Consider the following 72,089-nt stretch of genomic DNA (forward strand, 5'->3'; position numbering starts at 1 on the left):
TTAGTTTATTGAAACTTTTATCTTGTTTTGTACCTTTCTTTATCTACCGGTAAGAGTTTAAGTCCCTTTCATAATTAAATAAAAAAATATGTAAGCGACAAATCGAATTCCAGCATTTTAGATTCGATTTTTCTTGTTGGAAAACGGGTAGAGCGGAATGTTCATCATTGCTAAATGTGACCTCTATGGTAAGGATCATGTCCTTATATTTTTATTAATCTCGCAAAAGAGGAAACTTGTATAAAACGATATCGATATATCCCCATTTACTTAACATTGAAAATATATTTCGCCATAAAGTTAAAACTATGGTTTTCCACGGAGACCAAAAGATAACAGAAATCTTATATCACCAATCACGTACTATCCTAAAAATAACAAAGGAGAAAATGAGGCATATCGATATTATTTCATTTCGATATATCTTCATTATGAATCATTACTCATCAAAATATGTTACATGTACGTATAGTACGTTGCTGTCTAAGAAAATAATTAAAAATTTTATCCCCGTAACTATGTAAACAAGTCTGAAAAAGACATATATCGAATGCACCCTTGGATCGATTATAACTTCGCTTCTAATTATTCGATCCGCCTGATTTTACATTTGCCAGATTGAGCACGTAAGCTTTGGTATTGCATTTGAATTACGATTTCATATCTTGAATAACAAAATAGTTATTAGCGAAGAAAGCGTATCCAAGGAGATTGGTATCGATATAACTCACACATTAATTTATCGAGAGAATTGGTTATCATTGCAAAAGTTGTCCTTTTTGATAATAGTATTACCCTGAAAATTTCATTCATCTAACTTGAACGGTTGCCAAGTTATTCAAGATCGTGTGCTTGTGAGGAAACTTGTATAAAACGATTTAGATATATCCCCATTACTTTACATTGAAAATATATTTCGGCATAAAGTTGAAACTATGGTTGCCATGGAGACCAAAATATAACAGAACTCTTATATCACCAATTACGTACTATCCTAAAAATTTCGGACATCTACGGTCAATAACAAAGGAGAAATTTAGACCTATCGATATAATTTCATTTCGATATATCTTCATTATGAATCATTACTCATCAAAATATTTCACATGTGAGTATAGAACGTGGATGTCCAAGCAAATTATTAAAATTTTTATCCCCGTAACTATGTAAATAAGTCTGAAAATGATATATATCGAATGAACCCTTGGATCGATAATAACTTCGCTTCTAATTATTCGATCCGCTTGAATTAACTTTTGACAGATTAAGCACGTCAATTTTAGTATTACATTTGAATTTCGTATTCATACCTTGAATAACAAAATAGTTATTAGCGAAGAAAGCGTAACTAAGGAGATTGGTATCGATATAACTCACACATGAATCGATCGAGAGGATTGGTTATCATGTCAAAAGTTGCCCTTTTTGATAATAGTATAACCCTGAAAATTTCATTCCTCTAACTTGAACGGTTGCCAAGTTATTCAAGATCGTGTGCTTCACAAAAAAATGGCGACAATGATTTTCTCACGTGCAGGATATTTTTCGGAATTTTATTATGAATTAACCAAGAGGGTTATCGGAAAAACAGGGTAGGGCGTGAGGGTACGGAGTACCCTCTAAGGGTTTTCACGGAGATTCCAAATTTTCATATGCCGAAGTCTCAAAGCCGAAATCCGAAATTTAATATTCGTCTCCTCGACAATGGAAAATGGAAAATCGTTTATTCCTCGGAATTCTTTCAACTTGTGAATATTCCAAGATAGCCAAAAAATCAAGCAAAAAATCTAGTATCCTGCGTTTCAAGGAATTTGTCCTACGATTATTGCAAGTTGGTCAAAAAAAATTCCAAAGTTAGTCCCGTAAGAAAAGCATTGGAAATTTTAAAAAAAATGATAAAAAATAGTAAATATAAATACACCGTTATGACAACCATACCAAAAAATCAATCAAAAAATCTAGTTTACGTCCATTGAATATCATGTTCCTACGACGTTTCAAAATACGAAATAAAAGCGAAAAAGTTTTAGTCCCATAAGGCTCCCATGTTAATTCAAGTCGATATATCTCGAAAACTAATCGACTTTTTCGAGTTTTCAGATTTTTCCTCCCGATAAATTTTTTTTTACTTTTACGTCCATCAAGCCAAATGTCCACATCTATCACAGTTTTGGCTGTGAATTTGTATCCATCAGTCAGTGAGTATGTAACACATCCCGCTGTATATATACGGGACTCGCCGCGCTGCGCGCGCTCGTTAGGGGGCTACGCCCCCTAAAGCCCCCCGCATCCGGCTTCGCCGGCTGCCCCCACCGGACGGCTTCGCCGTCCAACCCGCGACTACTCGGAACGGCTTCGCCGTTCCTCACCGAGGGGTCGTCTTCGCCGCCCATATATTTAGGCAGCCCTCCGAGAGACAGCAGCTGGTTCCTCGGAACGGCTTCGCCATTCATCGTGTGAGGGCGGCTTCGCCGCACAAGGGTTACTCGAGTCCCCCATAGGCGTGGACTCCTGGGAACGGCATCGCCCTTCCTCGTGCCCGGGCGGCTTCGCCGCCCAAGGTTTACCGGTGTTCCCCCGCGCCTTCGACAACTCGGAACGGCTGCGCCATTCCTCGCCTGTGGGCGGCTTCGCCGCCCAAGGGTTATCTCGTCGTAATGGGGCGGCTTCGCCTCCCGAGGTTTACCTATTTCCCCGAGCCATGGCCTCCTCGGAACGGCTGCGCCGTTCCTCGCGTGAGGGAACGGCATCACCCTTCCGCGTGATGGGGCGGCTTCGCCGCCCAAGGTTAACTGTGTCCCCCCGAGCCGTCGACTCCTCGGAACGGCTTCGCCGTTCCTCGTCTGTGGGCGGCTTCGCCGCCCAAGGGTTATCGGCGCCCTCCCCCCTCGTAAGACACCCATTCGGCTGCTCCACGTGTTGGGGCGGATTTGCCGCCCGAGGGTCACCCGAGTCCCCCCAAGGGGTCGACTCCTGGGAACGGCATCGCCCTTCCTCGTGTTGGGGCGGCTTTGCCGCCCAAGGTTTACCTGGGTCCCCCCGAGCCGTCGACTCCTCGGAACGGCTTCGCCGTTCCTCGTCTGTGGGCGGCTTTGCCGCCCAAGGGTTATCGGCGCCCTCCCCCCGTAAGCTCTCTGGTGATGGGGCGGCTTCGCCGCCCAAATTAACATATGTCCCCCCGGGACGTCGACTCCTCGGAACGGCTTCGCCGTTCCTCGCCACTGGGCGGCTTCGCCGCCCAAGGTTTACTGTGTCCCCCCGAGCCGTCGACTCCTCGGAACGGCCTCGCCGTTCCTCGCCTGTGGGCGGCTTTGCCGCCCATGGGTTATCGGCGCCCTCCCCCCTCGTAAGACACCCATTCGGCTGCACCACGTGTTGGAGCGGATTTGCCGCCCGAGGGTTCTCGGAGGTTTTCCGCGCCTCTGACTCCTCGGAATGGCTCCGTCGTTCCTGGGGCGGGGGCAGCTTCGCCGCCAGGGTTTTCACTCCTCACAGAGCAATGCGTACTACCAGCTATCCCCCATCGTTTACAAATGCTACCGGGGGATAATGAGGCAGAATGTTGACGCATGCTAGCCGTGATTGTGGCATTTTAGCTTATGAAGATGTTTTGAAGGCGGTCCGGGGGTTAACAGGTTTTTTTTTAGTGTACTGGCAACGGTCACAATCATCGAAATAAATTCCTTAGCGATGAGTCATAGGAGAACGGAATTACTGCTAAAATATGCGAAAACACCGAAGAACATGCTATTCACAGAAAAAAAAATAATTTTTCCCTGGTCTTCTAGGGAGCCGCGTGAAATATCGAGGGGTTTTGTTGCATAAAACGTCTTTGTCTACCTACAGTAAAAATTATAGCGATCTAGCTGTAGGGGAACAATGAATTTTCCCGTATTACTCACATTTAGATTACCAATTCTGTGTTCTCCACATAGCGGTGCATAGGCGCTGTAATATGGCATAACTAATGTGAATTTCGTAGCCGTACCTTATGGGGAAGTGGTTATAAAAAAAATCGGTTTTAGGTGTCCTTGTCCTGGAACCCCTTTTATTACTCTACTATTTTGTTAAGAAATGTACATTTAAAAATTTGAAGTTTTATCGCGGGTGTGTAATTGGGGCAGGATAATTGAACATGACGGGTAAATATAGCCGACACAATTCCCATTCGGAATCAATAAAAACGATACAACTGGGATGAATGGTACACGAAATATACGACTTATTAAGTAAATTTTATTTTTTTGGGGGTGTCACAGGGGGTTTTCGGGGGACCTAAAGTTCTTGTTCTGTAAAACGCGGCATCGTTAACCTTGGATAAAAATTTCGGCTCTGTAGCTGTAGTGTAAGCATGTTTTTTCGACGGTGTCACCCGTTAAAATTAAATATTCTGCGTTCTCCTGCTAGCGCCTCGTAGGCACACGAGAAAGACGTCAATCACCTGAATTTGGTGTCCGTACCACGTCGGGAAGGGGTACAAAAAAATTCCGAAAAATTTAAAATCCTGTGTTGAGGGAATGCAAACTTCACGGCGGATGTGTTGTAAGTTACCAAACGTTGTAGGAGTCGCAAATTCAATGAAAATACATAATCGTTAATTACTCGAAGTTTGATTAACATGTGGATATCAAAGGATAGCCAAAAAATTAAGAAAAAAATCTAGTATCTTGCGTTAAATTGAATAGGTCCTACGATTATTGCAAATCGGTCAAAAAAATTCCCAAAGTGAGCCCATAAGAAAAGCATTGGAAATTTTAAATTGTTAAAAAAAATACTTTTAAACAAAAAATTGCAAAAGCAACCAGACCAAAAAATCAACCAAAAAATCTAGTATCTCATAAGTTAAGGACTTATTCCTACAACGATTATAAGTTGGTTTTAAAAAAATCCAAAGATAGGCCCATAAGAAAAGCATTGGAAATTTAAAAAAATTATAAAAAATACTTATAAACAAAATATGGCAAAATGTTTCACATCAAAAATTCGGCCAAAAAATCTAGTTTCCGTCAGTGACATTTCATGTTCCCGTGACATTTGTAAGTAGGCAAAAAATGGAATATGTTTTAGTCCCATAAGGCTCCAATGTTAATTCGGATCGATATATCTCGAAAACCGATCGACTTTTTCGAGTTTTCGGACTTTTCCCCCCGATGAATATTTTTTCTCCACGACCCGTAAAAATTTCGTCTTCCCAGCACGTCCGGAAGTGGTCGGGAATTTGTATACGTGAATCAGTCAGTGGTCAGTGAGTGTGCTATCTGTCACACATCGGGTTGTATATAATATAGACTCGCCGCGCTGCGCGCGCTCGTTAGGGGGCTACGCCCCCTAAAACCCCCCCGCATCCGGCTTCGCCGGCTGCCCCCACCGGACGGCTTCGCCGTCCCACACGCGGCGTCTCGGAACGGCTTCGCCGTTCCTCGTCAGGGGTCGGCTTCGCCGCCCAGATATCGAGGTAGCCCTGTGACGGAGACCCGCTAGTTCCTCGGAACGGCTTCGACGTTCATCGTGCGAGGGCGGCTTCGCCGCCCAAGGGTTACCCGCGTCCCCCCGAGGTGTCGAGTCCTGGGAACGGCATCGCCCTTCTTCGTGGTGGGGCGGCTTCGCCGCCCAAGGGTTACCCGCGTCCCCCCGAGGTGTCGAGTCCTGGGAACGGCATCGCCCTTCTTCGTGGTGGGGCGGCTTCGCCGCCCAAGGTTTACCTGGGTCCCCCCGAGCCAACGACTTCTCGGAACGGCTTCGCCTTTCCTCGCCCGTGGTCGGCTTCGCCGCCCAAAGTTTACCTGTGTCCCCCCGAGTCGTAGCCTCCTCGGAACGGCTTCGCCGTTCCTCGCCTGTGGGCGGCTTCGCCGCCCAAGGGTTATCGGCGACCCGCATCCGGCTTAGCCGGCTGCCCCCGCCGGACGGCTTCGCCGTCCCACTCCCGACGTCTCGGAACGGCTTCGCCGTTCCTCGTCAGGGGTCGGCTTCGCCGCCCAGATATCGAGGTAGCCCTGTGACGGAGACCCGCTAATTCCTAGGAACGGCTTCGCCGTTCATCGTGGGAGGGCGGCTTCGCCGCACAAGTGTTACCCGAGTCCCCACGAGGCGTCGGCTCCTGGGAACGGCATCGCCCTTCCTCGTGATGGGGCGGCTTCGCCGCCCAAGGTTTACCTGGGTCCCCCCGCGCCATCGACTTCTCGGGTTTCACCGCCCAAGGGTTATCTCGTCGTAATGGGGCGGCTTCGCCTCCCAAGGTTTACCTATTTCCCCGAGCCATCTCCTCCTCGGAACGGCTGCGCTGTTCCTCGCGTGAGGGCGGCTTCGCCGCCCAGGGGTTATCGGCGCCCTCCCTCGTAAGCTTCCTCGTAATGGGGCGGGTTCGCCGCCCAGGGTTTACCCCTGTTCCCCCGAGGCGTCAAATCCTGGGAACGGCGTGGCCCTTCCACGTGATAGGGCGGCTTCGCCGCCCAAGGTTTACTGTGTCCCCCCGAGCCGTCGACTCCTCGGAACGGCTTGGCCGTTCCTCGTCTGTGGGCGGCTTCGCCGCCCAAGGGTTACCGGCGCCCTCCCCCCGTAACCTTCCTGGTGATGGGGCGCCTTCGCCGCCCAAGGTTTACCCGTGTCCCCCCGAGGCGTCGAATCCTGGGAACGGCATCGCCCTTCCGCGTGTTGGGGCGGTTTCGCCGCCCAAGGTTTACTGTGTCCACCCGAACCGTCGACTCCTCGTAACGGCTTCGCCGTTCCTAGTCTTTGGGCGGCTTCGCCGCCCAAACGTTATGGGCACCCTCCCCCCTCGTAAGACACGCATTCGGCTGCTCCACGTGTTGGAGCGGATTTGCCGCCCGAGGGTTCTCGGAGATTTTCCGCGCATCTGACTCCTTGGAATGTCTCCGTCGTTCCTGGGGCGGGGTCAGCTTTGCCGCCAGGGTTTTCACTCCTCACAGAGCAATGCGTACTACCAGCTTTCCCCTATCGTTTACAAAGGCTGCCGTGGGATAATGTGGCTGAATGTAGACGCATGCTAGCCGTGATTGTGGCATTTTAGCTTATGACGATGTTTTGAAGGGGGTCCGGGGGGTTTCCAGGGTTTTTTTATGAATATACTGATAACGGTCGCAATCATCCAAGTAAATTCCTTAGCGATGAGTCATAGGAGAAGGGAATTACTGCTGAAATATGCGAAAACACCGAAGAACATGCTATTCACAGAAAAAAAATAATTTTTTTCCTGGTCTTCTTGGAAGCCACGTGAAATATCGAGGGTTTTTCTTGCATAAAATGTATTTGTCTACCTACAGTAAAAATTCCAGCGAACTTACTGTAGGGGAACAATGAATTCTCCCGTATTACTCACATTTAGATTACCAATTCTGTGTTCTCCACATAGCGGTGCATAGGCGCTGTAATAACGCATAACTATTGTGAATTTCGTAGCCATACCTTATGGGGAAGTGGTTAAAAAAATCGGTTTTAGGTGTCCTTGTCCTGGAACCCCTTTTTTACTCTACTATTTTGTTAAGAAATGTACATTTAAAAATTTGAAGTTTTATTGCGGGATTGTAATTGGGGCAGGATAATTGAACATGACGGGTGAATATAGCGGACACAATTCCCATTCGGAATCAATGAAAACGATACAACTGGGATGAATGGTACACGAAATATACAACTTATTAAGTAATTTTTATTTTTTTGGGGGGGTCACAGGGGGTTTTCGGGGGACCTAAAGTGCTTGTTCTGTATAACGCGGCATCGTTTACCTTGGATAAAAATTTCGGCTCTCTAGCTGTAGTGTAAGCATGCTTTTTCGACGGTGTCACCCGTTAAAATTAATTATTCTTCGTTCTCCTGGTAGCGGCGCGTAGGGGCACGAGAAATACGTCAATCACCTGAAATTGGTGTCCGTACCACGTCGGGAAGTGGTAAAAAAAAATTCGGAAAAATTTAAAATCGTGTGTTGAGGGAATGCAAACTTCACGGCGAATGTGTTGTAAGTTACCAAACGTTGTAGGAGTCGCAATTTCAATGGAAATACGTAATCGTTAATAACTCGAAATTCTTTCGTCTTTTGGATACGTGAAGATAGCCGAAAAATTGAATAAAAAATCTAGTATCTTGCATTTAAGTGAATTTGTCCCACGATTATTGCAAATTGGTGAAAAAAATTCCGAAATTCGGCCCATAAGAAAAGCATTGGAAATTTTAAATTGTTAAAAAAAATACTTTTAAACAAAAAATTGCAAAGGCAACCACACCAAAAAATCAACCAAAAAATCTTGTATCTCATAATTTAAGGACTTATTCCTACAACGATTATAAGTTGGTTTTAAAAAAATCCAAAGATAGGCCCATAAGAAAAGCATTGGAAATTTAAAAAAATTATAAAAAATACTTATAAACAAAATATGGCATAATGTTTCACATCAAAAAATCGGCCAAAAAATCTAGTTTCCGTCAGTGACATTTCATGTTCCCGTGACATTTTTAAGTAGGCAAAAAATGGAATATGTTTTAGTCCCATAAGGCTCCAATGTTAATTCAGATCGATATATCTCGAAAACCGATCGAGTTTTTCGAGTTTTCGGACTTTTCCCCCCGATGAATATTTTTTCTCCACGACCTGTAAAAATTTCGTCTTCCCAGCACGTCCGGAAGTGGTCGGGAATTTGTATACGTGAATCAGTCAGTGAGCTATCTGTCACACATCGGGTTGTATATATTATAGACTCGCACGCTCCGCGCGCTCGTTAAGGGGCTCCGCCCCTTAAAACCCCGGTTCCGGCTTCGCCGTCTACATTTGTGGTCGTTCGAAGACTTTTGAAGTTCGAATAATCACAACACGGCTAGGGGCCGGCTTCGCCGGCCAGGGGGTAGGGAGGTGCCCCACTCATTCCTCGGAACGGCTCCGCCGTTCCTCGCTGAAGGGCGGCTTCGCCACCTGGGGGTTTAGTGTGCCAGAGGGCGAGGGCATATCGGAACTGTTTCACCGTTATTCGTTTAAGGGGCGGCTTCGCCGCCCAGAGGTGGGGGGAGTCCACAGCGGTTGCGCCGCTTGAACATCGGGGCGGCTACGCCGCCCGGGGGTTGCTGAAGCTCCCCCTCGCCTACGCCCGTTTCTCGTTGTGGAGCGGCTTCGCCGCCTTGGGGTTGAGGAGCCCCCCCGCGGCTGCTCCGCCTAGTCCTTATAAATGGTCTTCCCCACCGAGAGGGGTGCCCAGGGTGATTCGGGGATTTTAATGTGTTATGCATGCAGTCACCAAAAGTCCACAGTGATCATGTAGCGATGATTGTAAAAGGTAGTGCAATGCGGATTAATAGTGGCGACAAGTACCCATAAAAGAAGACTTAATGGCAAGTTTTTCATTTTTTTTGGGGGGTTCCTACGGAATACCGGGGGTTTTATACTTGTGTTAAACCAGTGGTCACTAATAGTTCTCATAAATTCCGTGCCGATAAGTCCTAGGGGACCGGAAGAGTGGTCTTACGATTCTTTTCCCTGGAGAGGCTATTTATTAGAAATTTTTTGGGAGGTTTCACGGGGTTATCGGGGGTTTTAATAAGTGGTAGGGGCACCGGTTAAATTGTGTCGAAAACTATTCGGAAAGGCGAGTTTAAATTTGTTTTATTTTTTTTCGGCGATGTTCCAGGAGGTAATCGGGGGTGTTCTGGTATTTTTTCCCGTATGGTTTACGGTGGCTCGCCCTCACCAAATATTCCGGATCTAGAGCTCAGAGGGGACGGGTAGTGCGGCGTAATGTTTGCGAGAAATTCCCAAATAGGAGACTAAATGACACATTTTACATTTGGGGGGGATTTCACGGGGATACCGGGGGTTTAAATGTGTGTACTCCTGGCGGTCACCATCCATTCGCATAAATTTCGGGGGGATGAGTCGTTGGGGGCGGTGGAATAGTCACGAAAAGTACCGAAAAAGTAGACTTATTTGAAAATTTTATTTTTTTGGGGTGGGGGTTTTATGTGGGTTTACCGGGGGTTTATAGGTTTTTACTGCCAGCGGTCATCAATCGTCCACATCAATTCCGTAGCGATGAGTGGTAAGGATTGGAAAAGCGGCGGAATTGTGACGAAAGGTACCCGACAAGGCTACTTATATGCTAATTTTAATTTTTAGGGGGTTTCGGGGGGTTAAAAGATGACGGTACTATATGGTCACATTCATTTACTGTCATGTCTAAAAGAATTGTGCCCTATGACATCCATATTTCGAAAGTAATACAATAAAAAGCAAACCAGTCCCTGAAAAATATTAGCAGTGCCCGCCATTTTTATTTTTTCGCGTTTAAATCCATTAAATAATTATTAAAATGTTTATGTTTTCTGAAAGACAATGCATAGCTGTATGTAAATACAAAGTTTGAAAGAAATCGGTTGAATTAAAATTGACAAAACCTTGTGTTAATCTTTTGAAAATCGTAATTTTCGGTGATTTTCGGAATATTTTAATTTTATTCTCAGTATCCAAGGACGATGAAAGAAAAACGTTACCTACATTTCGTAGACTATGTTATGAGCATATATAATAATCATTTTCAATATCCTACACCTGTAATTACGACTAGGGGGGCGGAAGTTATGAAATATTTTTCGAAAAACCAATTTTTGGACGCCATTTTGGCAGCAAATTTCTTAAAAAGAAACTTATAACATAACATAATTACGTTACTACATTTACCAGCTTTCAAAAAATGCATTAACGATCCGTGTGGCACGCACGGTTCGCGCGCAGTAAAATAAAAACCGAAAGACGGTCCCCGGAGAAAGCGCGATTTCGGCCATTTTGTCGTCCTAGCGACGACACGTGGCGGAAACTTCCGGTTTTCGGATTTTTCCTCCGAATCATTTCCGGTTCCCCGCACGCGTGCCAAATTTCAGCTCTACAGCACTTCTAGAAGTGGTCGGGAATTTGTATCCATGAGTGAGTCAGTCACCACAAGGGCTGTATATAGATAGGACTCGCCGCGCTGCGCGCGCTCGTTAGGGGGCTACGCCCCCTAAAACCCCCCCGCATCCGGCTTCGCCGGCTGCCCCCCCCGGACGGCTTCGCCATCTCACCCGCGGCGTCTCGGAACGGCTTCGCCGTTCCTCGTCAGGGGTCGGCTTCGCCGCCCAGATATCGAGGTAGCCCTATGACGGAGACCCGCTTGTTCCTCGGAACGGCTTTGCCGTTCATCGTGGGAGTCCGGCTTCGCCGGCTGCCCCCCCCGGACGGCTTCGCCATCCCACCCGCGGCGTCTCGGAACGGCTTCGCCGTTCCTCGTCAGGGGTCGGCTTCGCCGCCCAGATATCGAGGTAGCCCTATGACGGAGACCCGCTTGTTCCTCGGAACGGCTTCGCCGTTCATCGTGGGAGTGCGGCTTCGCCGCACATGCGTTACCCGAGTCCCCCCGAGGCGTCGACTCCTGGTAACGGCATCGCCCTTCCGCGTGATGGGGCGGCTTCGCCGCCCAAGGTTTTCCTATGTCCCCCCGAGCCATCGACTTCTCGGAACGGCTTCGCCGTTCCTCGCCCGTGGTCGGCTTCGCCGCCCAAGGTTTACCTGTGTCCCCCCGAATCGTCGCCTCCACCGGACGGCTTCGCCGTCCCACCCGCGGCGTCTCGGAACGGCTTCGCCGTTCCTCGTCAGGGGTCGGCTTCGCCGCCCAGATATCGAGGTAGCCCTGTGACGGAGACACTCTTGTACCTCGGAACGGCTTCGCCGGTCGTCGTGGGAGGGCGGCTTCGCCGCCCAAGGGTTACCCGAGTCCCCCCGAGGCTCGACTCCTGGTAACGGCATCGCTCTTCCTCGTGATGGGGCGGCTTCGCCGCCCAAGGTTTTCCTGGGTCCCCCCGAGCCATCGACTTCTCGGAACGGCTTCGCCGTTCCTCGCCCGTGGTCGGCTTCGCCGCCCAAGGTTTTCCTGGGTCCCCCCGAGCCATCGACTTCTCGGAACGGCTTCGCCGTTCCTCGCCTGTGGGCGGCTTCGCCGCCCGAGGGTTATTGGCGACCCGAATCCGGCTTCGCCGGCTGCCCCCACCGGACGGCTTCGCCGTCCCGCCCCCGACGTCTCGGAACGGCTTCGCCGTTCCTCGTCAGGGGTCGGCTTCGCCGCCCAGATATCGAGGTAGCCCTGTGACGGAGACCCTCTTGTACCTCGGAACGGCTTCGCCGGTCATCGTGGGAGGGCGGCTTCGCCGGTCATCGTGGGAGGGCGGCTTCGCCGGTCATCGTGGGAGGGCGGCTTCGCCGCCCAAGGGTTACCCGGGTCCCCCCGAGGCGGCGGCTCCTGGGAACGGCATCGCCCTTCGTCGTGATGGGGCGGCTTCGCCGCCCAAGGTTTACCTGGGTCCCCCCGCGCCGTCGACTTCTCGGAACGGCTTAGCCGTTCCTCGTCCGTGGTCGGCTTCGCCGCCCAAGGTTTACCTGGGTACCCCCGGGCAATCGACTCCTCGGAACGGCTTCGCCGTTCCTCGCCCGTGGGCGGCTTCGCCGCCCAGGGGGTATCGTCGCCCTCCCCCCTCGTAAGACACACGTTCGGGTGCTCCGCGTGTCGGGGCGGATTCGCCGCCCGAGGGTTTTCGGATTTTTTCCTCGCCTCTGACTCCTCGGAGTGCGTCCGACGTTCCTGGAGCTGGGGGAGCTTCGCCGCCCGGGTTTTCACTCCTTACCAAGCAGTGAGAACTACCGGCTATCCCCTATCGTTTACGAAGGCTGCCGGGGATAAAATTGGAGGATGTAGACGCATGCTAGCCGTGATTGTGGCATCTTTTTAATTTATAACGATGTTTTTAAGGCGGTCCTGGGAGTTTCCAGGGTTTTTTTGTGAGTGTACTGACTACGGTCACAATCATCCTAAGAAATTACTTAGCGGCGAGTCATAGGAGAAGGGAATTACTGCTAAAATATGCTAAAACACCAAAGAACATGCTATTTACAGAAAAAAAATAATTTTACCCTGGTCTTTAAGGAAGCCACGTAAAATTTAGAGGGGTTTCTTGCATAAAAGGTCTTTGTCTACCTACAATAAAAATTCCAGCGATCTAGCTGTAGGGAAACAATGAATTTTCCCGTATTATTAATATTTAGATTTCCAATTCTGTGTTCTCCACATAGCGGTGCATAGGCGCTTTAATAAGGCATAACTCCTGTGAATTTCGTAGCCGTACCTTATGAGGAAGTGTTTTAAAAAATTCGCCTTTAGGTGTCCATGTCCATGAGCCCCTTTTATTACTCTACTATTTTCTTAAGAAATGTACATTTAAAAATTTGAAGTTTTATTGCGGGTGAGTAATTGGGGCAGGATAATTGAACATGACGCGTAAATATAGCCGACACAATTCCCATTCGGAATCAATAAAAACGATACACCTGGGATGAATGGTACACGAAATAAACGACTTATTAGGTAATTTTTATTTTTTTGGGGGGTTCACAGGGGGTTTTCGGGGGACCTAAAGTGCTTGTTCTGTATAACGCGGCATCGTTTACCTTGGATAAAAATTTCGGCTCTGTAGCTGTAGTGTAAGCATGCTTTTTCGACGGTGTCATCCGTTTAAATTAAGTATTCTGCGTTCTCCGGGTAGCGGCACGTAGGGGCAACAAAAAGACGTCACTCACGTTAATTTCGTGGCCGTATGTCGTCGGGAAGTGGCAGAAAAAAATTCCGAAAAATTTAAAATCGTGTGTTGAGGGAATGCAAACCTCACGGCGGATGTATTGTAAGTTACCAAACGTTGTAGGAGTCGCAATTTCAATGGAAATACATAATCGTTAATAACTCGAAATTCGTTCGTCTTAAGGATACATGAAGATAGCCGAAAAATTGAAAAAAATCTAGTATCTTACATTTAAGTGAATTTGTCCTACGATTATTGCAAATTGGTGAAAAAAATTCCGAAATTCGGCCCATAAGAAAAGCATTGGAAATTTTAAATTGTTAAAAAAAATACTTTTAAACAAAAAATTGCAAAGGCGACCACACCAAAAAATCAACCAAAAAATCTAGTGTCTCATACGTTAGGGACTTATTCCTACAACGATTAAAAGTTGGTTTTAAAAAAATCCAAAGATAGGCCCATAAGAAAAGCATTGGAAATTTTAAAAAATTATAAAAAGTACTTTAAATCAAAATATGGCAAAATAATTCACATCAAAAAATCGGCCAAAAAATCTAGTTTCCGTCAGTGACATTTCATGTTCCCGTGACATTTTTAAGTAGGCAAAAAATGGAATATGTTTTAGTCCCATAAGGCTCCAATGTTAATTCGGATCGATATATCTCGAAAACCGATCGAGTTTTTCGAGTTTTCGGACTTTTCCCCCCGATGAATATTTTTTCTCCACGACCTGTAAAAATTTCGTCTTCCCAGCACGTCCGGAAGTGGTCGGGAATTTGTATACGTGAATCAGTCAGTGAGCTATCTGTCACACATCGGGTTGTATATAATATAGACTCGCCGCGCTGCGCGCGCTCGTTAGGGGGCTACGCCCCCTAAAACCCCCCCGCATCCGGCTTCGCCGGCTGCCCCCACCTGACGGCTTCGCCGTCCCACCCGCGGCGTCTCGGAACGGCTTCGCATTTCCTCGTCAGGGGTCGGCTTCGCCGCCCAGATATCGAGGTAGCCCTGTGACGGAGACCCGCTTGTTCCTCGGAACGGCTTCGCCGTTCATCGTGGGAGGGCGGCTTCGCCTCACATGGGTTACCCGAGTCCCCCCGAGGCGTCGACTCCTGGTAACGGCATCGCCCTTCCTTGTGATGGGGCGGCTTCGCCGCCCAAGGTTTTCCTATGTCCCCCCGAGCCATCGACTTCTCGGAACGGCTTCGCCGTTCCTCGCCCGTGGTCGGCTTCGCCGCCCAAGGTTTACCTGTGTCCCCCCGAGCCGTCGCCTCCACCGGACGGCATCGCCGTCCCACCCGCGGCGTCTCGGAACGGCTTCGCCGTTCCTCGTCAGGGGTCGGCTTCGCCGCCCAGATATCGAGGTAGCCCTGTGACGGAGACCCTCTTGTACCTCGGAACGGCTTCGCCGGTCATCGTGGGAGGGCGGCTTCGCCGCCCAAGGGTTACCCGAGTCCCCCCGAGGCTCGACTCCTGGTAACGGCATCGCTCTTCCTCGTGATGGGGCGGCTTCGCCGCCCAAGGTTTTCCTGGGTCCCCCCGAGCCATCGACTTCTCGGAACGGCTTCACCGTTCCTCGTCCATGGTCGGCTTCGCCGCCCAAGGTTTCCCTGTGTCCCCCCGAGCCGTCGCAACCTCGGAACGGCTTCGCCGTTCCTCGCCTGTGGGCGGCTTCGCCGCCCGAGGGTTATTGGCGACCCGAATCCGGCTTCGCCGGCTGCCCCCGCCGGACGGCTTCGCCGTCCCGCCCCCGACGTCTCGGAACGGCTTCGCCGTTCCTCGTCAGGGGTCGGCTTCGCCGCCCAGATATCGAGGTAGCCCTGTGACGGAGACCCGCTAGTTCCTGGGAACGGCTTCGCCGCACAAGTGTTACCCGAGTCCCCCCGAGGCGTCGGCTCCTGGGAACGGCATCGCCCTTCGTCGTGATGGGGCGGCTTCGCCGCCCAAGGTTTACCTGGGTTTCCCCGCGCCGTCGACTTCTCGGAACGGCTTAGCCGTTCCTCGCCCGTGGTCGGCTTCGCCGCCCAAGGTTTACCTGGGTACCCCCGGGCCATCGACTCCTCGGAACGGCTTTGCCGTTCCTCGCCCGTGGGCGGCTTCGCCGCCCAGGGGGTATCGTCGCCCTCCCCCCTCGTAGGACACACGTTCGGGTGCTCCGCGTGTCGGGGCGGATTCGCCGCCCGAGGGTTTTCGGAGTTTTTCCTCGCCTCTGACTCCTCGGAGTGCGTCCGACGTTCCTGGAACCGGGGGAGCTTCGCCGCCCGGGTTTTCACTCCTTACCAAGCAGTGAGAACTACCGGCTATCCCCTATCGTTTACGAAGGCTGCCGGGGGATAAAATTGGAGGATGTAGACGCATGCTAGCCGTGATTGTGGCATCTTTTTAATTTATAACGATGTTTTTAAGGCGGTCCTGGGAGTTTCCAGGGTTTTTTTGTGAGTGTACTGACTACGGTCACAATCATCCTAAGAAATTACTTAGCGATGAGTCATAGGAGAAGGGAATTACTGCTAAAATATGCTAAAACACCAAAGAACATGCTATTTACAGAAAAAAAAATAATTTTTTCCCTGGTCTTTAAGGAAGCCACGTAAAATTTAGAGGGGTTTTCTTGCATGAAAGGTCTTTGTCTACCTATAATAAAAATTCCAGCGATCTAGCTGTAGGGAAACAATGAATTTTCCCGTATTATTAATATTTAGATTTCCAATTCTGTGTTCTCCACATAGCGGTGCATAGGCGCTTTAATAAGGCATAAATCCTGTGAATTTCGTAGCCGTACCTTATGAGGAAGTGTTTTAAAAAATTCGCCTTTAGGTGTCCATGTCCATGAGCCCCTTTTATTACTCTACTATTTTGTTAAGAAATGTACATTTAAAAATTTGAAGTTTTATTGCGGGTGAGTAATTGGGGCAGGATAATTGAACATGACGCGTAAATATAGCCGACACAATTCCCATTCGGAATCAATAAAAACGATACACCTGGGATGAATGGTACACGAAATATACGACTTATTAGGTAATTTTTATTTTTTTGGGGGGTTCACAGGGGGTTTTCGGGGGACCTAAAGTGCTTGTTCTGTATAACGCGGCATCGTTTACCTTGGATAAAAATTTCGGCTCTGTAGCTGTAGTGTAAGCATGCTTTTTCGACGGTGTCATCCGTTTAAATTAAGTATTCTGCGTTCTCCGGGTAGCGGCACGTAGGGGCAACAAAAAGACGTCACTCACGTTAATTTCGTGGCCGTATGTCGTCGGGAAGTGGCAGAAAAAAATTCCGAAAAATTTAAAATCGTGTGTTGAGGGAATGCAAACCTCACGGCGGATGTATTGTAAGTTACCAAACGTTGTAGGAGTCGCAATTTCAATGGAAATACATAATCGTTAATAACTCGAAATTCGTTCGTCTTAAGGATACATGAAGATAGCCGAAAAATTGAAAAAAAAATCTAGTATCTTGCATTTAAGTGAATTTGTCCTACGATTATTGCAAATTGGTGAAAAAAATTCCGAAATTCGGCCCATAAGAAAAGCATTGGAAATTTTAAATTGTTAAAAAAAATACTTTTAAACAAAAAATTGCAAAGGCGACCACACCAAAAAATCAACCAAAAAATCTAGTGTCTCATACGTTAGGGACTTATTCCTACAACGATTAAAAGTTGGTTTTAAAAAAATCCAAAGATAGGCCCATAAGAAAAGCATTGGAAATTTTAAAAAATTATAAAAAGTACTTTAAATCAAAATATGGCAAAATAATTCACATCAAAAAATCGGCCAAAAAATCTAGTTTCCGTCAGTGACATTTCATGTTCCCGTGACATTTTTAAGTAGGCAAAAAATGGAATATGTTTTAGTCCCATAAGGCTCCAATGTTAATTCGGATCGATATATCTCGAAAACCGATCGAGTTTTTCGAGTTTTCGGACTTTTCCCCCCGATGAATATTTTTTCTCCACGACCTGTAAAAATTTCGTCTTCCCAGCACGTCCGGAAGTGGTCGGGAATTTGTATACGTGAATCAGTCAGTGAGCTATCTGTCACACATCGGGTTGTATATAATATAGACTCGCCGCGCTGCGCGCGCTCGTTAGGGGGCTACGCCCCCTAAAGCCCCCCGCATCCGGCTTCGCCGGCTGCCCCCACCGGACGGCTTCGCCGTCCAACCCGCGACTACTCGGAACGGCTTCGCCGTTCCTCACCGAGGGGTCGTCTTCGCCGCCCATATATTTAGGCAGCCCTCCGAGAGACAGCAGCTGGTTCCTCGGAACGGCTTCGCCATTCATCGTGTGAGGGCGGCTTCGCCGCACAAGGGTTACTCGAGTCCCCCATAGGCGTGGACTCCTGGGAACGGCATCGCCCTTCCTCGTGCCCGGGCGGCTTCGCCGCCCAAGGTTTACCGGTGTTCCCCCGCGCCTTCGACAACTCGGAACGGCTGCGCCATTCCTCGCCTGTGGGCGGCTTCGCCGCCCAAGGGTTATCTCGTCGTAATGGGGCGGCTTCGCCTCCCGAGGTTTACCTATTTCCCCGAGCCATGGCCTCCTCGGAACGGCTGCGCCGTTCCTCGCGTGAGGGAACGGCATCACCCTTCCGCGTGATGGGGCGGCTTCGCCGCCCAAGGTTAACTGTGTCCCCCCGAGCCGTCGACTCCTCGGAACGGCTTCGCCGTTCCTCGTCTGTGGGCGGCTTCGCCGCCCAAGGGTTATCGGCGCCCTCCCCCCTCGTAAGACACCCATTCGGCTGCTCCACGTGTTGGGGCGGATTTGCCGCCCGAGGGTCACCCGAGTCCCCCCAAGGGGTCGACTCCTGGGAACGGCATCGCCCTTCCTCGTGTTGGGGCGGCTTTGCCGCCCAAGGTTTACCTGGGTCCCCCCGAGCCGTCGACTCCTCGGAACGGCTTCGCCGTTCCTCGTCTGTGGGCGGCTTTGCCGCCCAAGGGTTATCGGCGCCCTCCCCCCGTAAGCTCTCTGGTGATGGGGCGGCTTCGCCGCCCAAATTAACATATGTCCCCCCGGGACGTCGACTCCTCGGAACGGCTTCGCCGTTCCTCGCCACTGGGCGGCTTCGCCGCCCAAGGTTTACTGTGTCCCCCCGAGCCGTCGACTCCTCGGAACGGCCTCGCCGTTCCTCGCCTGTGGGCGGCTTTGCCGCCCATGGGTTATCGGCGCCCTCCCCCCTCGTAAGACACCCATTCGGCTGCACCACGTGTTGGAGCGGATTTGCCGCCCGAGGGTTCTCGGAGGTTTTCCGCGCCTCTGACTCCTCGGAATGGCTCCGTCGTTCCTGGGGCGGGGGCAGCTTCGCCGCCAGGGTTTTCACTCCTCACAGAGCAATGCGTACTACCAGCTATCCCCCATCGTTTACAAATGCTACCGGGGGATAATGAGGCAGAATGTTGACGCATGCTAGCCGTGATTGTGGCATTTTAGCTTATGAAGATGTTTTGAAGGCGGTCCGGGGGTTAACAGGTTTTTTTTTAGTGTACTGGCAACGGTCACAATCATCGAAATAAATTCCTTAGCGATGAGTCATAGGAGAACGGAATTACTGCTAAAATATGCGAAAACACCGAAGAACATGCTATTCACAGAAAAAAAAATAATTTTTCCCTGGTCTTCTAGGGAGCCGCGTGAAATATCGAGGGGTTTTGTTGCATAAAACGTCTTTGTCTACCTACAGTAAAAATTATAGCGATCTAGCTGTAGGGGAACAATGAATTTTCCCGTATTACTCACATTTAGATTACCAATTCTGTGTTCTCCACATAGCGGTGCATAGGCGCTGTAATATGGCATAACTAATGTGAATTTCGTAGCCGTACCTTATGGGGAAGTGGTTATAAAAAAAATCGGTTTTAGGTGTCCTTGTCCTGGAACCCCTTTTATTACTCTACTATTTTGTTAAGAAATGTACATTTAAAAATTTGAAGTTTTATCGCGGGTGTGTAATTGGGGCAGGATAATTGAACATGACGGGTAAATATAGCCGACACAATTCCCATTCGGAATCAATAAAAACGATACAACTGGGATGAATGGTACACGAAATATACGACTTATTAAGTAAATTTTATTTTTTTGGGGGTGTCACAGGGGGTTTTCGGGGGACCTAAAGTTCTTGTTCTGTAAAACGCGGCATCGTTAACCTTGGATAAAAATTTCGGCTCTGTAGCTGTAGTGTAAGCATGTTTTTTCGACGGTGTCACCCGTTAAAATTAAATATTCTGCGTTCTCCTGCTAGCGCCTCGTAGGCACACGAGAAAGACGTCAATCACCTGAATTTGGTGTCCGTACCACGTCGGGAAGGGGTACAAAAAAATTCCGAAAAATTTAAAATCCTGTGTTGAGGGAATGCAAACTTCACGGCGGATGTGTTGTAAGTTACCAAACGTTGTAGGAGTCGCAAATTCAATGAAAATACATAATCGTTAATTACTCGAAGTTTGATTAACATGTGGATATCAAAGGATAGCCAAAAAATTAAGAAAAAAATCTAGTATCTTGCGTTAAATTGAATAGGTCCTACGATTATTGCAAATCGGTCAAAAAAATTCCCAAAGTGAGCCCATAAGAAAAGCATTGGAAATTTTAAATTGTTAAAAAAAATACTTTTAAACAAAAAATTGCAAAAGCAACCAGACCAAAAAATCAACCAAAAAATCTAGTATCTCATAAGTTAAGGACTTATTCCTACAACGATTATAAGTTGGTTTTAAAAAAATCCAAAGATAGGCCCATAAGAAAAGCATTGGAAATTTAAAAAAATTATAAAAAATACTTATAAACAAAATATGGCAAAATGTTTCACATCAAAAATTCGGCCAAAAAATCTAGTTTCCGTCAGTGACATTTCATGTTCCCGTGACATTTGTAAGTAGGCAAAAAATGGAATATGTTTTAGTCCCATAAGGCTCCAATGTTAATTCGGATCGATATATCTCGAAAACCGATCGACTTTTTCGAGTTTTCGGACTTTTCCCCCCGATGAATATTTTTTCTCCACGACCCGTAAAAATTTCGTCTTCCCAGCACGTCCGGAAGTGGTCGGGAATTTGTATACGTGAATCAGTCAGTGGTCAGTGAGTGTGCTATCTGTCACACATCGGGTTGTATATAATATAGATTCTGAGGTTGAGGGCGGTTCAGCGTCTCCTGATTGGCTGCCAGTCCCCTCGTATTTTTAGTCATTTATTCCATGTGCAACTGTGCAACAATAATATTTTTTTTAAATGTATGATATGAATTTATAAAGCTACCAAACTCTTAAAAGTGTTATGAAAAAATTTAATATGAAAGTAATGTCCGATACTTTCTGGGCAAAAAATATTACTGAAAATCTCTCGGATTTCACTCTGGGTGAGGTTTACCATCTCATCTCCCAACGTTTTGATGAAATACACACTCATTGTTTTCAGGAATCCAAGAATCTAAGTGCCATTCCGTTCACAAATCGATACCTCCACTGCATAAATGTTCAACAACCACCCACCGAATCAAATCCACTCATCTGGATAACCCTTGTAGTACTAGATGAGCGGATTTGATTCAGTGGGCGATTGTTGAGCGTTTATGCAGTGCAAGTATCAAAATGCCGCTTTGAGCGACATTTGTGAGTGGAATGGCACTTAAACTCTTGGATTACACATTTTTTCCCCTAGCTTTGAGCGGTATCTTCTCTCAGCATCTCCTGACTGGTTGGCTGTCACCTCTGACTTTCGACAGATGTTCCCACATTCTGCTGATGCAGTAGCTTGAGTGTCTGTTCGTCGTAATGCCAGGATGGTACAAGAGGGCACTGGCAGGAAAGGGTTAGCAAAGGGGCAGTCTGTACTCATCTAAGTACTGGGCAGCCAGTTAATCTTACACTTACCTGTACAGTAGGGCGGATCGGAAAAATCGATTTTTTTCAAATCCATCTGGCTCAATGAAAAAAAGTTGTGGGACCGATCAAAAATAAGGCCTGAAAAATTTGAGACCTCTAGGTGAACCCCTGACCCTCGCTCAAATGCAATTTAGGGGGGGAAGGTCGAAATTCGAAAAATATAGTATTTTATGGTCCTTTCCTATAGATTTTGCCGAGTTACTGCCCTTTTAGGGCAAAAATTTCGTGCATTTTGATGTATCTGCCACCGTTTAGCCACAAAATGCCTAATTTGAGTCCGCGCCCGCGAAGAAAATATTCCAACGCCCACGCAGCATCGCGGATACAAGAGCCGCAGGCCGATCCCCTCCCCTCCCCGCTCGCTTCTACCCCTCCCACGCCTCCAATACAGCAAAATTCATCCCGCGTATGCTGCTAGGAGGTCGTTTATCTTTGTTAATATAAATCGGAAGATGGTAGAAGGTAATAAAGGAAGCTTAGTGAGACGACTTGTCCCTTATTAGGCGCCTCGTCAGGTCCCTTATTAGGTACCTTATATAGTGCCCATCATTCTGTATGGGCACTATATAAGGTAAAATTTCCCTTTAAATTCCATCATATGCAACTTTTTTTTATGACATTTGAGACAAAATGAGGGTATCCCGTAGCTTTAAAAAATGGCATGATAGATATAAACGGATGTTATTTTCTTTATCCAGAGGCCAAGAGTTAGTCAAAAAAAGTCTCAGATCTAAGACAAAAAATTGGTTGTTCCCCAGTGCTATGATCTTATTCTTGAAGGCTCATTTCTTGCCTTTTTACAGGGTCAAAAAGTACAGGGCTCACTATGCATGCAACACCATTTATCAAAGCAGCAATTGATGAAGTACAGAGAGGTTGAAATTTTGGGAAATATGAACCATAACACGATGGTGCACAAGATAATAAGATTACACAAGTTTGCAGAATAGGTGGCAGATGATTTTTTATTACAAATAGAGTTGATTAGACGAATCCAATTTACATATCATCATGGTTTTGGGAGAAAATAATTTTGTAAACAAAAATTTAATTACACGTATAATTACAGGTATAAAAAAATCAAATAAGAGACCAAAAAGGTGCTTATTCAATTAGCCCCAAGCCAACACAAAAACAGGCAAATAAAAAATGATATTCTTTTTCAATGTCATAAATATTACTCTTCCAACATCCTACATTGTGGCTACGTCACAGCTAGGGCACAACCTGCAAATGCCTTGGCTAATGGGCTCTTATGGGAACAAAATAATTATATTCAAATATGTTTACGTCTGGAGTTTCTAGACAAGGTGACTTCCTGTTACACCAATATTGCCTCTTTCAATGTCTGTCACAAAACACCAAAAATAACTTTTAAGATGAACTGTTAATAATTTACATCTTGGAGATAAGAATTCACTAAGTCTGGCAGGCATGTGAATTATAATTGAGCACGTCAATAATAATACCACAATTGACTTACAGTAGGCTACACATAATATTATCACATGCATACACTATGCATTTGAAATTAAAATTTGTAAAGAAGTCAACAAAAAAAAGGGTAACAAATTCAGGAAAATAATTCCAAGAAAGACTTCAAAGACATCCGCAAGACCACTATCGAATGCTGGTGAACAGATTCAAAACTGATTTATTTTCCTGCAAAAAATATGAAAGCATTTAAAAATTAACATCTACACATTACCCATGATAAAGATATAAGTAGAAAAAAAATCCACATTTATTAAAACAAATTAAGTGCAAAATGAAACTAAAATAAAACTTAGTTTCATTTCACACATCGTAACAAAAAAAAAGGATTAATCATTATAAGCCAGGCTAATCAATGTGCCTTGATTTCTAATAATTTAAGTTTTGAATCAAATTATGTTTTGCTTTCATTACGAAGATCACAAAGAATTCTACCATGTTATACCAGCAAATCTCTCATAAGTATTAAATGAAATAGTCATAAGGTACCAAAAGGAGTTACAATGTGGAAAAATGACATAATATTAATTCAAGATAATTCATTCAAATCCACATGCATAAGGTACGCTGCTCTACCTGACATTTATAGGTCTGTATCCAATGATTTAAAAAATTTAAAGGTTGTTAAGGGTAGAATTTTTTAATAATAGTTTGGGGCAATTACCTAATGCAGAGAAGTTGTCAATTCTCTGAAGTACCTCCATTAATGTGGATTTATTTGTGATGATAAAAATGAGCAAAAATTATAGTTGAAAACTATCTTTACAATAAAACAGCCACCATAGCTGCATTGCACTCATTAATGCAAACTATAATATACTTATTTTGCTTTCCCCAAACTTTAAACACAATCATTTTTGAAAATAAATAAACCTCTAATGGCAGGTACCTTTTGTGAGCGTGCTTTGCTAAACACATTCCAAAAACGGAGGGTCTCATCTCCAGCACCAGTGACAATTGCTTCTCCATCTGGAGACATTGCCAAATAAAGGACCCTGTACGAATGTCCGGTTAATTTGGCCACCTGAGTTAAGCTGGGATACTTCCACACAAGGATTTGGTTTTGAGAATATCCATGGGTGCTGACCTGTAATTGAAGAAAATTATGGCATTAATAGCAAGTGTAAAGGAAATACACTGAAAAGAGGGATCAAAAAATTGCGAGAATCCACTGCAGTAGACCATTCAATGCCATTTCAACTTTTCCTCCTAACTAATGATCCCTTTCAAATTGGTTTACTAGGTGGTCCTTTCTGTAATATTGACCAAAGTGGAGTACTGATCAAACACAAAATTCCAAGAAGTTAAATTACAATTAATAAGAAAGGTACAAGACAACAATTTTGGAATTTCTTGCAATTACAGTGTGTCTGCTTACAGATAACGAATTATTTTTACAGACACACTGTGACTGATGGCTGTTTTGTGATTTGATCTACTGTTGTGACCAATGTCTTCCATCTATAAGTTATTCTCCATGAACAAGTATCTGAGCATAACTCTGATCACATCACCAACTCATGAAAAGTGGGAAGTATCTTTCACACATTTCTCCCGTTTCACACATCTCTCCAGATTTTTCTCCCGTTGTAACTTATCTTTTGTGCCCAAATACTACCTTCAAACAGGTTTAAACTCCAAGCTGGCAATTGAGACTATTAACACGTTGCATACCGGGGTATTTAAATTCCTAGGGACGCCGAAATTGGAAATACGTGCCTATTAGGGCGTAATGCCTTTGTTTTATACATGGTTAAAAAGCTAATGTTTAGAATATAACTTTACCCAATCAACCATAATGATGCATCAATTCATTATGAACAACGAACAACAACTGAAAACGTACTAACGAATACGTATTGTACGCTTTACGCTTTAAATTGTTTAGGTTGACGTGCCTAAATGACGAGAATCTTCGTCATCTGTCCGGAACGTTCAGGAAAAAAATGACGAGAATTCTCGCCATCCGTACGCAACGTATTAATTGCCATGCAGCAAGAGCCATGGACTGCATTTTAACATGAATAGGCCATTAAAATAACTTAAACACTTGTAATCCCTGAAAACATAATGATAACCACACTAGAAATGAATATGGCATCTTTTTTTTGTAGGTACACTAAAAACCAGCCAACATAACCATTTCTACATGCATGCATAGTTCATTAGAAGCATGGCTAAATTAAATCAGATCTAACTCAAAAAATAACCATGCATGTATACCTCTCCTTATGCTGTCTATCCCACTCCCATCCATTAATAACACATACTCTTATACTCTTCCATGAATACTAAATCGCTCCTGAGGAATATATAACATAGTGTCATGGCAATTTACTAGATAGTATAGGTACATCTGCCTTCCAACAACTTCAAGAAAATATAGTAAATTTTGCAATCGCCAACTTCACCAGCCTCCCATTTAATTAAGCACAATGTACCAATGTAAGCTGCAGAAAAACGTTCCTCATCTTTTTCTCCAAGGATTGAAGGAAACAGAGGAGGACAGATCTTAAACCAGCAGTGTGTCTAACGTGCAGCCATTACAAAATCCCTCAGATTTACAGGTTTTCAAAGGGAATCGCTTTTTTTGGGTGTTATTTAGCCCTATACATAAGGCTTTTATAAATTCAGTTGTTGTGGTGTAACTTGTTGGAATTTACTTGGCATTTTAAAATAATGAGAATACCTTTGTTTTTTTTTCAAAGAGATTTATTACAGAATTTCACAACTAGGCACCTAGATTTCGATGAGGATCGTCATCATCAGGCATATTGTAAATGGATGACATCGAATTGAAAGTCACTCAAACTTATGGGAGGAAGAATTCCAAAGGAAGGAGTTTTGCAGGAGAAGTTGGGTTTTCGACCAGAACTCCACCAGCACAGAATCTAAAACCCAAATTCTTCCTTCCTGATTCTACCACTACCAAGTTCGAGTGACTATAAATTCGATGTCTTTTACTACCTATGTGACTAATGTTGATGGCCCTCCACAAGACCTAGGTCATAATGAATTTCTGTAATAAATCCACAAGGAAAAAGTTATACAGTGAGTCCTCGTTCTAAGTCACCCCATTTAACGTCATTTCGCGATAATGTCACGAAAATTTTGAGACCGTCATTCGTTTATCGCACCTTCGCTTCGCGATAACGTCAAGGCTTTTAAATTTCACACGAGAAAAAAACGCGAAGCGGAGGGCGTTGCAGGTTGTTCGTTTTGTGGGCGGTAATACAGTCAGTCTAAACGAAGTGTAAAATGGTGTGTTTATTGTTAATCGCGATTACGGTTTTAGCAAATTGTCTGCAAAATGAATTCTTAGGTAGGTGCGCAAGGTTTTACTTGACATAATGGTTTTCAGGAACCTAAAAAGTGATTTCAAGGAATTTTTCTGTGTAGAACTCGGAGTTTTTGTCGTCACTTTTTTCGCTGTGTTCACAATAATTTTTGTTCCTGTAACTGCGACGATGTTTCAGCGATGACGATGCCCAGGCGACGCTCGCCTGGGCGACCACCATAGCGAAGCCGAAAAGCAAATGCGGGAAGATACAAAAATGGAGAAGGATTTACGTCACTGCTGCTATTGTCGTCGATGAAGACAGGAACTCGTATTTATGCCATAGTTTGGCATTCCCATCGTGAAAAAATGCCCCAGATATGATACGCTAAAATTTTTTCGCGTAGGAATTGTGAGGTCTAGGAGCCGATATTCACTTTTTACATTGTTTCTTATGGGATATTATGTTTCGATTAAGGTCATTTCATTTATCGTCACATTTTTCAGGAACGGTAAGTGACGTTAAACGAGGACTCACTGTATTTATTATTTTAAAATTATAAGCATTCTAGGCAATATAAGGATCATGGAATGGACATTATGGACCACAAGAATTGTTATCAAGCCATTTTAATGCTTAGAATAACATCCTAAGATGACAGAAGCAAATATTCACATGTAAGTAGCTCCAATTAAATCAAGTTCCATAAAATGGCCACATATTCTACAAAACTTTGGGTTATACATTAACTAACACATGAGGAAAAAAACAACACAGACTTAATCACATTAACCTGATCTTGAAAGAATACCATGGTAGACACCCTTAACTACCCTCTACCTACTCTAAATATTCTCAACGTAACAGTACATAAATTTAACACCATGAAATATAGCCTATATAGAAACTGCAGCTACCTACACCTACAAGTCCAGCACACAAACAGTTCTGCTAACTGGCTCCCAAATATAAACTGTAGGTATATAAAAAAGTGAAGCATCAAGTGAGCAATAATTCTAAAAGATTCATCTACATGGGGAAATTATAACAAAAATCAGGTTACTCTAATTCTAGAATTCAATGCATGGGGCTAGTTTTCAGTAGACACTGCATGAGTCAAGAAAGGATTTTTCAAGGACTCTTTGAGTTTTTCCGAGAGGACCAAAAATACCTAATTATTCCAGGTTAGCAGACACACCGACCAGATGAATCAGAAAATTTTGTATATAAAACAATACATTGGAGGATAATCTAAATATGATATGGGGTTGTAATACCATAAGGTCCACATTGGAGGCATATAAAAGGTACACTAACCAGTTCAGAGGAATGCTTTGACCAAGCCAGGTTGCAAACTTGAGAGCCAGTATCCACACACTGCATTGGCTGTCCAGTGAGCGTATTCCAGAAACGAATACATCGATCGGCCGTGCCTCCCCCACTTGCAAGAAGGCCATGGTGGTGGGGTGACCATGCAATGGCTACATATGAAATAGAGGACAAATATTAGAATGAATCAACTCAGAAAATAAATACGTACTTTCTTTAGATATCTTTGCATATGTACAACCAAGTTTACCTTTCACAGCAGCTAAATGCTCTGTGTATGTCTGGACTGGGGTGAGATTATGGAGATTCCACACATACAATCTATTGTCATTTCCTCCAGAAGCTAGGCATTGGTTATCTGGAGACCACTTCAGGCCACAAACCTGAAAAAATGGTGTAGAAAAACTATCAAAAACAATGTTTTCAATGTATGACATCACATAATTACAAATATATATTCACATTTCTTATAAATGTGTTGCATAGTGTGTGACAACTAAGAGGTTTCTCAACACCACCAAGACGACATTTTACGAATTGCAGGAGACTGCAAAAGAGGGCATCGATTCTGTTTTTTTTACAGTATTACACTTCATAACCTCTGACATAAATAACATTTCAGATACCTCAACTTTAACTCCAGATATCTTAAGAGCTATTTTTTTAGAACAGTCCCCGTTAATCATAAAATAATGAAAAACATACAAGGAAGGAATAATATCTCTGCATATGGACAGGTTTTAAACATTTTAAAAAAATTAAACAACAGGGGACTTACTTCTTGCCGATGCCCAGATAGTCGTCTCTCGGCCACCTGAGAAGGTGTTCGGACATCTCTCAACATGATAACCCTATCCCTACTCCCCGAGGAAATCACTTCCCCATTCCAGGCCAAAGCTCCAACACGTGCCGAATGACCCATCAGCTTATTCACTTGTTTGTTGACACCAACATCCCAAATTTGGACATAACCATGGTGAGTGCCTACAGCAACCAAGTTACCCTAAATGGAATGAAAAACTTGGAATTACAATCATACACCAGGGATGCAAACCGCATTAATTAATATGAAGCTAAATCACAACTATATAATCAGCTCCTTCTCATCAGCAAGAAAAAACTTCATTCTAGCGAGATATAACGTTAACTTTGAAGTTCCAAAAGGGGTGGCTTAACTGGAGGCCATACAATAGTACACCTTTAAAAAAAACTGCCATGCATGGTTTTGGAAAATAGCCAAAGGAGTCATTTAATCTTGATAAAATATGCAATGAAAACCATAAAATAGGTTGGGACCCATAGGAAATAGTAAAATTTTAAGACCCCAATATATAAAAATAAAGTGAATGGACCTCAAAAACATCCCACAAATGTGAGAATCATTTCATTTTCACTATTCTTTACAAACTAAGAATCTCACTTACAATTAGTAAGCACTTACCCTCTCATTCCAGGATACGGATGTGACAGAATTGCCATCATGGGAAAGATCACATAATCTTGTCACCTGACTAGTACAAGCTGACCATAAATATACACAGCTACCGAGTCCAACACTTAGGACATTTTGAGACGACCAATCAACAAGATTTAAATAAAAGTCATCCTGGAGTTCAGGGGCATCTAAAACCTGGAATGCGATCAACAAGTGAGTAAAGGTAACTATGGAATACAGAAATGTAAACCAAGTGTAATTCAGTAGATTAATACCGCTGTACTGTGTGAAATACTATGGAACAACACTATAACTAAATATATACTAATATTGCGGACCGATCACAGAGGGCCATATTTTACCGTATACCAAATAAAAACAAATTACTGAATTCTCTGGTGAGTAAAATGCTTCACATTTAAATTAAATACGTAAAAAATCAAACATGCTAGACCAATTTTCATGCATCAACATTATTTAGCTTAGAGCTCATATTAATCCCTGGTCCCACCCAAAGAGATTGAATTTAAATATCCAGTCCACAACGTGTTAAAATAAAAATAATGATTATTACTGATAGCATTAATGATGGTCAATTAGACACATGTATGTTTCCCTAATTTAATGCATTATTTATGCTGGTCATTACATATTGGCTGTTATAAGTTACTACTAGTTGCATTTTTATGAAAAGAAATAGAAGTGAAAGCGATTTCACAAAGTTAACTTTGGCAGAGAAATTCCATGTCCCTCAATTACAGAATTGACAAACAAATTGAAAGAACTTAAAAATTAACTCCTTGAACCAAAAGTACATCAATACCTTAAAAGGAATCCTTGAAATTTTTCTAGTAGCTTTCCGAGGAGACCTCAAAAGCTTTTGACTTTTACCACTGACAGGTGAAAGAGAAGCTGACAAAAGGGATGTGTAAGAGTCATCCTGTTTGCTCGGAGATGAGAACTGAAAAGAATGATAAAAAGTATTTCATGAATGCATTTGACAATATCCTCATGCTGTTTATATAACTTAGTTTCCGGGGGAAAATTAATTTCAATTAGCAACTTTTCTCAGTATTCACCATGCATTGTATTTAAATGCTACTTGAAATTACTTATCCTTTAAATTCCATACCAAACTCATTCAAGCATGATAACTCTGATAAGCTCTAACTCATATAAATCCTAGAATTTCATAAAAGATAATTTTTCTAGCCTAAATGATAATCCAGTATCTTTTTAGTATAACAAAATGTGAATTTTTTTATAAAATACATATTTTAGATGCTCATTTATTGTGCATGATGGATGAAAATGATGGGTCCAAGTATTTATGTTTATGCCATAAAGTTAGTTCCACTGTAAAACAGGTATTGGGTGAATGTTACATACATAGAAATAACTGATAAACATCTGAAAAGTTGCAAAATGAGGCACCCTAAAATATGCTAAATGTTCATTAAACACACCTATCTTGAAATCATCATGTGATTAATATGCCTTTCCATGTTCTATTTCATTAGAAATGCCTTCCAGTTATGGTTCCAAAATTTAAAACCACATAAAAGAGAGAGCTAAATATAAATATCAAGATTGACTAGCACTCAGATATACCTGGAAGAGATTTTTTCCCTCGCTGGGAGAAAGGGCCCGCCTTTCGTCACTTTGGCCTTTTACATCCTCAATCCCGGCACCGAGGAGCTCATTTTTAAGAAGGCAGGAGTAAGTCAAACCATCCCGTCCACCTTCTCCATTGTCTCTTGCTTTCTTTGCAGGGCCACTACCTCTTTGGCCATCCTATAACATATTGAAGGGTCATTTATGGACAGTTGCTGTAAGGAGTCAATCAATTCAATTCCAAAGAGAGGAAAAACAATAAAAGCTGACAATTTTGGAGAGCAAAGGATATATAAAATTAAAAAAAATTAGTTCCATGTGGGAAAGGAAAAGTGGCAAAAAAATATATGCCCTTGATTTTGTGGACCAATTCACTTAAACAAAGTAAGAAGGCAGAAAACAACATAATCACAGAAAAAATAATCAATTACTTAGTCCATCAAGCAAACAAGCCACAGCTTATGTTATGAACACACTTAAAGGATAGTTCCTATCCACTCAAAACCCAAGCCCTTAACACATTGCAAAACAAATTAATATTTTTTTCTAAATCATTAAACAGAGGTTGTAAATTCATGTAGCTCTTTATCCATGTTTAAGAAATAAACATTTAGAGAAGTTACACAACTTATCACATCTAGACTACAAAGTCATTGATATCATTTACACAAATTAAAATGAATAAAAAATTATAAGGGAGATGCATTCATACAAACAAATGCCAACAAGCTGTTCATTTATGGCCTTCCAAACTCCAGTCAGAGCCAACCATAATAAATCTTCTAGGCTAGAAAACGGCACTTCTTTTCCACTGATATTGAGGTACTTTGGGGCCCATTGATTACAATGTATTATTGGCATTCTGGCACGCCACCAAGTTACCTCTCACAGTAAAAATACTTATTGAAGTCCCAAAAATTCCCAGGTACTAATAAAATATCAAAGTCCGACTTGGGGGCATTTTCGTTATTTTACATTTACGATTAAAATATCTACCCATTTTGGCAAATAGTGAAATTGAGAGGTGGACTACTGCCCTTAATACTAGTATACAATTATAATCTAAGCAATTGTGAATTAAAGAAATATTTTACTCATGCCTGTAAATTCACTCAAATTGGCAAAAGCATAATAACTGGGAAAGGTATAACATCACCCTTCTACATGAAAACAATTAGTTCAGCATTAAGATGATTCATAAGTTAATGGAAACAATAACAACAAGGGTACTTTTCAGTCAAAACTTGCCATGAAAGTCAACTAAAGAAAGATTTAATTAATATGGATTCGTTTATGTAGCCTTGCACATCGGTTATTAATAGACAACGAAATTTAGGAATAGCTTACTCACCGATATCATAGCAAATTTTGTGACCCAATTGTTCCCAGTTCTAAAAGGAATGAAACGGTCGCTATATCTTTCTTTCTTTGGAGAACATAGGTTGAGAAGTTGAGGAACTGCTGGTGACTGTAAATTGATAAAAAGATTTTACATCAAACAGGAGAAGGCAATTTTAATAACGGTAAATAATGACAGTTTCAAGGAACATAGTAAGAACTCCTACAAGGTATTGAGAATGAGTTCCTATATTAAATGTCATCAAAAACTTAGTTTAAACACAAAACGATCAATAGGTTTGCTTCAATTAACGGTCATCTGGTCAACGGCCTTACATTTTCGGCATTAGTAGGTGCTGAGGTGTTGGCACTGGGGATAGAGCAGTTTTGCTGTCGCAGCAATCTCTTCTGGTATTCGTAATTCATCATTTCCAAGCCTGGTATTCGTTTCGCAGCAGAACTATGATGACTGCAACAAAATTTTCAGGTTATTCTCCCGAGAATTAAATGCTAGACAAAAATTAAAACCCACTAAAAATCTGAAAAAATATTTCATTCCCAATAATAATTTAAAAAAATAGGCACAGAAGCGCGATAAAGGTTAATGGACATTAAATTTCCTTCCAGGAATAAAGAGAAATTGAAACCCATCTATATAATTAGATACACAAAAAGAGGTAGAAGGTCGTAGAAATTCTATCGAGAAATGTAAGAAATGGGTAATGCAGAAATATAGAAAAATTATATTTTACAAAAATAATACATATAAGGCCCACTTTCTAAGGTACTTACGTCAGGTGCCAACAAAAATGGGACATATCTTAATAAAAAAAACTTGAGCACGAGAAAATGGCAAAATACAAAAACATCATCATTGACGATCAACAATTATTGGGTTAATTGCTAACTTACCTGAAATATTAGCATCAAATTCCTCTGCAGAATAGGAATAAAGCTCCGAAAATGCTAAGATATCGTAACTAAACAAATCGCATAGAGTTCGAATTCAAAAGAGAGAACGTGAGGAAAGGGCACACAAATACGTTACGATATGAATCATGATACCACGATGGTTTCAGTGGTCAACAAATGTCTGTAAATATGCACACAAAAACTTTCACATTAATGGTAATATACACCATTACACAATAATGAAAGCTTCACTTTGACATAACACAAAATCGGACGCCAGGCAAAACAAACAACCTCTGCCACAGCATCAAAAGAAACAGAACCTAACGGAAGATATACAGTTATTGCTGTAGGCTAAAGTGCTGCTACTGTGTCGCTTTGGAGAACTAAAGCTTAAAAATCGGTGAAAATTTTATGTCTAGTTCTAGAATACTCTTTGGCCCAGTACGACAGCGGCAAATTCAAACGGAATGCCGCAAAACAAATCATGATTTCAATGCTTGCTTTAATCCTCCCCTCTTTAATTAAACTGAAAGATAATGGACCAGAAAAAAGACAAATAAAAATTATGACACGAATTAAATCCGTGGGTTCAGAAAGTTTCTACTGAATCTTTGACTACTCCTTCATCTACAAAATTCATTTACATCATAACAAAAAAACCTAAATGTATACATTCCCCCAATTCCCATAGAAAAAGTTAATATGAAAGTAATTTTCCAAAAAAATAAACTTTTATAATAATTACAGTCTGATGGAAAAATCGTGAACAGGAAATAAGGAATACTCTGCCCACGATATGGAACCCAGTCGGCCTTTGCATACTTTGATTACCTGAATGGATTTTTTTAAATTTCAAAGCGAAAGCTGAAGCAAAAACTTTGAGAGGATAAAATAGAATCATAGGGTTATTGTGCCATGATTTAATTACGTTCACATGACGCACCACTTCATTGACAGCACATTCCGTTTATATTTCAGCTTATGTCATTTGATTTAGGTAGAATTAGAATACTGCAATAAGAATAAAAACCATTTATAAATCTCAAAATTATTTGCAATAATCGATACATGAGGTAAAACCCAGATAGATAATACGTATTTCAATCAAGTACTCAAGTACAAGAGCGACCAGCCTTGCCTACATCGCTTTCAGTAATTCAATTGTTTTTAGACATGGCTGCATTTCAAATTATCGGTAGGGTCACCAGCTCGGTAATATCAAAGTCGGATTATAGTAAGGTGTTTTTGGGAAGATATGCTTTCAAAGGTAATTCTAATTTTATATAAGAGTTTAGTCTATCGTGACATCCATTCTTCAGGATAACGTGGAGTTGTTCAGCGTGTATGTTGCCGATTGACACTTGCATCACTCCACATTTTTTGATCAAGGGTTTAGATTGTAAGTAGTGTGCTTCGATTGTACGCGTGATGGGATTCGTGAAAGTTTATTCTGTGATTCAACGGAATTTTGCTAGTTTTGTTACTCAGCTGTCCTATGATGATTTCACGAAACTAATCGCTCGCTACAGAAGTTTCCTTATGTGGCTATTGTAGTTTGTGTTCGATGAAGTCGCGGTATTTTTCCCTTTTTTGTTATTATTAATTGTAGCAAATTTTTATAAAGGCTATATTTCACCGTTGAACACCAGTGAAATACCAAACGTTCTCAGTTACCTTTGACCCAGTCTTGGTTAACCATTCGTATTCCTAATAGTAATTGCATGTTTTTGTTTGTTACCTTATTTTTTGCCTATGTATTCAGATTTGTTGCTTCTCGTCTTTCTCGGAAATTTTGTTTTTAGGTGTATCAAAAATTATTTTGCGGTAGTTCTAATTTTCAAATAATCTGCGAAGTCTAGCTATGTTCTACAATTACACCCTCAGGAGACCTTACAGTTATTCTCTGATTTCATCATAAATTATTTGATATAGAAAGCATAGGTTAGTTAGCATGCTTTGCCAGAAAAAAAGTTTTGCCAGCACCTGGTATGTTCGCGTAGTATGATCACAAATCCTAGATATTTTGTGAATGTAATCGTGGTGAAAATAGCCCATGACAGCAAATTTGGCAGAAATGTGCTGAGCATTATGACATGGTTTCTTTCAAATAGCTAGTCATTATTGAAATTTTCAATTTTCCCATAATTTATTTATTAACTATTTGATGTCTCTTTTTAGATTGGACTCCTGTATTTAAGTCCTTCTGTTTCCGAATTAGTTACACAACAATTCAAAAAACAGCAAAGATCCAACATCAGTGTCACAATGGCATGTCTGGATCAAACCATCAACTACAAAATCCTACTTGAGTTTTACATATTTTTTCGCTTCAACACATCCCCTTATTTATAAAAATTGATTTTATCTGCATTAATTAAACACAAACTACCGATAAAAATGCAATTACTATCACAACTCACAAAAGCACACCGGTAATTATCGATTGTCGTTTCTACTTCACATCAGTCCCAATTTTACTGGCAAAATCTTCAGATGTCTTCATCATGGTATCAGCTGCTTAATGCTCTGTGGAGATCTGTTAAAATTCAAGCTTACCTTTGGTCACTTTCTCTCTTAAATGTAAAAGTGCTTGACAGACGTATGTTTTATCCAGCAATGAAACTATGGATTCTTAGCCAGTCTCACTGCCGCTTAGGTGTCTACTTGAATGAGTGGAACATGTTTAAGCCTTATAATCCCCCTGAACAATCTGCTGAGCCAAATAGCCTCTTTGGTCCCTTAGTTTGCTGCAATGATACCCACTTTAGTTGTCTAAGATGCTACGCCAGCTAATAATTGGCTCATCCATGACATTGCCCCTCCTGCATACCTAACGATGTCACATGGGTTGAGGGACCTGGTAATATGCATCTTCCGAAATCTCCATTGCTGTAGGCTTCCAGAAAACCTTCATTTAAATTGTTTGAATGGACTATCCTCAGATATAATGTCCCTGCTATTAATCTGGAGGGGATTAGGTTGGTGTGGTGGCTAGAGTGTTGGGCTCCCACCCTGTGGGCTCAGGTTCAAATCCCAGCGGTAGAGTGGCATCCCAGTGGCAGAGAATTTTCAGAGTCTGCCCGATTCGTGGTTGAACATTGTGTGGAGGACATTTCAAGCACATTACTCTGTCTGTCGGGAGGGAAGCCATCTGTTAAGCTGTGGTCCCCTTGGTGCCTTTCATCAAGAGCAGGCCGATGCCGGGTTTCTCTCCACCCTTCCTTCCATACCCTTCCCTCATGGCACAAATGACCTCAGCTGTCAGTCGCCTCCTCCAAATACCATATTAATCTTAAGACTCTGGACTCATGCTCATCTTTTTGAGTTGGATTTTCGAATGTCCTCAAAATGAAACAGACTCTTAAAGGCAGGTCTGATCAAACATTAAATACATCTGCACTTCAACCTGTGTCCAGGGAAACCTTGGTGCCTCACCATCTATCCGTATGGGAGAAAGTTCTGCTTTTTTGAGAGTTGGAGTTGAAACCAGTTTACATTCTGAAAAATTTAAGCATTCTAAAATTTTCTTTGCAAATGCACTCGGACTTATCTTGATAAAAATTCTCTCTGAACTTCAAGGCCAAGAAAATAGCTGGGTGAATTCCTGAGAAGATTTCACCTAGTGAATAAATTAGAGAGCATTCATTTTACTATGCTTACCAATATTTCATACAAGTTTCTTGTCCGTTAATTTTGAAAGGAAGATCCTTTTGAAGACTCTCACATTGGAAAACCACTTAAATAGTTATCATCTCTATATATTCCGAGCAATTCTGGAATTGTAATCACCCCCTCTATTCTCTTCAATCTGCACTTTTCTGAATTTTTTGTGGTTTTACGATCAAAGTTTCATAGTTTGGTGACCGTGCACATACTATGTTACCAATCATAGGTGGATTTAGGGGGGGCACAGGGACCAATCATATTGTATTGAAATGGTGATAAGCACAATACATCAATTTTCCCTTTCACTCTCTTTGATTGCCTTGCTGTGTTCTTCTCATGCCATAGTCACTTTACTTTTGGCCCTCCATGGTCACACCCTATGTCTCCATCTGTTTGAAGGAAATGCTCTTGGTTTAAGCTCTCTTTTAGATATGTATTTCTCTTCCACAGAATATGTGTCTTCAAGGAAAAAACACAATCTGGTGGGATTTGTTGGCCTTGGAAATATGGGTGGTCCAATGGCTCTCAACTTGCTGAAAAAGGTATGCTGTATTGAATTCAATTTTTTAGTTGTTTAGAGTAAAAGATTAATAAGGTGTTTGTTTTCCAAATTTTTAATTCCAAATGTAATCATTGTACGAAAATATTTGAGGAAGGTACGTTAGTGTGATGTTGAAAGTGACATACTAGTGTATCACTTATTCAAGTCCCGAGTTTATTGTTAAAAAGCCTTTTTTGTTGTTGCATTTTGTGAACAAAAATGAAAAATTAAAATGAAGTAAATTTTGAAGAACCATGAGTACAGCACACAAGGAATCATTATCATTATTCATTCCCTATCCTAATTTTTGTCTCGTGAAGTTGTGATTTATTAAGTTATAATTTCAGCTTTCAATATTGAGACTTCAAAATCCATTTGAATGGATTGATTTTTTTATTATGAGCTTTAAATTTGTCAATTGTGTTAGTTTGTGGTTACCTCTCTCCTAGTGATTAACAGAGCAAAAGTGAAACAGCTGAAGTGGGTATATTCTAGTCAATTAGTTCTCATTTTTAGGACTTTAACATTGAAGTTGTCGAAAATGAGTCAATTAATGTCAATCCTTGTGCTTGATGAAGTGTAACAAATAATGAGTGAATAGTTCCAATGATATACTACTTACTTTTTACCAGTCTAACGTCAGTGATACTTTACTAAGTCCAGCATATTGCCCTCTTTGGGTACTCACTTGCAGTGGTCTAATTGGGTCAATTGAGGCATCAAAAATTTTGTATGAGAACGTAGCACAAAATGAAAGAAACCTCCCCTCAACCTGTAGATTTATGGTTTTTTGGGAATATCCCGCGTCAGGTTATTAAAATGGCCGACGTTTCTTCTCCTATGCCGGAGACCTCATTATGGCAAATTGACCTGATGAGGTCTCCGGCATAGGAGGAGAAACGTCGGCCATTTTAATAACCTGACGCGGGATATTCCCAAAAAACCATAAATCTACAAACATGGACCGCGAAACCTTTAGTATTTTGACTCCCCTCAACCTATTTAACCTTCAGTGATATTGAAAATCTGTAGAGTTACATTGATGCACTGAATTCCTTGCCTGTATCTCGTGTCTTCGGTTCAAAATTTGGTCATTTGTTGGTGCGAAAAGCATCATATACACCTTTTTTTTCCTAAAATGCAGGTCTTGCATCACTGGGGCTAATTATCTCTGTGCATCATTGTAATTCGTGCCAGATCTCCAATCATTCTACTGTTGTCAATGGCTCCTCGCAGTGTGTTTCAATGGCAAGGTTAAAAATAGAAAGGAAAGAGGTCACCCCAGATTAAGCCATTGGTAAGCAATGGTTTGGTGTGTCAATGTTTTGAATTCCTTCAGATCAGGGAAGATAGAAAAAGTAATGGAGTATCCTTGTTAATAAATTTATTGTTGTAGCAGTAACACATCGCCTGACCCATAAATCCACTGAAAATTTTTACCCGGGAAGGGTACTCTTAGTGGCATTATTGGTTGAATCACTGATGCCAATGTAATAACAGGACTTGCTGCAAAAAAAGTTGCAAATTAGCTTTCTTTCAGTTAGAGCCAACATCAGCTATAGCCAGTGAGTTAAGCTGAAATGTTGTATCCAAACTGTGTACATATATATGCTATATGAATGGGAATTTTCACTGTGATCCAATGTGTAAGATGTTTAATCTGCTAATTAGCTCTGCTGTTTACTCTGTCTTGCAGTTAGTTGTGAAATGGTGACTTCTGTATTTATTGTACATAATACATAATGAACCCATCTCATTGAAGCTTTTCCTTAAATCTTCATCTCTAAGATTAAGCTGGTTCTGCTCGCTAATTCGTCATACATCCACGAGATATATTTTACTATTTCCTGTCAATTTAGATCAAGTAGTACAATGAAGTAAGATGTGATGTAGCATCTTGCTGAAAGAACAAAATAATTTTGCATACTTACTCTGTGATTGCCTCTTTGCAGCATGTATTCCAAACAAAGGATGTTTAAGTTTTCATTTGTGCCCTAAATTTAAGAATAACGAGGTTTCAAAATTAGTTCTGATGTAGAAGCATATTAATTCAATGTTTTCTCTTTTTTGTTGTTTTGTCTTGTGTTATATGGAGTGAACTTTTGTAAATATTTTATCTACATGTATTCCAATTCTGTAGTGTATGTGTTACTCCTTACCTACTGCATTCCATTTCTTTATGGGAAAGATATTCTACATAATTCACAGTAGTTCAAATTTCCATTTTCTTACAGCTATTGTGATTGGACAGAGTTTAATTTATAACTGAAGGGGTTTCTGAAAGGAGGGGTGTCCTCCATTTGTGAATAAGTAAAAGTATGAAATTTCATCGAAAAATCATGAATAAAAGTTTGATTGTGGAAGGCATATCTTAGTGGAATTTTTTTCAGATATGTCGATAAAATTCACTTAGTATATTCCTCACTATAAAAACTTCTCAGGTTTCAATTGGGTAGCTATCTTGATAATGATAGCTGGTCAATCAGAATTTAGGTTAGCGTTTTCATTGTGTGAAATAGAGTGAGTGAATTTTGCTGTCATGTTTAAAAATCATAATTTTTTTGCACTGACTGTTAGTTTTCTCGTCTCTTTGCCAAATTTTTTAATGATTTTCATTTTTTTGTCTTTGAGTTTTCTGAAATCTAATATTTTCCCTATGAATGTCTTTTTTAAATGGCTGTGTTTATGTGATCTTCAATTTTATGAGTAGACATTTTCTTTGCTTACCTACTTGGTGACATATAGGGTCCGTTCAATAAGTATCGGGACTGGTTCGCTGTAGCCTCAACAATGTGCTGGATGGGGGTCAAACTTGTCGGCTAGGTAGAGGGGTCCCCCCCACTCAGGCTCACTATAGTTCAGTCACCTCTGGGCGTGCGTTGAGACAGCAGGTTGATTGTTGTGACGTGTGATTGTATGTGGTGTCGTTGAGCCATCAGGAAGTGCACTGTCGAGGAATGCTACGCTGTGAAGTTTTGTGTTAAATTCAGGAAATCCGCATCAGAGACTCTTGAACTCATTAAACAGGCTTGCAGGGATGGTGCCTTGCCACACACTAGAGTTTTTGAGTGGCACAAAATGTTTAAGGAAGGCCGGGAACTCGTCAAAGACGAGCACAGCGTCGGATGCCCGACAACCGCTCGAAGCGATGCTCAGATGGGCAAAGTGAAAAATGTTTTGGACTCTGACAGGCATTTAACCATCACCCTTATCAGTGAGGAGACCAGCCTTTCAGTCAGAACCATCAACACCATTGTAACAGAGTATGAGGAAAGTGTGCGCGAAGCTGGTGCCGAAAGTCTTGAGAAAAGGAAAAAAATACTGTCGCAGATGGAAATTTTGCAAGAAATTTTTGACTGCATCCAGGAAGATGAAGATTTTCTCGGCAACATTATTACCGGCTATGAAACGTGGGTGTTCCAGTGTGACCCAGAAACAAAACGTCAAAGTTCAGAATGGCAGATGCAGGGGTCTCTGCGTCTGAAAAAAGCTCAAATGTCAAAATTCAGAATCAAAACCATGCTCATTGTTTTTGCGACCGACATGGTGTTGTGCACAAGGAGCTTGTGCCTACTGGAACGACCGTAAATGCTGCATTTTACCTGCAAGTACTGACACGTCTGCGACATCATGTAATGCACATGCGATCAGCCATTGCCTGGCTACACCTGACTTTCTCTTGTTTTTGTGAATAAAAAAAATATCGGTTCGACTCCATCGAGGCGGTTTAAGCGGCGACGGCAAAGGCTCTGAACAGTATTCCGGAAACCGACTTCCAGCGGGCTTTTGACGAGTGGCAGACGCACCGAACTAAGTGTATCGATGCAGGAGGAATGTATTTTGAAGATTATTAAGTAATTATTATGATAACTGCAATAAATTTTGATTTTTGGAACCAATCCCGATATGTTGAAAGGACCCTGTTTTGTTCTGGGATTCTGCATCATATGTGTTACGTTCAATCTATATGTTGTTATTAACTTCATTTATTATTGCCTTTTACCCTTTTAATAATTTTAATGGAAGAAAAAGTTAGTTTGTCATTGCAGTGTTAGCTGCCTCCTTGAGTAGCTTTGTCCATGATTTTATTCTTTCGGTTTAGGTGAAAAATAGCCTAATGGCTTATAATTCGCATTTTTTCCTGTCATCTTTTTTTATGGTGCTTTCGACATGATTTTTCAATGATGTTTAACTGCATGCTCTAAAGCTTATTTTCATGGATTCACTGAATACAACCGAAGACAAGAAATCAAAATGCCCATTCAAGTTAGAAAGAGAAATATCTTACAATTAGCCTAGCCCTCAGCAGGTAAATATGTGTTCTCTACACCATTGAAGATTGAACTTTATTAATAATAAAGTTTGTGATGGAATATCACAAAGTCTCCCAAGATCGTGTTTTATTCCATTGAAGATTGCCTTAGGCAGCTGTCAAACGTTAATTGACATTTGGATTTCCTGTCTGTAGATGTATTCACTTTAGCCAAATAGGTAGTAGCTCAACTTAATTCGTCCATTGATTCACTGGATTTGTGCTTCTTTCATTTTAGTTTCGTTTTCATCCTGTTGCTTACTTAGGTCAATTTTGTTTTCAAATTAGACTTTTACTTGCATTACTGTTAGAGCTTTTACAAACGTGATTGTTTTTGTATGTTGATAAAGTTTAGTGCCCTATTTTGTGAATGAAATGATCGATTTTTGGTTGCTCTCAATTGCCTCATCAGGGTCATCAATTGGTAGTTTTTGATGTGAATCCAGAATCAATGGCTACTTTGGCAGACCAGGGTGCTTTGCTAGCGAAGCACCCTGCGGATTTGGCTTCCAAGGCAGAGACAATAATTACGATGCTTCCGAGCAACAAGCATGTGCTCACTGTGTACACTGGCCCAGAAGGCATATTTGAGTAAGGACTAATGGATGACATAACCTATTCTTAATGTGATATTCCCAAATAGTACCTGATAATTTTTCTCCATGAATTTTGTAACTAAGCATGTCTTTTTTGTGTACTTTTTGTGCCAATTACCAATATTATCATGTATTTGCATATTTAGTGTGTTTTTATTAATTATAATCGATAATCCTTAATTTTGACCAGGAGTAGCTTTGGGCCCTACCCTTTTTCTTAATTGATTACTGTAGATGTGTGTACCCTGATTTTTCTCTGCACTTGAAGCTGTTGAATGTGACTGGTCGTCAGAAGTTGTTGTAAATTAAATTATGAGAATATAGATTTCCATCTTGCTAATGTTTGTCAGCTTATGGCAAAATGTGGAGTTATTACCGTTGCCGAAGATGAAGGAAATTCGTGAATTTCCTCATTATTTTCTCACTTTTCCACATTTTCTCATCCCTTGTATTTATTTGTATCAATACTCACTTTTTCACTTTACTACATAAATGAGTGAGTAAAGCCCTGACTATCTCAATGTATAACAATTAGTTAGAAGTGGAGTAATTTGCTTTTTTTGCTTTTAATTTTCTATTATGACTTTTTATTATTGATTTTTTTCACTTTTAATTTGAAGTACCTTGAAAATGTCTGTTTTGAATTAATATCTCATTGTTTTAACTACCTTGAAAGTTTCCACTTTGATTTTAATTTTTGAGGTAATTGTATGGACAAAATTACTTGCATTTGAATTTATAACTCGCGGTTTTTTTATTATTAAGATTTTATGTGTAAAGCTCTTTCACATACATTTCTAGTTGAATGAGTTTCAGAATAGTGGTAGCTGAGAGACCAGTTTAATATTTGACCCAAAATAGTATTTTTAGGAGAACTTTAACCCTTGGGCTGTGGGAGTTCACGATTATAGCTGCCAGCCAGTGCAGAAGAGTGTGTAGGAGGCACCCCCTGCCACGAGGGCTGCTCTGGTAGATTCAAGCCCCTTAGCGACACCTATGGCGAGGGAAAATGCCCAAGTGCAAGATATCCAGGTAGAATTAAAAATTTTGGATAAATGGCGCAGTCAGCGTGCAAAACATATAAAAACGTTCCGGCACTCGCAAGGGTAAAACAAATACACCTCACAGGGGAATGTTTCCAAGTGTCAGCATCAGATTGCATGCAAACTTTTCAGTATAACAAAAAGTGAAATTTTAAGAGATATGTACAGGTGTACATGTCATGGCTTTGAGATATTATCAATAGAAAGTGCTGGTGAAGCACCTAGATTGACGCAACCCGCGAAACAACAATACCAATGACAATACCAATTGCAATACAGCCCCCTCTACGCTACTTCTTTAGCCTTACAATGATGAGGTATTATCTCTTTAAATAGGACCATATTGAGGTATTTTTTAATCGCTGGTTGCATAAATATAGGTGTTGTACCAGTCCTTTCCATTTATTATAACTCAAAAATTAAGGCTTTTCTATCGCAGAGTTAAGTTTGAAGGAGATTTGGTGATGAATAGGATGATCACTTGGTTACCTACTCGTCTCATTTGTCTTTCAGTGCTATGGTTTAATTGATTTGGTGCTAAAAATCTATTTAAGCCTTCAGCTTTAGCCATACTTAGAATATAGAGAAGAAAATGAGTAATGCTCCATCTTATGGTTAATTGTTGCTGAGGACATTAGAACAACTAATCCTCTGATCGCTCTTATACCTATCAGTTCAAACAAATTTACGTGTACGGTTCAGCTAGATAAAATTGAATTGATTTTGTTAAGAATTCTCATGCATCTACAAGTAGTTAAGAGAACAAAAGAAATGAAATCATCACATTTCTTTCAATATTGCCTTAGCAGGTCATTCCATCCAAATTAGATGTGAATACATTAGATTCCGGTTAATTGGGACATATCAGGACTTGTGCACTTTGCCCCAATTAAGCAGCTGCCCCAATTAGGCGAACTCTCTTGTATACGGGCATAAAAAAACTTTGAAATGGTAGAAAGAAGACTAAAGAATGTTTATAATGCAACATAACTTTATTAAACTATTAATTTGATTAATGAATCAGCGAGTTTAGTTAATTTATTATCATTTTTAAGAATTATAACTAGAGATGTGCGAATAGTATCCGGGAATACTCGAATACCAGAAAGTATTCAATATTTGAGGTCTCGAATAGTTATGCGAAAAGTACCGCCTCGAATACTTTGAATTTCGTGTCGTACACCGTCGCACGCACGTCGTTGGTAGTTGACTCAGAAAAATGTAGAGAACTCTCGTCTTTTAGTGCATGCAGCACCGTTTTAGGCAAGTTGACAAACTACATCAAATTCGCGGGTTAGAGCGGTGAAAAGAGTTCGACGTGGGGAACCTAAATTGATCCGGGTGAAAAACTCCGAAAATCCCCGGTTTCCCCCACCAGGAAAACCTCAGTGCAGTGGGATAGTAACTACGTAGCACAATTCCCAAAATCCGCTTCCCCCTCCATCCATCAGCCCTCGGCCCCTCCTCTGACGCTTTCCTCCTCTTCGAAATCAAACAAAAGGTCCCAGCTTGCGCAGGTTTCGTATAAATGAGACGAAGTGTTTACTATGTGTCATTTATGGCTAATAAGGATAGGCACTTAGTTTGAATCTTTTCCAGGAGATGAAACTACCATAGGGAAAACCTCAGTGCAGTGGGATAGTAACTACGTAGCACAATTCCCAAAATCCGCTTCCCCCTCCATCCATCAGCCCTCGGCCCCTCCTCTGACGCTTTCCTCCTCTTCGAAATCAAACAAAAGGTCCCAGCTTGCGCAGGTTTCGTATAAATGAGACGAAGTGTTTACTATGTGTCATTTATGGCTAATAAGGATAGGCACTTAGTTTGAATCTTTTCCAGGAGATGAAACTACCATAGGGAGAAACTCAGTGCCGTGGGATAGTTACATTAGCGCATTTCCCAAGATCCGCTATCCCCCTCAATTCAGCACCAGCCCCCCCTCTGAGGCTTTCCTCTTCTCCGAAATAAAAAAACGGTCCCAGCACGCGCAGGGATCATATTACGAAGACCTTAGCTTCGAAAAAAATATCAAGTTACACGAGAACAATAGAAATGTGTTTCGTGCCCCCCCCCCCCCCCTTTTCTCACCCACTGACCTTTTTCAGCCTGCCTGCTTCTAAGTTTCCAGTTTCTGGAGGTCAACTGCTGCATGAATCACCTATTAGCCCAAAAGGTGTCTAACAATGACTTTCGGCAATTGATATTACACCTTTGTTGGATTGAAATATTAGTAATGTGCGCGTCATTTTAAAAAAGAACAAGACCAAACGCGATGCATTTCTGACTTGATTTAAGCATTTTACGCAAGGAAATAAATGTCAAAATAGGACGGAGACTTGGCATTCTTGCGAGACTCGATATGAGCAGCAGAGCTTCTCGGAAATTGATGCGGTATTTTTTCCGAAAACATATACACCCATGTCTCGTATAGCGCAAGGGATGCGTTCCTTGGGGTCTTTGCGCTATACGAATTTGCGTTATACGAGAGCGTTTTAACATTGGGAAGATAGGGATGCGTTCCTGGAAGCATAGGTCTTGGGTATTGAATTTCCTCTAAAACATATATATTCCCATAAATAGCCTTAGAAAACATTATTTTTATAAATGTTTATAGTTTAAAACACCTTTAAAGATAGTATGCACGCATTTGAAGACTTTTATTCACGTTAAAAAAAATTCCTACGAGCTTTTGAAATTCCCTCCTGTCGTGCGGGTGGGCTAACATCTGCTATCTCAGGGGTTCGTAATGCATTGCCGGCAGTTGACGATTTTTCAAACCAGTCTAAAAACAACTATTATGTCACCCAGGCCCATTTGTCGCTCATCGAAATGACAGGCAAATGCTACCTTGAATGCCATTTCATAGCTAGCGGAGTTTATGAATGATAAATCATTTTAATTTGAAGTCCTCCGAGTCATTAGCAGCTACGTGAAACAGTCTTTAAATGCCTTGAAACCTGACCCAGGTTTTCCTTCCCTGAAAATGAATGAACGAGAATGCATTCTTTTCCAAAAGAATATCGTCTCGTCAACACTAAAAACTAGTTGAGGGGGAAAGGAGCCACATTCAATCACAGCTAGGAGTTCATCAGAAAATGTTGTGATGACTGCGCTATCAACATTTGCAGATTCTCCTGATATCGCCGCTCTGAAAATACCTGCTTGCCGTTTAAATTCTGGAACAAACCGGAGCTTTCACTAAATGTCTTGGAGCGATTACCACTCTCGTCTTTTTGTAATGATTCACTATGAACTTTCCGTATGTGTAGACCGCTTGGTTGAAGTTGGTGCGGCTGAGGTCACTGATGTTTTAACTTCGTCTTTATTCAGAATAAGGCATCGTGCGTTTAAACTTCCGCGCAATATCGCTTTGACGTTCTCCATTTTCAAAGCAATTGGCCTATATCAATTTCTCTTCTAGGTTTATGGTTTTTCTTGATAAATTCTTGATTTTTCTACCCGCATTCCTATTTTTTGCCATTTTCTCTTGGTTTTTACTCGGCATGGCTCTATCGAAATCACCTTCTACTGCTGAACTGTATTCTTGAGACGCAGAGGGCCTACGACTGCGGGGAGGGAACTATTGTGTTTGAGACTCTATAGCGGACCCTTTTATGTGTTATTGCTATTCATACGCAACTCGGCCACCGCTCCATTTCTCCCCCGTGAATACCGATGACCTTGAAGGTTTTAGCGTAGACCCTCTACCTGGAAGTCAATCGCCCGATAACCTATGACGGCAAAAATTACGTCTCAACCAGTATTGCTTAAAAAAACTCATTTCCACTAGCCCCACGCTTAATTAATGATCTAAATTAACTCATTCTGTTAAGGAGACGAGATAAATTACTTCGGTAGGCCGACTATCTGGACCCAATGACGAGTAATGCTTTTGGCCATTGCACAGCAATAGATTTCGATTAATACATAAACAAATTAGAAGATTTGAAGCAAGCAATACTATTAATATGCGTAAAATGTTAGCAATTTCGTGTGTACTCAGCGCAAGTTCACGTTTTATCACGAGAGCGTTTAAGATTTTTGATTAGGCTACACTGCATTGCAATGTTTCCCCGAGGAACGAATTTGCGCTATATCGAAATTGCGCTATACGAGACATGGGTGTATCAAGTTACAATTTATGAGTGGTGCTATAAATCTTTATTGTTACAGTCCCAGACGAAGGGATATTTTCTCAGGATATTTGGCTTCTCCCTGATAGCAATTCCAATTCATCTTCTTATCTCGTGAGAACTCCCAACTAGATGGACTGAAAATAATTGAAGAAAAGCCGGTGGAGAAGAGCTTGTATTTTGCAAAATGCCTCAGATTGTCAGCTAGCACTTGGCAGCAGGAGTGGGCGTAAAGCGATGTTAGTTGAATTAATTATATACCCAATTGTTTCAATAAAATTAAAATGTTCCATTAATCAGCTAAATTCCTGTTCGAATCCTTCAAAGGAAATCAAAATTACTCCCCAAAATCTTGTGTTGCCTGCTGCATAGGCAACCGAGTCAAACATTCCAGCATTCATTGTTTAGTATTCGAAATTCGAGGTATTCGAATATTCGAGCAATGATTTAATATTCGAATTCGATATTCGAGTTCGAAAAATCTGCTATTAGACCCATCTCTAATTATAACATTTTTGTTAAAAATATTTTTCAAAAATTGTAAAATACAGCAACCCAAATCTCTGCGAGGCACCTCCTAATGCAGTTTTATCCTCTTTATCCCTCCCTACTCTCTCCCATCTTCAACTTCTATCACACATAAAATTCATTTACAGTGCCCTTAACTCCCACTTTGACAGTCCTGATATTGTTTCTTTCTTCAACATTTGAATACCTTCCTGCCATGCCTGTTATACCTCTTTACTCCGCATGCTAATACCTAGGCTATCAGTAATTAAGTGCTGTCTATTCTACTGACTTTATGGTCTGATAAATTCTCTCCTGGCTGATATTGATCTGTTTTTGTTGCCAATTAAAATTTTTACTTGTTTGGCATCATCTCATTTGACACATAATTGATAATATAACATGATAAATACTGAGATTGTGGTCACAGTAATTGGTTTGCTGTTTTTTTAATGTTTGAAATTGTAATTAGCTTATTTGTTCAATTTTTATTTGTTATTATGTGCACTTTTAATTGGCAGTCTTGCTGTATGTGTACCATTTTATTAAAATAAATAAATAAACAGAGTAACGAATAATAGGGATTCTAAGTACATGACTTAGAGATGAGATTTATAAATATCAGAGATATAAGGAGAGGAGCTTGGGAGGGTTTTCATGCATAAATTTTCCTCTGTGATACAAGTCCTTCATAATTTCTTCTTTTTGTTATTCCACAGATTTTTCTATTAATTTTAGAATGTCGCCATAATGTCCCATGTAAATATGCAATTATAAATGGAATTTGAAAGTATTATAATGTTTGAATTGTGGTAGGTTATACATATTTTATGCTAATGTGTGTGTTTTCTCCATTTAATTCCTCCTATTTAATCACTGGTCCATTTTCAATTCTTTTCAGGTCATTACGCACAGGCACTCTTCTAATAGACTGCAGTACTGTGGCTCCGTCCGTATCACAGGAACAAATCGCTCCAAAAGCAGAGTTAGCTGGTGCCGGGCATCTTGATGCTCCAGTTTCAGGAGGTTAGCTCACTGCTTGAAAGAGAAAACCCTCTTTTGGTGTAATGAATGCTGATTTAAAGCAAGAATGCTCTCACAATCAGATTACGTATTTTTTTCAACAGTTTAAACCTTATAGAGTCAAGTTTTTCCGGACATAAACAGGACAGGGTAATTTAAGTATACCGGGATAACACTAGCTAGACTAGCCATGGTGATAACATTACGGAGTCACCCTCACTGCATAAATTTTGTGATAATTCCACAGAGAAAAAAATCATTCCCTTGACTGGGATTCGAACCTGGATCCCCCAATATCTGGTCAAGTACATTTTTTGCATTGCCGGTGACCCCGTAAAGTTTTCATTGTAGCAAGTCCTGTTATATGTACTTAAATTAGTCAAGAGCAAACATCTCTTAGTGTTCAAAATTCAAGCTTTGCTCTCTAGCTGTGGTGCTGCGCAATACTTGGACTGCTTGTCGCATATGCACAACCTTGCAGACCATCTTTTCCGGTATACATATTCCACAAATTTCCACGGGGGGTAAAGATGCCTTGATAGCTTAACAAGCTAAAGCGCTTTACTGGAAATTGGGGACCGGGGTTCGAATCCCAGTCAAGGCAAATGATTTTATCTCTGTTGGAATTTTTGCTCAGGACGGAATAGCCTGCAATTCACACCACCTTTGAATGATCGCTAATCATGATGTTTATGAACCATAGAGGTAGGGTGCAGTAGCACAATGTTTGGCATCTTTCAGGGTTGTTACAAGTTGGAGAAAGCAGGATAATTCAAGAAAAGTATGGGGATATGAAATGGGTCAGGGAATTGTTGGGAATCTGGTCCATTGTGTCCGAAAGAAATTTTTATCATAAGCCACAAATCGATAGTTGGCTGAGAGCCTTCATTTTTGTGACTTTTACTGAAATTAAGTTTAATAGTAATGTTTTTCTGTGTGTTCATTTAAAAAAAATGCTTTCCAAAGAATCTGATCATATTTCTGAAAGAATGTGTTATAGTATTGGCTATTTAGGATGGTTTATAGAAGATATTAGCTATACAATAAGCATTAGGAGCATTTTGCTTGAGATTCCAGGAGACCCAAAAGTTGACGGCAGAATTCATAGAAAAAAAATAGTGTGGAATCTGGCTAAATTAATGCAGAGATCAGAATGGGGTATGGTTGATTTTGAATTAACTGGAAAATTTAGTGTGAAACTTGGGGATGCCCCAAGTCATAGTGATTGGTTTTAATGTCTCATGTGCTTTTTTTCTCTTTTACACCTTGCTTTGTTAATTCAAGCTGAGAATAATGAAAAAAGTAATCATGGAATAAAAACGTATCTCCTACTCAATCCAGTGATTACCTTTGCAGTTTCATTCTAATCATTATGCCCTCACACTTCCTATTCACACTGCTTAAATGCCTTTAGAATTTTATTGCGTGTTTCAAAATGAAGACATAGGTATCCAATTGTAGGTATGTAATTGTATGATAAGGGGGCGTCCATTACTTCCCTCCCTCCCCGGTGAGATATCTTGAGGTTTGGCTCGACCCCCCTCCCTCTAATCTTGCGTGAGATTGTTCAAAGTATGTATTTTCAGTGTAAATAAATTAATCTATGCTTCATTCCATTGGATTTATTTAAGAAAAACAATTTGTTTGAATTGAAATTAAATAATTTGAAGCCATGTCACAATAGAATGTCACAAATGTGGACCCACCTTTTGACTGGCTGGTAGCTAAACAATTGAAGAGCTACTGTGCTTCTTTGTGGCGTTCCCATAACTTTGATAAATTAATTGTGTAGAAATCAGTCATATTTTAATAGAGAAACACATTTTGCTCAATTCATCCCAGTTCTCTTGCAATTTTATGCTGTGTGTGGTGGGGAATAAATCATGTGATACATGCCAGGACCCTCCCCTCTCCCCATTGTGAGAGAATAGGGTGATTTCCTATTTTTTTAATTGCCTAAATCAAAAGATTATTGCTCCTGGAGTATGTATTTCACGCTTTTAGAGTTTTAAATGTCAATATCTATTTTTCACAATTTAATGAAAGGTGAAAAATTTCAAGCATGCAGAAACGCAACGGCTAAATATGAATGCTGGGAAAAGTCCGTGTGATGTCTGGCTGCTGCTGTATGAGGCCACCTGGGTGCGAGACTATGAAAACCGCTATGATGCTGGCTGCTTGCTGCCTAGCATGGTGGTAGTATAGAGTATCCTGCTAGCAGGTAGTGCTTGGCTTAAATAAGGATTATTAATACCCTATCAAACGAAGGAAACTTTCCTACCAAGGCAATTTTAATAGGTGATTATTAAGAGATGTTTCCCTGAGCTCTGTGCCTCTGTGCTCTTTGGTAATCTCAGACAATGTAAAACTCCTATCTACTTATATATCATCCAGGTCTCTGTGACGTCACGTGGAGTGGGATCGCATCTGGAGTGGAGTGCCTATCTGGCCTTTTTCAAATAAGGTTAAAATTGACCATTAAAAGTCGCGTAAACTGGAATTTCTAAAACTAAGTAATTTGTATACATATTATGAATACACTAATGGTGGGTAACGAATCGCAATTAATGTCTTTCGTTTTTTTGATGAAGGAAAAACTACCCTATTGGCTTGACCCACCCCCCTCACATGATTAATGGATGCCTTGTAATGAATTTTTGGATGTACAATATCAAGCCTGTATCATTTACCTGCTTTCTCCAAAGGTGTTAATGCTGCGAAAGGAGGAACTTTGACATTCATGGTTGGAGGCCCAAAAGGTGAAGTGGAAGCAGCTCGACCATTGCTCATGGATATGGGGTCAAAAGTGGTGCATTGTGGGCCAATAGGCACTGGGCAGGCGGCCAAGATATGCAACAACATGCTGCTAGCCATCAGCATGATTGGAACTTCAGAGGCAATGAATTTGGGAATAAAGTTAGTATTTTTTCCAATTTTATAGAAGTTTTTCTTTTTGAGTTTAATTAAATATAGGTTCAATGGAACACACAGTTTCCCCATTGGGTAATCTGTTATATCCTGGAGGGCACAGCATTCTCAAGTATATGTAGATGCAGGAATTTTTTTTGCCGTTTCCAGTGTCTTGTCGTTTAAAATTGCACAGTTAAATATTGTTTTCTAATAACGTTGTCCAACTTTCACTACATTTATTCAACTTCATCTCTGAATTGCAATTACCTAATTCAAGCTATGTACTAGCAAAACTGGTAAAAGAAAGTGCGACCATTTCCCGTGCCTGATATGAAATTTGGTAAATAAAACAACTTAAAACTCCATTTTGTGTCAAAATAAAAGTCTTTACCCTGAAAATATTGAAATTTCACTATTCATACCCCCTTTCAACTCTGAGTTGATAAGTTTTGCAGGAATTGTAAACCTTGTTGCAGTATCATTTTTCGGGTTTGCATTTAGTGATCTTTTTAGATATAGCTTTTGTTCCATAGAAATGATGGCTGTAGCAATTACTTTGCTATTCACTTGGTCAACAGTTCAAATCAGTCACACAGAACCGAAGAATCGACCAATTACTAATTTATATATCTAGAGGTAACTAAAGCCACTTTTGTAAGTTATGAATAAATTTTTCGACAGCTCCAATTGCCTTCAAAATGTCATATTTTTACTTCATGTATGCATTACTACTTTCAATAGGCTGGGCTTGGCACCAAAAACTCTAATGGATATCATGAATGCCAGCTCTGGAAGATGTTGGTCATCAGAATTGTATAATCCTGTGCCAGACATGCTACCCAATGTTCCTGCTTCTAATTCATACAAGGTAATCATATGTTCTGTTTCTTTTTCTGAAAATGTGTAATCATTCCTTTTATCCAGTTGTGACTCACTTAATTAAACCTTTGAATCCCAGGGTATGAATAATTTTACAATTACATATCAACATTAGTGTGGGCCAAAGAGGCATTTTTTTTCACGATCAAAATTCCTTGTGTGGGAAAATTGTCTACTTATTACTAACCACTGTTGCCTAAGAGCAAAAGTTTAAAATTTTGAAAAATTCAGGTGGACTTTGGAGACTAACACAAGTGGAGATGATTACACTGTGACTAAGCCCATTTTGGCTATAACTTATGACAAACATAAAATCCTTTAGATAATCTTTTATTTACATAGATTTAAAGGGGGAAATTTTCACCAGCATTGGTTATTTCCAAAATGTGCTTAATTACAGTAATTTCTCCCACACAGTTCTTTGTCTCCAAATTCCACCGGAATATTGACATAATTTTAAACTTTAAAGCTTGATTGGCAGTACATAGTGAATACATATCTGATTTTGAACATTTACAGAAAATTAATCAAATCAGAACAGATTCTAGAGGGTATCAGGTTGATGTGGTAGCTTGTATGTTGGCTTCATACCCTGTGAGCCTGGGTTCTAGTCCCGGCAATGGTTGATATTTTTTAAAGTTTTTGCCCGTTCCCTGATTCTGAGTGTTGTGTGGACATTTCAAGTGGAGCAAGCAACATCTGTCAGGTGGGACTCTAACCCATGGCCTGCTTAGCTCATTATTTTTAAGAGCAGACTTATGCAGATGCCCGGTTTCTCTCCACCCTACCTTCTCTACCCTTCCCTGTGTTTAAGATGATCTTAAAATGATAGCCTCCTACAAATACCATGTCATAAATCTAGATGCAAATTCTGCTGCTGTGTGCTCACATTTGCCATGAATTTTGTGTACAAAAGTTGGCCATAGTGGGAGCAACTACTATTAATTCTATGAAAACTATAAAGTGCATTTCCCAGGCCCACTTCCATCAATTTCATCGTGCGTGAAGTTAGTCACGATTGGTCGAGTGGAGCAAAAATTTCATGTAATGATTGAAAGGAGAGTGCAAAAAAATTCTGGGGAAATGAAGATTTTAAGTGGGGATAAGTCAGGGAATTTGAATCCTGGAATCTTATTACAAACTAATATTACGCATTTGCCATAACTGGGATTTTCCCTGCATGTATTAGTTTTGCCCTATATACCTTTGATGCATATTTCTTTCTGTCGCAGGGTGGCTTTGGTAATCGCCTCATGAGTAAGGATCTCCGTTTGTCGCAGGCAGCTGCTAATCAAGTGGACGTGGTGACTCCATTGGGTGCTTTGGCTAATCAAGTGTACGCCCTTCTAGCCAGTAATCCAGAATTCTCAGATTTGGATTTTTCATCTGTTTTCAAGTTTTTAAATTTGCAGCATGAGGTAAAACCTGAATCAAAGGCTGAATAAATACCTGCGTGGGATGTCCAAACATGTTTTTTTGTTCTTTAAGCCAGGAAATAATTTATCCTGCCTTCAGTTCAGGAAAAAGTGATTCTAAGGTATTCCATTTCTTTTAATTTTCATTCAGCTAATTGTGTGGTATCTATGAAATTATTTTTGCTGTTTTATTAAATATGTATAATAGTTGTATATAGCTTACTCAACACAGCTATAAGTGTGGCATTTTAAATTTGTGTGTTTTAGAAACATTCATGTGTAAAACGATATGTAGGCATAACTTTGTTTGATTTTAGTTTTTTTCATGATCAGAGGAAATACTGTTGATAATTATGGTGTGCACACTAAATTCGGTGTAATATTGTGTAAGTGGTTTTGTGTTTTGCTGCCATGTAATGAAGAGAGTATATCTACTGTTAAAGATCTGTTACTGCTGTAAAGGAGAAGTAAAAAACTTTTTCCTTATATTTTCTTCATTTAATGCGCTGAATCACTGTATTTGTGTTATCAGTATCCATTTGGAGATTCCCTTCTTCAACCCAAAGGTTTTTGTGGGTAGGTGAGGGTAGAACTCACCCCAGATTAAGCTAGCTGCCATGATGAATACTTGCCAAAAGAATAACTTTTTTAAGAGCTGGGGGATTCCCGATTGCAGTTTATCTCTGTGTGAATATATCATGGTCCTTATATACTGGTTGCTAATCTCTGGCTCGGGAGTGGGCACAGTCGCGCTGCCACTAGGGGAAATAACTGCGCTATCTGCAGCAGTTCGAAAGCATATCGGGACGGGAAAGAGTATGATGTGGACGATTTATTAGAGGAACGATCAGATAAACTGAATAATTTAACTGTGGAAATGTGCTATGGGCTATAAATTGCTTATTTTATAATTTCGTCCACATCATACTCTTTCTCGTCCCTATATAATTTCCAACCGCCGCCGACAGCTCAGTTAGTTCCATATTTCCCCTAGTGGCAGCACAACTGTGCCCAGAGTTGTGTTTGAGGGGTAAAAGCATCCGTCGAGGCAACACTCCCAAGCCGGAGATTAGCAACCAGTATATAAGGACCATGGAATAGATTTTGAGTTGAGATGGGGCGAGTGACTGCTTGTCGGTAGATAAGAATAGGGAATAGATTTGAAGGAATGGTTTTGTTGGAGTACCAATACCACGAAAAAGAACATTTTTCTTTCATTTAACAATTTGAAACAACAACAAAATACCATGTTTTTGAAAAGAACTATGAACATCTTATAAAATTTACTAAATCCTGATAGATAACAATATGATGAATCAGGTGCATTAATAATGCCAGATTGAAAATCAAACCACGTACAATGAGTGTTTATAATTATGCAAAATTGATGTTGGCAAAAGTGTTTAAGTAGGAAAAAAATTTATGGCAATTGAGTGGACTTATTTTAACAATAGGGTGGTTTCCTATTATTTTTTTATTGCCTAAATCGAAAGATTGTTACTCCTGGAGTACGTATTTTACACTTTTAGATTATTAAATGACGATATCTATTTTTCGTGATTAAATGAAAAGTGAAAATTTTCAAGCGCGCGAAAATGCGACGCGTAAGTATGAATGCCGGGAAATCTCTCCGTGTGACGTATTTCTGGTTCCCGCTGCCGCCCTGTGAGGTGACCTTGAGGCGAGGCTTAGCGCTGATACGACGCAGGCTGCTAGCGGGTAGCTGAGTACCCTGCTGGCTGGTCGCGCTAGGCTTTAATAAGGATTATTAATACCTTATCAAATGAAGAAAACTTTCCGACCTTAGCCAGTTTTAATAAGTGATTATTAAGACATGTTTCCCTGAGCTCTGCACCTCATGCATGCAATGGTAACCTCAGACGATGTATAACTCCTATCTTCTCGTATAGAAACTAGGTCCCTGTGACGTCTCGTGGAGTGGCATCGCATGGGCGCCAATCTGGCCCTTTTCAAATGAGGATAAAAATTGACCATTGCCATTTGTCTAAACCGGTATTTCTAAAACGAAATAATTTGTATATTATGAATACACTAATGGTGGGTAACGAATCGCAATCAATGCCTTTCGTTTTCTTTGATGAAGGAAACTACCCTATTGTGATCAGTTTACACTTTCAACTGAGGATCTTTGTCCTCTTTTAAAACATTTGGGAAGTAATACTGTTCATTTTGTCAAGACAATGGATTTCCGTTTCTCGGCAACTTTGTACCCAGATTAGAGTGAAGGTCGAGAATGAATCACTGAGGTATTGGTACAATACACCGTGACCAGTGCTTAATGAGGCAGGTAGCGGATCAGGACCCAGGGTGGGCCCTTACAAGGTTATCACCGCCGGGGCTAGGACCCAATAATTTAACGGATGTGCTCAGACATCATGGGAAGGAGTTTGGTAGGGAAGGAAAGAAGCGCCGCCACGATTAGGAGCCTACTGATGCCTCCAGGATGAGAATAAGGAAATCCCAACACCAATATTTAGACAGCATGGGCCACTGCTAGTGTAACCATACTTTTATGTATCTACGGAAGGGGTAGATTTTTATATGGAACAGGAAAATCTTTCAGATCTTCCATAGAAAAATTAGAGTGAAAGTAGAGATTGAATCACTGAGGTATTGGTACAATACGCAGGCCACCGTGCGTGATGAGGTGGGTAGGGAAATTTTCTAACTGCTGGGACTAATTAAGGGTGGTACCACACTGTGGTCTTGATATCACAATGTAATGTGACCCAGTGGACCGCTGAAAAATTCTGCTCCCTGGTGCTGTGGTTTAGGCTTGTTTCTTAAGGCCTGTTTACAGAGTACATTAACACGTACGGGTTAATGTCTAAATGTATGAACGCCAAAATGCACCGTGTAACCACCCAACTTGTGCAAATGCATGCACAGAAAATAGAACCTGTTCTAATTTGGTTCATGCATTCGTACATGTTCCGTTCCGGTCCACAAAAATCATTCACGCAAACGTACATTAACTCGTACGTGTTAATATATCGTGTAAACAGGCCTTTAGCTGCGGTCCTTCCTATTATGTGGAGGACAGCAATGCAGCCAGGCCAGTGGCGGATATCTATGTGGGGCGCGTGCCCCACTTGCAATGCCACCTGCATTGCCGAACATTGCAGAACCATAATTGTAACTTTTTTTATATCATAAGATAGCATTATCTTGTATAATTGTAAAATCAGCTTCAATGTAACTTTCTCAAACTTTGCATGCAACTTATTTTTCATTCTGATAAAAGTAAAGGTAGCTCAAGAAATATTTTGTGCCCCTTCCTTTGAGTTTTTTCTCTATCCGCTACTAAGCCAGGCTGCCCCTGGAATCCTTGCCTCACCACTCCCGTGATCTTTGAATCGAATATCCGGCTTGATGTGCTATCTTTAGCCTCTAGCAAACACTGAAACTTTTCACAGCCTCTCTCTCATTCACTCTTTCTTCCTTCTTTCATGTGCACATTCAAAGTATTTTGCGGAAAAGCTTTTTTCCGATTCTACCCAGCAGCTTAAATATTCGCTCTGAGGTGAAGGTGGAGGTATTGCTGTTCTAACGGGAGGGGGGAACAAGGCAACATTCACTTATCAGATGGGCTCTTTGCAGTCAAGCATGTACTAGAGAAGGCGGTTGCAGATCCATTTTAACCTTGTTACCCATTCACATTCTGTCACTCACACTTTCTCACTCAATTGGTTCCGAAACCTTGAGTTCTGAGAGAGAGAGGGGGAAGGTAATTAGGATGAAAGGGGTAACATAAGTTGAGATGGTTCAAGGCCTTTACTGTACGGATTATGGAGACTTAACTTTGGCAAACATGGAGGACATGTGTAAAGTGTAGATTCAATTTAAGCTATCACCAAAATTAAAATCATAATATTGTTTTTTTTGTTTTCTTATTAATTATTAGATTAAGAAGATTGCAAAAAAAACATTAAATAACCAGGCAGAAAATCAGAGTTTTAAATAGTCAAGGTATTTTGATGGAAATACTGTTTCCAAAGTCAACATTAATTAAAGTTCCTATCACACAATCTAACTTTGCTGAACTTCACAGCCATTCCTGTTGATTTGAGTTTGGGATGGACTTCAAATGAATATGATGTGGACAAGGCGAAAGCAATCTGGTTTAGGAGGAGTGAGTTAATACATAGTTTAATGGTGTGGAAGGCCTGACCATTCAACATTCTGGCCCAACTGTTTTAGTTGCTCAACAGGCACGGACACCCTACCAGGGGCACAGCTAGGAATTAAGGCTAGGGGCGGTTTTAGGAGCACCTACACCTGAGGTGTGTGGTATACCCACCAGGATAAGTGGTGTGGGGGCCCTCACCCAGAAAATTTTTAAGATAAATGGTTCAAAATGGTGAGTTTTATGGCTTTCTGAGGGATATTTTATTAATGCTTACACTCTTCTATAAGTAAATTAATCAAATTAAGTAAAATGGATTTAACTTGAAAGTTTCTCTCAGGTGGGGGGGGGGGGTTATCCCCCAATCCCCCCCTCGCTGCGCCACTGCACCCTACAATTAACCGTAACAGTTAGTTTTTTCTCCAGAATGTGTGTTGTGGGTTTCCAGGATACTTATATTTTACTTCCTTTTTATGGACTTGCATTTGGATTTTTAAGTCCTCAAAAGTGATACCGATCCTCTGTAATGTTTGAATGAAGACAGGTCTTTAGCACATGTATTATATTTTGAAATAGAGTGCATTTATTCATGAAATATTTAGCAAAAATCATTTGGTAACTCATGATGCGCTGATGTAGTATGATAAAGGTTTTATCATCCGTCAGTGGGTCATTTGACAGAACCCTGCCTCCAATTTCCCAGTTGACATCAGTGGCCCTTCTAACTGGTACAAGCCCAGGAAATGGTCTAGACTTAAAGCCAAATATTGAATAATAATTTTCATTTTTGGGCTACTCAATTCCCTCATTATCGAACAATTTTTTCAAAGGAAATTTCCTGCCAACATTTTTATTTTTCACCAGAAGAATTCTGCATTAAATAATGTATGCATTGATACCCACCTTCGGGTTTAACTATTGTCGTGGTTTTCCATGAAGCCATTTCGTTTTTCCATTGTAAATATTTTATTACCGAAAATGACTGCTATCCATAGGTGTTGATAGGGCGTAATGACCCTATGCCGGTATCACTGTCACTAGAAATCCCTTTCTATTGAAGGATGTGTACGTAACGTCTGTGCTATTTCTGGGGCAATTTCTGGTTAATTCGATTCCTCATCCGCGTGAGAGATTCCTCCCGTAGTAAAAAGGACTAATGTTATCCCAAGTACGATATTTATGTCATCAGATGGAACGGATCCTCAGAAGCACAGAAAATTCAAGATCAATGCCTGCTGTTTTTACCGTACTCGCTCGCGTCTATTAGTTTAGGTATTGCCTAACAGATGGCGCAGACGTATGTCGCTGAGGCGGCTCTTGTAGCGCTGATTTCAAACATCTATTTTTTCTGCTAAGTTTTCTTTTTCATGGCCTATGTTTGAAGTAATTTTAATATTGAAAACTACTTGTAGTATATTGTAAATGCAATAATTTCCATAAATTGGTCTTAAGGTACCCCGAATTTTCTCACGAAAAGAAGTTTTCCCGATTATTTGCAAGGTAAATAACATGTTCCCGTATTATATTCCCTCCATAATTTACTTTTATTACTGGCGGTAACTATGGAACTTAACTAATTATCAAGTTCTTGATGAATTGTTGATACATTTATTTCTGGCTAATGGATATATACCTAAGGAAGCTACCGTTTCGTATAAAAAGTAATTGGGTTGCTGTCAGGTAGATCGCCCGCCGCTATCTACATAAAATAATATTTTTAACTGTCGCATAATTTTTTCTTTTTTTTGCTGTTCCGATAGGATGATTTTATTTGTGCCCTTAATCGATTGGACCCGAGACGCGCTTGTTTTATGTTTTAACTGATTTGTCCGTAATATGATACCAGATGTGTTATCTGAGTGAACTAAGTAATTACAAATAACCTATTTTATTCATGTGGAACGAAACACAATACTCATAAAGTGAATATATTACGGAGAAATGCAATTTGTGGCGTCCCAAGAGATGCAGTGAAATGGAAATTATTACTGCCGTTGGATAGATGGCTTCCGCGAAGTATTAAGGGCGAATTGAGTTTCCTGGGTAATCTTCCGCGTGCGTTGATCTGAGATAATCATCACAGTCGTCGACGATATGTTTCGCTGGCGTAACAGCCCGCATCTCCAAGTACGAAGTGCGTCAAGCCCAACTTCGGAGCTGGAGAATTCAATTGATTGATTGTAACGCCACCGAATCATGTCGACTTCACAGATGAACATACGCGGAATAGAACCCGAAAAAAAATCGATTCATGTTGCTATATTTGATAATGCGTCGCATTTTAGTGCTGTATACAGATATTGCCCCAGCCCAGCGAGAGAAATTTATAATTGTAGGACAAAAATATTCTTGTTCTTTTTAATGAGTTCAAATTATCATTTAGTTTCACGGGTGCTGCACTTCCTGCGGAGATAAACTCTCTTAGTTGGATGTTTTGTTTTTATTGGTTGATTCGCTTCCTCTTCGGTCTGTCCCTTTCTCCTCTTCCTTATTGTTTCCTTGTCTGACCAGATAATTAGCTGTTCTGGTCTGTTCCATCTAGCGGCGGATTCATATGGGGGTCGGAGGGTCCGCCCGCATTGTCGAACATTGCAGAACCGCAATTGTATTTTTTTTATATCACAAGATGGCATCGTCTTGTATGTGTGCATAATCAGTTTAAATAAAACTTTATTCAACTTTGCATGTGACTTGATTATTTTTTTATCACGATAAAAGTCTCGGAAGCTCAAAATATCTTTTGCGCTCCCCCCTTGAGTTTTTCCTCCTCCCCCACTGGCTCCATTCACATCACACGTTCATATCTTCCCTGTCTGGATCTTCAAACTTTTTCTCCTAAAGATGTCTTGCATCCAGCCTGTTGGTTTGCTATTGTGTTAAGCGACTTTGGGTTTTAAGCCATGACATTCAATAAGCTCGGCTTAAATGCCATCTGAATGACATGAAAGGAATTTCCAAATTTTCTGACGACGATTTCCTGATCCCTAATGGATTGGTAATAAAAGGAACGCATTTTTTTCAATTTTTTAGACCGACAAAAATAATCCATTTTCAACATATAATCTCGTAGTTAAACAGTTTAAATAGCCGGCCTGTTACTCATTAAAGGTCGGCGTGAGGGGGACTCACTAATTTTCTGGGAATCTGGAGGATGTGCAACAAATCTCGACGAAACGGATATGATTAAGATAATCTCCTTCGGAAACTCGCGTTGAAAAAATGTGGAATATTACGATTATGATCATCATTTTTCGTTGTTCTCTGGAAATACTCGGGTGCAGGTTGTCCTACGCCTACATCATTTGAAACCGTCACTGCGGCTAGTGATTATATTTTTCCATTAGAGCCAGTCGCTTCTGCCCTTGCATTCCGAGAGATAAACGTTGCGTACACAGTTTATTATTTTTCGAAAGGACTAGTTCAGGGTATGCAAAAACTGAATTAAAATCCATTAAAGTTTTATTGTAATTTTGATAAACATTTTAGACCGGAAGGCAGAAACTTCAATGGTCCAAATCCCGGTGTTGGGTACGTGATTCCCCGAACCTTAAGAAACGTGATACGGTTCCGTAAGTATAAATGACATTTAATTCAATTGAACGGATAAAAGCGGCTTCTATAAATATGCAAATAATTTGGAAGAGCAATTTATAATAAGGGAAATTGTATCGTCGAAGCGGAATCTGACGCTAATTGCTGATTTCGAAAGATAGGAATGGAATGATCTAAATTATTTCTAGCCAATGTTACCGCTGGTTATCATTTGTGTAGTAAGGGGGGTTAAAAAATACGCTTCTCGGGTAAACGAGGGTTTAATTGTTCTCTCGGCTCACACTCAGCAGTTCGTGAATCAATATGGAGGAGAACGGAAAAGGGCTTATGTGTCAGCGCCCATATCGGCTCGTTTGAAACGGAAAAATATTCGTTGCAGTGACATCTACCGCTAGATAAACGAACCCGTTAGGTTATGGACGAGTGTTGAAGTAGAAGCGACTTCAAATTGTTGTTGTGATTGTGAATGAAGATTCTACAAGGGATACCGTATGCCGTTTTGGTTAGGAACACTTTTTAATTGTGTTAATAGCGTGGTTGCACCTTAGAAAACCGTATGAAAGATGCATTCTTTCGAAGATTCCTGTTTGAATAATGCTGCTTGACCAGGTGAGTGACTTTCTGTGCTCATTGAAATCAAACTTTACAGTTACCTTTACGTTAGGTGATCAAGCCGTAATTTACTTGCAAACACCGTTGATGTTGAGCCCGCATGTTTATGTTACATCCCATTTGTTGACATTTTCAATGATGTTTTTATCCGATGATTTATGTCGTTTTTGGGTTATCGGTGTTAATGGGTGAGGTGAAATAATAAAAGCTTTTTCTGAAAAAGTTCTGTCACAACAGTCGATATGTTCTATAAGTTAGCAACTGTATAGGGTGTTACGTGATTTTAATTATCATCTACTAGAAGTGGTTATTTTTATGTTCTTCTGAGACTTATTTACTGATTAAAAAAGTGAATTGTGTTCTTCTCTCATGTCTTTTCCTTGAATGTAAATTAGCCGATCAGTTTCATTATTTTTATTTGTTCCTGATATAAAGATATTCATTATTCAGGTGGTACTAATTTCCCTCCTAGAGTTTACATTTAGATACTGAAGTTTCTGTTATTTTTGTGACACCATTCTCGCTACCGGGAGATGTTGTGAAGTTCATTTTTCTGTCTTAATTGTCTATTCCACAAATCTTTATCTGATATTGTATGGTTGAGAGATGATAATCCACCATCAAATAATGTTGATTAAATATTTTACTGCCTTTTTCGCCATAGGACTCCAAATTTTCCAGTTGCATGAGTTATTGTTTTCACGGGCGAGAAATAAGGATGGTGTTAAATGTTTATTTTTCAGTGTTTACCGTGCTCGCATGCTCGGAAAGTCTTGTGATGTGCGTCCCACCACAGCTGTGGTCACTCCTGGAGTTATTTATGATTTTGATTTCGTTTTTATCAATTTCTTTAATGACTGGGTGTCATCCGCTTGAAGTTTCTCGAGTATTTATGGATGAAGTAATCTGGAATCTTATTACGCATTATCTACTCCGTCTTCATGCAATCCGCTGAGTCAGTAGGACTTGGTAGCGGTTTTGTTGTCTTGGAGATCGAATTCTTTTGGTGACTTCATACAGCTGTTCATGTGTTATTTTTATTATTCCCTGTCATTCCTTATATCAAAAGTTAGTTCAAAACATCGGGAGAAAAACTTCGCTTTGTCGATCGTTGTTTAAATATTTAGGGTTTCATGAGGTTAGTAGTTACGAAGTTACCGGTGAGAAGAATGTCGGTTGATGGCATCAACGGACGGCAAAGAATTCCTTAAGGCTTAGGAGTAGTTATCTAGCGTGAATTGAATACGGTGAAACTGGTTACTTGCGTGTTAAAAGTGCAGTCTATATTCGTTGCTTTTTAAATATTTTTGAAGTTCCTACGACGGTGTTGATTTATTTAACAACTCAGTCGTATCGTGACGGCCGAGCTATGAAATTGTATTTCATTAGTCTATTTCGCGGCAGTAAAAGTTTCTAATATTTCCCGAGGTCAGCTGTTTTTGTAGGATGGTCCTAAGATGAGGGTGGTTTTGCAACGTCGTGGATAAATATACCGTATATTTCTTGCGATGAAACTGAACGATCTGTGGCCTTGCAGCGGAACGAATACATGGAGAATGTATTTTTAATTTTTTAAATCCTCACAGTGAACTTCGATTTTTATTTTGGTGATAGCTTTGCGCCTTTTTATTGTTTATAGAAAAATGACAAGGAAAATGTGTTTGAGACTTTTAAGTGAATATGCCCGAAGTTTAAGGGCAGAAAGGCCAATATTGTGGAAAAAGCTAGTCTAGTCTTGGTAGTTAGTGTAGTTGCCGAAGGTGTACACTGCATTGTTTTTGCCAATTTCTTCCAGTAAAGTTCTTTAGCGGTCAGTCCAAAGGAGAAATAAATTGACAGCAGCACTAGACGATGTAAGGATTAGGGCTTGAGCGAGGGTGAGTTTCATTGGGCGAAATTCTGATATAATCTTTGAGAGCTATTTTAGCGATATTCCACGTAAGGAAATTAGATATTCAAGAACAAATCACGGTCGCTTGAAGTGAATCTAGCAAGGGGATGCCATAAATACCGCCGAGCTTTTCTGTTTCACCGTTTTGAAGGAGCATAACGCGAAAAGCACTGCGTATGAGAATAATAATTAATTAAAATTAGAATCTGAAGTACTCATTAATTTTTCGGTTCCTCATGTTCGCTGAGCGTATACGGGTATATGAATCCATTTATTTAGTTACTTATGTCGCAGCAATGCCATTATATCCGAACGCCTTTGTTGTTGTTGATGAAATCTTCTCGGGAAATCAGCCGGGTGATGATGGCCATTGCTGCCAACGTTTCGATGGCCTTCTCTGCCATCGTCTTCAGGGCCTTGAAGACGATGGCAGAGAAGGCCATCGAAACGTTGGCAGCAATGGCCATCATCACCCGGCTGATTTCCCGAGAAGATTTCATCAACAGCATTCGCCGGGAAAGAACCAAATCCTTCTTCGCCTTTGTTGTTTTTGTGTAGTGTGTTACCGTCCCACGGAATTGTATACCAGCGGTAGTTTCCTATTGGAGCGTGTAATTAATTTTATTTATTTTTATTGCCACAAATAGTTGCATTCTTAAAACGCGAATAATTTGTCGTATTTATTGTCTTTTCAGAAAAAACTATCCATGATAGGCATTCCTTATTTTTATCGAGTTACTTTGTGTACATCACCGTCGTAGTAATTTTTTAAATAAATGTTTGTGGTTAGCGTGATGGATGTGACTCGAAAGAGAATTATTTGTTTTGAATGAATTTAAATGTATTGCATCATTTCTGTTGTTTTAAATGAGATATTTTTTGTAAAAATGCAAAAATTTATTCAATTCACTTCAATATTTATTCATATTAATGTATGACGATGATGATGAATTTATGTTGTCTCTATTTGGTGAACAGGTGTGAACTGACCCAAATTTAATTGAAAATTTAGTAAACATCAATGTGAAGTTCCACAAAATAGTACAAATTGATGTAAGACAATCCCGTAAATATTTTCAAATATCTTTTTTAAAATTCATAATGAAGGAAATTTTTTTATTATGAGGTAGATCATTATGTTGTTTTATTGCTTGATACCAAATGGACGGGGAGCCATACGTTACGGTAACGTTAGCTTATCAAAGGGAATGCTATTACCACTTCTTGTGATGTGGGCGGAAATGAGATATTCATCCACCTTCGAAAAAAGTCTTCTTTGCTCGTCACGTCATTTCGTTCATCGTTGCTCCAGACCATCCGTATCGATGAAAAAAATCGCCTATCAACGCATGTTGTTTTCATCACTTCCTCTAGACTTTTGGATTCAATGTCTACAATAGTTTTAGGAATTTTAATTAATGATTTTGGAAATTAAATTTACATGGGTCGTGTAAACGATGTAATAATTTCAAAAAATCATGTTTCTGTCCTATAGCATAAAAGCGAGACTTTGTCTTCACCAGTACGTAACTCCGCTGAGAACTATAAAAATCACCCTTATCGCCTTCTGTGTCTATATTGATGATATTCATTGTACGCCCTCGCACATATTAAGCCGACGCACTGACAGCGTGTTCTAAATGAGAACGAACAGAGGATTGTTGGCATACTTGCGTAACCACAACTTCGCTCTTTCCTTTTCACTTGTGATAAGTCTAAAATTGCGATGTGTGGCCTATTCGCTCTTCATCCTTATCCTCTGGAATTGGTGCAATAATCGGAGCTTAATCCAAATGAAACGCGGATTCCTATCCTATACTTCACTTCTTGCGTGTCTCGGGGTCTATGGCTGCGATCTATTTGTCGTTAGGACAGCTATCTTCTCAATTCGCTTCTGGATTGTTAAAAAGTTATGCTATCTCTTTGACCCTGAGAGATCTTAGCCCGTAACCTGGCGCTCCCTCTTGTCGTGCCACATGTTGACTCAGTTCTCTGCGGAACGCTTCGCGTGTTTTATCATCTTCCTCTCAGTATTTCTGATTATCCTCGCGTTTATTCTCCGCCTTTGAAAATTATCTTATGATTCTGTTGGTGCTAGTTCCCCGCTACTTCTCTGTTTTCTGCCCACCAGGCTTGCTAAGGTATCAGGCATGAGTCGACACTATTATCAGTCAAAATTAAATCAAATTGATAGTTGCTTCAGCGAAATCCGCGACACCTCTTTGCGTCTTTTGGGGATCCATTTCATATTCCTTTTACTCTATTTCGATATTTCTTTTTATTCCATTCATAATTATGCTGAGCAAGTAACCATCATCTGGGTTTCATAATTATATTTGGAGTATTATGCTACCGTTGGACGGGAATGAAACCCCTCACTCGGCTGGTTGACAATTTATCCTCCTCCCCGTAGATGATTACCTAAGTCGACTGAATAATCTTTCCAACTTAAATAGGCATGTTTGGTTTTTCTCTGGAGACGAATTTGTGATGGGGAACTCTTCATAAGTGGGGTCTTAAAACTTCTACGGTCAATCATGAATAGGATTTTCCTTACGTTTTCTCTAACATCACTTGACAGTACATCTTTGACACATTACATTTACGGAAACGCTGCTAGATTTCATACCTTCTGCCCTCTATAATGTAAAAGGTAAGTAGGTAGTGATCATGGTGTTTTAGTATACAGGAGTATATTTTTCAAAATCTAACGTAATCTTGGCTCGGCGTACTGTGGTGGCATTTTCGACCGACTCGCCACCCCTTGTTCTCGGAGGCACTATCCTCTCCGGGTGGCGACATATTAAATCGAAGCGATAGCGGTCTTGGCGACACTCGCGTCGCTTGGTCGCGGCAGCGTTTCTGCCTGCTTACCCATCACCCTGGGATCGATGTTAAGGTGTGTTGTGCGAGCTAGGGATCAATTGGAAATGGAAGTGCTTCACTCTGCCGCTGAGAGACGTGAAACATGTTATATGAATCACTAGTTTATCCTGTGTCCTCCTACTCAACGATTTTCTTGCCCCTGCACCATTTTCCCCACTATATTTTTCTCAAATTCCATTCTGCTCCAGATAAATACTATTTCCTGTTTCATGTCCAGTTATATATTCAGCGGAAGTTTTTGTTTGCAATACGGTAGATACTATTTATTTATTTTTTGTTTAATTCAATGTGTCTGTTGAAGTTCCTCGGAGAGTATTATTATTTCTTATAGTTTTCTAATTGCTAAAGCAAGCTAAATGTTTATTTCTGTGAAGTCCTCATGATCGTAAATGTCCACGACAATTAGCTTTTATTATTATTATGTATAGCCGTAGGTGTGATTAACACGGATTCATGGTAGGAGGACCGATTACTTTTCATGAGCTACCTCACATCGAGTGGATTTTATGCTTGGGGATTACAAAGTATCAATCGGGACATGAACCAGAGATCCTTCGGTCAGTACCCTAACCCCTCTACCCAACAGACTCCCGAGTTATGCTTGAGGAAGTCTAGTAACGTACTTCTCAGAATGTTGTCGTGTGTCCGCCCTCTAATCGACTCTCTTGCTACTGCATGGATCTAATAATTTGGGGAAATTCAATGAAATTGATACATTTGCAAGCGGTGGTCCATCCGACACCCCTTTTCTTCTGTCTTCTAGGCCCTGCGACGTGTGCATGTGTATTCCTTGAATGAGGAAATGTCTCCCGCACGCTCTGCCGACGCTTCGATTCAGTGGCTCTGGTTTCTTTCGTTTCCCCGTTGTGGATTGGACGTTTCTCGACTGGAAGGGGGGAGTTCGGCGTGGCCCCAGCGGCGGCGGCGTGGGTTTCAGCTCGACGTTGCGAAGGTGCCACCGGGGGGTGGGGTGGGTTCAGGGAGGAGGCGGGGGAGTTAGGGGAGGGCTCTGGCCTGGCAGCTCGCGGCGGAGCCTCTCTTCTTTTTCATTTCTCAGCTGGTGAATAAAAAAATGGACGCCGTGTGGGGCGACGACGCAGGGTTGGCATCGCTGGGGAGGGGGACTGCGTTTGGGCTGGAATATGATGGGGTTGTCTAGCGGAGGATGAGAGGAGGTTTAAGGGTGGGGTTGATCGCGGATTTTTCGGCCGCAAGCTGGAGCGAGTGCTCTTCCTATACCACCCCATCACGAATATTACTGGAGAGGATTCCCCTTCCCTCCACCTCCAAACAATGGATTTGAGCACGTATCTGCGACGCAGATTACTCTTAATGATAGACTCAGTTACAAGTCCATTTGTTGTTAAAAAAAAATCGGATTATATTTGGTTAACAGACTCGTGTTAACGTGTTATACCAGTGGCGTAACTATGAGGGGGATGAGGGTGATAGATCCCCCCCCCAAAGCCTCAGATAAACAAAAATAATATTTAAATATATTGTCTAGTTTTGAGTTATAATAACTGCTTCTGCTTTAAGTTAAATTTTAAGGGACAAAATGATGTAAAATGTATTTCGGGCATGTTATTTTTCAAAAATTTTCCCGGCCCCCCCGTTGCCTGGGGGGTCGCCGCCTCAGGCCATCCCATCCCCCCCTCCCCCCCCAGGGCATATTCCTAGTTACTCCACTGTGTTATACACTTTTTATTCATCTGAGAAGCATTGACAAGGCAGTAGGATCTTGTCGTTTCTTGGCGAATCATGTCTTGTAGTTGAACTCGGGGTGTCCACCGGGTGAAGGTCTCCATTGAGAAATTGTTTTTGAAACATTTATATGTATATATATGCAACCCCTAAGCAGCAGCGGATCCAGGATAGGGACAAGGGGGAGGGGCTCGGGAGCTCTCTTCTCCTGTATATATTCGACGACTGAACAAAATTACCATTTTATCTAGCGCAAATTGGGTGCTCCAGGGGGCTTAGCCCCTCCCAGGGACTTTCACTGCCCCAAGGTATTTAGGAGGGAAAGATAGGTTACTAAGAAATAAAAATCTTCCTCGCTCGTCCATTCTTTTACACATTTTCATTAATAGAAAACAGGAAACCTGCCGCCCTTATTTAATGAGTTGATGACATCATTAGAGTTCCGGCTCATTTACTGTTAGTGGGAGAAATTTTCATTGAGGGGAGGAATTGTTCAAGATAATGTAAACAGCAATAAACGACGCGAGGTGTATGAATTTGGCAGCGGAGCCGCTGAGCGGCTCAGCATGAGCTCGTCATCAGCCTATCTACGGAAGTGTTAAGGCCCTCGATTTTTCGTTGCGAATAGCTCGAGAACTAGGCGATGGTTCAGAATACGGTAAACTATAGGTCTTTTCATGTTTAAAACTATCATAATCGTTATGATGAACCAGGTTATTCTTCTCTTTAGCATCCTTCATTAGCTCCCCTATGTATCTTATCCGAGATCCTCCTGTGTCATTATTTTCTTTCCTCCACCTGTACTTCAATAGTTGTTTTCTTTGGACCATCGTGTCTCTCGATATAGTCTATTTGGTTGTCTCGTCTTCTTTTCAAGGTTTTCAAAAGGATTCACTTCTCACCCACTTTTCGTAAAACTTCCGCATTGATCACGAGATCTATGCATTTGTATTCATTATTTTTCTGCAATGTCAGTTTTCAGAAGCTTATAACCTTGACTTCTTCGATATCCATGCCTTTGAGGGTGTTTTCCTAATTGTGTGCCTTATATACCTTGTTTATATTTTACTCGCTCCCCCCTTCACAATTCCTTCCCTTAATTGTCGGATGGAGCTGTGAGAGGCTGACGGAAATTTCAGGAACTAACGATCGTTTAGCGCGAGAAATGTGGCGGGGCATAAAATACTTTCAGGCGAAATATTTCTCATGCAGTAGTAAGTTGCGATGCTTAAAAACTTCATAGCACGTGGTAAATGTGATAGGAGGGTTAGAAAATTCCAAATTAAAAGTCGGTGCTTTTGAAAAGTGACCCCACAGTCTTCCACTTCGATGAAGGGCAAGGGGAAATTGACCGTTAATTGTCTTGCCCAATTTGTCCTTCGCTCCGTTCGTGAATTGGAACAGCCACGGAGTCTACATTGAGAAGGTCCCAATTCGTTCCATAAAAGCATTATTTTTGTTGCGGCTTTGGTCGCATTTTAATCAGTTTGCAAAATTGTCTCCAGCGCGGCGATGAGTGGAACGCGATCTTTTAATTCTCAATATTTGCTTTAATACATTTGCACTGTCGAAGAATAGCAGTGTAAAGTTGTGAATTTGATGCATAACACCATCATAAGTGTATATTTAGGCTAACAGCCCGAATTACAGCTTATTTCTCCGTGACATTCTGATCGCTCTGCATGTAGTGCGACTTTTCTACACCCATTTAAGTGCGCGAAGGGTGACAGCTTCTGATTTTAAAGCAGCCTCACCTAGCGGTGACGGCAAATTTCTGGTGTAGGCTAATATTTCTTGTTAATGCTTCCGAAATGAATGAAAACTGTATAACATGGTAGCACGCGTCTGTTGACCAAACTTAATCCATTTTTCGCTATTAATTAAATTAATTGGAATTATTTGTTTAAGTAATCGTAAAAAAGTCACGGCACTTGATAATGGTGTTGTAACTACGAAACGCGTCGAGTTCGAACAAATCCTGTGGAATTATTGCAATGTTTTATTAAAATTATATAAATAACTTCCACCACATCGTGCCGCATATCATGCAAGATATTTTTTGCCAGATAATGGACTTATTACCGAGTCAATCATAAAGAGTAATCAGCGTCACAGATGCGAGCTCATGTCCAGGCTGCCTAAGCGAAGGTTGTTTATGTGATCGCGATCGTTCAGTACATCTCTAATATGTGCGTTTGTTGCTGCATGACTTATTGCAATTAGAAGCGGTTTCAGGTTATCTTTTGAGATATTTTCGGATAGGCGACGCTTGACGCCCCCCACCCCGAGTCTTCGCCTCGGGCAAAAAAGACCCGTCTGCCGTGCCGCGGCGTGTGTTCCGGCAAATGGTGGCACACGCTTCGAAAGGAAGCCGTGCTTCCGTTCCACGCGAGCGACGACTCTCTGCCCTTGCACGCGTAGGCCACCAGCTAAGATTTAGGCGTGCCGCACATAAACGCCGTAACTCGTTCTGATCTCAAGCCGGTTGGTCGCTGAAGTCATCTCAGTGGACAAGCATAAATAAATATTCGAATTATGTCATTATATTTTGTCTTTCTCCTCGTATCTACATGTACACAATACCCCGCAAGCCGCCTAAAAGGCGTGTGGCAGGGGGTGGTAGGACACCAGCCGTTTACAGCTTAAAAAAAAAGAAGTACTCTAACGAAGTTGGGACTAGCATTAATTGAAGTCCTTTATGGGTCGGGGAAAAAACGAATTCCCATATCTATCCGTTCTGCGAAACATCTGTCTTTATTTATCGCTTCTATCGGACCTGGAAATATAGAATGGCTCTAATTTGATGTTCTCTGTGTCGCTCTTAAAGATATCCATTCTCAATTGTTCAAGCAATCTAAGCCTAGCGCGCAGCCTCCGAATCGTCGCTATATGGATTGTTGTGCTATCTCACTCACACTTTGTGCTTCAATTTTAAAGTTGGTCTGGACCAGTTTAGCTCAGTTGGTGAAGTTTTGTGATTGCAGTAGTTGCATAGAAGGATTAAGCAACAGTCCCTCCATACACTTGTCATTACCGTATAAATACTTCTAAAGGAGGCTATGTGCTTACCAAAAGGTTTTCTCGCTGTACTTAAAAACACTGAAATTTGTGGGCTGGGCGAATCTGAAAGAGTTACGTGGCCGAAAATATGTTTCTGTAATTCCAATAAAGTTTATCATAATAATTCGTGAATAATTTAAATAATGATATGCATGTAAAGTATTTTGGAATAATATTGCTGAGATTTTTTTTTGTCTTTTAACCCACAGTAGCCCAAAAGCGTAGAAATTATAGTTCTATATTTTTAAATTAACCCTGCTGTCAGATTCTGTTATGGTGAATGTTTAAGTGCGTTCCATGCAAGTTGTTAATAACCGTATTATTAATTTA

General features: G+C 41.0%; 2 protein-coding genes across 3 annotated transcripts; one reads left to right on the top strand and one right to left on the bottom strand.

Annotated features, from left to right (window-relative positions):
- Positions 1–22,417: 22,417 nt before the first annotated feature.
- LOC124169107 (fizzy-related protein homolog) lies at positions 22,418–33,190 on the bottom strand. Of its 2 annotated transcripts, XM_046547597.1 has the most exons (11): positions 32,880–33,190; positions 32,304–32,436; positions 31,981–32,097; positions 30,627–30,809; positions 29,839–29,976; positions 29,022–29,210; positions 28,359–28,583; positions 27,831–27,963; positions 27,569–27,732; positions 23,863–24,060; positions 22,418–23,141 (listed from the first exon to the last, which is right to left on the bottom strand). In XM_046547597.1, exons 2-11 carry the CDS (start codon positions 32,394–32,396, stop codon positions 23,100–23,102), a joined length of 1,482 nt encoding a protein of 493 aa, XP_046403553.1. In that variant the 5' UTR covers positions 32,397–32,436; positions 32,880–33,190; the 3' UTR covers positions 22,418–23,099. The 2 variants fall into 2 exon arrangements, with proteins under 2 accessions (XP_046403553.1, XP_046403554.1); XM_046547598.1 differs by lacking the exons at positions 32,304–32,436; positions 32,880–33,190 and adding an exon at positions 32,195–32,294.
- Positions 33,191–34,033: 843 nt separating this feature from the next.
- LOC124169260 (3-hydroxyisobutyrate dehydrogenase, mitochondrial) lies at positions 34,034–54,393 on the top strand. The gene is made up of 7 exons (XM_046547816.1): positions 34,034–34,149; positions 36,999–37,090; positions 41,814–41,992; positions 48,582–48,706; positions 51,409–51,619; positions 52,355–52,481; positions 53,725–54,393. Exons 1-7 carry the CDS (start codon positions 34,056–34,058, stop codon positions 53,935–53,937), a joined length of 1,041 nt encoding a protein of 346 aa, XP_046403772.1. The 5' UTR covers positions 34,034–34,055; the 3' UTR covers positions 53,938–54,393.
- The last annotated feature ends 17,696 nt before the right edge of the window (positions 54,394–72,089 follow it).

This window comes from Ischnura elegans, chromosome 12 (assembly GCF_921293095.1).
Source record: "Ischnura elegans chromosome 12, ioIscEleg1.1, whole genome shotgun sequence".
In the NCBI taxonomy this organism is placed as follows: domain Eukaryota; kingdom Metazoa; phylum Arthropoda; class Insecta; order Odonata; family Coenagrionidae; genus Ischnura; species Ischnura elegans.

Bases quoted from the DNA above. Each gene is read 5' to 3' on its own strand.
- LOC124169107 (XM_046547597.1), bottom strand. From the start codon at position 32,396: ATGATGAATTACGAATACCAGAAGAGATTGCTGCGACAGCAAAACTGC. The intron at 30,810-31,980 runs GTGAGTAAGCTA...AATATGTTATAG, and splicing joins CAAAATTTGCTATGATATCG to GATGGCCAAAGAGGTAGTGG. The intron at 28,584-29,021 runs GTAAGTGCTTAC...CATTCCATTTAG, and splicing joins CCGTATCCTGGAATGAGAGG to GGTAACTTGGTTGCTGTAGG.
- LOC124169260 (XM_046547816.1), top strand. From the start codon at position 34,056: ATGGCTGCATTTCAAATTATCGGTAGGGTCACCAGCTCGGTAATATCA. The intron at 34,150-36,998 runs GTAATTCTAATT...TCTCTTCCACAG, and splicing joins GGGAAGATATGCTTTCAAAG to AATATGTGTCTTCAAGGAAA. The intron at 48,707-51,408 runs GTTAGCTCACTG...CTTTCTCCAAAG, and splicing joins TGATGCTCCAGTTTCAGGAG to GTGTTAATGCTGCGAAAGGA.